This window comes from Hirundo rustica, chromosome 6, assembly GCF_015227805.2.
Source record: "Hirundo rustica isolate bHirRus1 chromosome 6, bHirRus1.pri.v3, whole genome shotgun sequence".
In the NCBI taxonomy this organism is placed as follows: domain Eukaryota; kingdom Metazoa; phylum Chordata; class Aves; order Passeriformes; family Hirundinidae; genus Hirundo; species Hirundo rustica.
This window is the reverse complement of record NC_053455.1, coordinates 14216845-14288933: the sequence shown is the minus strand read 5'-3', so window position 1 is coordinate 14288933 and position 72089 is coordinate 14216845. Positions and strand designations below refer to the sequence as shown.

General features: G+C 40.0%; 1 protein-coding gene across 2 annotated transcripts; it reads left to right on the top strand.

Annotated features, from left to right (window-relative positions):
• The first annotated feature begins 43254 nt into the window (after positions 1–43254).
• Positions 43255–66008, top strand: BDKRB2 (bradykinin receptor B2). Of its 2 annotated transcripts, none has more exons than XM_040068815.1 (2): positions 43255–43314; positions 63033–66008. In XM_040068815.1, exon 2 carries the CDS (start codon positions 63035–63037, stop codon positions 64175–64177), a length of 1143 nt encoding a protein of 380 aa, XP_039924749.1. In that variant the 5' UTR covers positions 43255–43314; positions 63033–63034; the 3' UTR covers positions 64178–66008. The 2 variants fall into 2 exon arrangements, with proteins under 2 accessions (XP_039924749.1, XP_039924750.1); XM_040068816.1 differs by lacking the exon at positions 43255–43314 and adding an exon at positions 48627–48727.
• The last annotated feature ends 6081 nt before the right edge of the window (positions 66009–72089 follow it).

Sequence of the window (72089 nt, the reverse complement as noted above, 5' to 3'; positions counted from 1 at the left end):
TAAACATTTTGAACATCAGGATATCTAAAAAATATCCTGTTTATCTGGATTGCATTGATCATAGAATTATTTAATAAATCATCCTCAAACTCATGTCTAGGGGTCATCTTACTCTATCACATTGCTCAGGGCTTTTTCCAGCTTACTTTTTTAATTTATCATCCTCATCTTATGCTCCAGCCCCCTAACCATCTTATTCGCCCTCCGTAAAGCTCTCTCAGGTTTGTGAATATCTTTGTAATACCACAGGAATCAAGCCAACATTCCAGATACAGTTTTCCAAGTGCTGGGTTAAAAAGAATATCCCTGCAGCTGGTGACGGTGCTGCACAAATCCCAGAGCCTGCTTTGTTTGTTGCATCCTCCCTTTCCAGTCTCTTTCAATTGTTTGGTACAATCACTCAAGACTTACTGTTTTATAGCGAAGGCTTATTGAATAAGAAAAAAAATGAAATCTGATTTTATCTGTCTGACCTGGACCCCAAAGACAGGAAAAGAAGGATGCTAAACATAAAACACCATGAATGGGAAAAAAATAAGCAGACCTACCCTAGAGTTAATGAAAGCAGATCAAATTAATGAAGAAGTGTGGGTATATTTTCATTTAACTCTGCACTAGAGATCACCCTCCTATTAACAGGACAAGAATAATTTTTTATATATGACCTTCTACTTGAAGAAAACTGGCAACAACGACAAAAAAACAAACCCAAACTAAGCCATAAAGCAGGGGAGAATAAGATGTTAAAGCCATTCGGTGTCATTTCAGGCCTCTCAAGAGGGTTTCTGTGCCTGAAGAAATTAAATTTTCTTTCAGAACAGCAAAGCATCTCCAGCTCTTCCATGATGCTTCATGTGTTACCCAGATTCAACTGTTCCTTAAATAAATATGTGGAGGGAAGGAGAAGAAAAACAAAGCAAATACAGGAACCTAAATTCTTTCTGAGACCTTTTGCTCAGTCACTAGTAGTTCCATTATATAACAGTTTTCCTAAAACAAGCTCACCAGACATGACAACTAGATAGATATAGTCCTCCTACTATAAAAAAGCTGATTATGAGAAGAAATTAGTAGAAGACCATCAGTAACTTCTGTTATGTCAGATAAAGCCCAGTTCTATTTGGGTTCTTTGTTTTCACAGAAATCTGAACCATGTTATCCTGTGTATCTGTGCTTTGCCTCAGCATTTGATGAATTCACAGTGGCTTGTCCTGGAGATAAAAATTCCTTAGCTTTTCATAGAATCATGGGACAATTTGGGTTGGAAGGGACCTTTAAGAGTCAGCTGATCCAACCCCACTGCAAGGAGCAGGGGCATCTTCAGCCGGAGCAAGTTCTTCCGAGCCCCATTCACAGACTTTGTACATGTCACTTCTTTTTCACTTTTGGGCTTTTAGATCACCTAGCTCAGCCCAAGACAAGGATGGGAGAGAGACAGGGAAAAACAGAAACCAAGCTGTCCAAGAAGGTACATTTCTATCCAGCACATACTGTATAGCCTCTAGAAGATAGGATCGCTTGCATTTTTTAATATTTACATGTAGTAACATGGTTAAGTGTAGTTTACATGTAGTTAATGGGATCAGAAATCCAATGATGCAGCCAGTCAAGCTCAGACTTGCAAGGCAGAGGAGAAAGCAGTGTCTGGTTTGGAAATGACCATGACCCTGATTTAAATGCACAAGTAACACTCTTGACTCTGATTAACTCCTTGTGTCAGAATAGTAAAGAAAAGGAGCTCATGAACAAAGAGTAGGTGACTTGCCAGATGCTTCCTGACCAGAGTTTTATTTTTAACTACTGCTATTAATTTCCTGAGTTCTATTAAGTGGCACTTGGAAAATATCACAGACAATTTTAATTTGTTAAAGTAAATATATTCAGCTGTTATTTATTTATGCACCTTATTCAGACAGCATTAAAATAGCTGAGAAATCAGTCTGTTTTTTTTTTTTTTTTATCACTTCTTCTGAAATTTGTTATGGTCAGAGCACTTATTTGTTTTGCTCACTAACCACAAGTGTTTCTAGGTCCTGTGGTTGTCCAAATGGGTACAAGAAGCTTTTAGAAACTTACTGAACTGTGAGGCAGAGGTTAACCCATTCTCACTAAAATAAGACCAACCTATTAAAAGTAGGGTTTAATAAAATGCCAAAAATTAACATCACTCCTGAGCTGCTTTACACCAAATAGGATGTGCCTGTGTACATTCAGAGATAACATATGAACACAGAAGCCTTGACCAACCTTCTTTTCTGTAGTGGCTGTAGGATCACATTTACAACCTGGGTCATGGAAAGAAAGGCTTTATGTTTTCACAGTGAGCAGAGACTTGACTGAGATTAACACCCCAAGTACCAATACAGGAGATAGGCTAAATGTAAATGCATGATTTTTCCAAAACCATAAGAACTTGACATAATTTTTTTTTCTCAGTTTATTATGGTCTTCAAAAGCAAAGATAATTTCCTATTCAAAAGCTTTCCATGGGTAAGTTTGCATGCAACTATTTGTTCAAGAAATTTTTGTTTGCATGATCCAGGGGTTTCTGAAATTACATCCTTTGCTCCACAGTGGACCTTTGCTAAACAGAATTTTCAGCCAGGCCTGTCAAATTTTCCTTCATAAGGACTAAGTTCCCTGTTCAGGGTTCAAATGGGAAGGAACCATTCCACCTTTTTAACTTCCTTGGTGCACATTAAAGATATGCTCCATCACCACTACCCTGCTAAGGACAGTTTCCCCATTTGCTGTTCTCTGCAAGAAGTCAAGAAAAATCAGGCTGCATCCTGTAAACCTACACTCCTCCCCATAACCAAAAGTGAGAGCTGATTTGCCTTCCACTAACAGGAGCTATTGCATCACCCCTTAGGGATTAATTTCCCATTTCTCCTCTGGTATTTATCAAATCTGACATTCTGTGCCAATATACTAATATTCCCATTACATTGGTTTGAACAAATAAGACAAGAAATTAACTACAAAAATCTAAGGAGAGTTATTTATACTGAACCCTTTTTTTTCTTCTGTTCTCTGGAGCATTTTCAAACCAGTCTGTCTTTTTGCTGTATACATCCTTTGGCCAAGACTCATGTACAACAACACTGGGAAAAATATGTTCTCTTTCATGTTGGCTGAAAAGTGAAAAGCTTGTCGTTTTTTCTCCTATTTATATGGCAAATGGATTTCCATTTTGCTTCCAGCAAACAACTTAGTGTCCTAAGAGAAAGAGGCAAAGATTTGTTTGTGTTTTGAATAAATTTGAGAAGAGTTCATTATACACATGTTTTTAGACAAAAACTAGTGGAAGTAAAATGCATTTGCTATTTCTGTCCATAGCAGGTTTCATGTTTCTGAGCCTAGGGTGGACAATTTGAAATCTCTTCTAGTTCACTTCCATGAACTAAACTTTCATATTTCTCTAAGTCTTGTGCTCAATAACAGAAGTGAAGTTTTGCAGTAGATCTTCATATCCCATGAAAACAATTCCAAGTGGTTTAGAGGCAAGCAGTGAGAGGCTGACTTGCAGATCAGTTTTCCAAGCCTCAGAACATATCAGTGGATACTTACACCTGGAGAGAATGAGTTGGACCTTCCTCCCTGCCTTCTAGACATGCCCATGTGAACCCCCAGCCCCTGGAGGCTGACCACTCAGTGTACTGAGTGGTGCTCTTGGCTCTTAGGGTCACAAATTAGAAATAAAATCAAAGTAATAGCCCTTTATTTTAATCAGGACTTGCATTTTTGCACCACCTGTCTGTGATGGTAATGGATGTCCAGGAAGATTATGAAGAGTCTGTGGCAATATTTCATGTTGTTAGTAATGTGACCAGTCCATATACCACCACCAAAAATAACACCCATTTCTTGCTATGCCTGCAAGTGTCAATTATTTCCACTGTATCCAGAGATACCATATTCAGATGCTGCTTGGAATTAATGCTACACAGAGAACTAATATATTCTAATTTAAATAGTTAAACAAAAAATTACCTTCTTTTTTTTTTTTTTTTTTTTTTTGCATAAACTGAACTGAACCGGGGCACCAGCATATAAATGCACATAAATAAAAAATGTCTCCACTTCTATTCAATTTATTTTAGAAGAGTAAGAAAGAAAAGAAAAAAAAAAACCCAAAACAAATAAAAAACCTAAAAGCACACACACAAAAAAACCCTGAACAAACCAGCCAAATAAAAGAACCACAAACCAGAGAGTAAGTGGAAAGCATTTGCACTGTAGTCCTGGGATGTATACAATTTACTTGCAGTTTATACCAAATAATAAGATAAAAAAATACAATCCTTTCAGCCTAAAAAGCAATTCTCAGTCTTAAATAAAACCTCAAAAAGAAAATAAGTAAATGCTTCTTGAGGGTATGAGCTATTTGGATGTCAGGTCATCCTGACTTCTTGAAGTAAGGGTCTGCACAGCACTGAACATTATTACTTTTCTGTTTCACTCAAAGGCAAAGCCAAGTGCAGTGATGGCAACCATCCAGCCTTCAACTTTAAACTTCAGTAGCCTTGATTTCTGGTTATGATTTCTGGTTATCATCTAGCATATGTAGCTGTCACATTTCTGCTTCCACCACCTTGCAGACAGCATCTTATCTAAAGGTTTGATTGCACCCTAATGCAGCCTGAATAAAAATTTAATTTCCAAGTTCTACTACTGTAGATTGCTGCATCTCAATTACTTATGATACAGGTACTCACTCTACTAAATTTACTGGCTTCAAATGTGGAGGATAAGCTTAAACAGACATATATTTATGGCTTGGCTCCAAATCAGGTCTTTTTCTTCTATATACACCACACTATGAGTATTTTGCTAAGTATCATGTACCCAGAGCAGTGCTGTTTGCAGGCTGCCCCACATGCACACACCAGGAGATCAAACTCTGCCTTGGAACAGGAGCAAGTGCTGTGACAGTGTGTGCAGATGTTCTGGCTTGACTTTAGGAGTGAATACACTCTTCAGTGAGCTGCTCAAGGTGCATATTCCTTGGAGGTCAAATTGCTGTAACAAGCAGGACATTAATAGATCTTACTTAGGGTTTCCAGCAGAAAATCCTTCTTTTGCACAGTGGATCAGAGAATGGCTAAACAGCAAGACTAAACTAAGGAATAGCAATCAGTATTTATCAGACTGTCTGCAATCAAACCACCATTTATGTACTTCTTTGAATTACATTCATGCTGTAGCAGTCTATTGTGACAACACACTCATCAGTAGGTCTTATACTCTTCAAAAGAGAAAGCAGGGAAATGTCTTGTAGTAAAGCAGAGAAATGTCCTGTAGTAAATCTCCACACACCCACACACAATGTAACTCCAGCTCTGTAGGTAAACAAATGTGAATCTCTACTATATGCACAAGTGATTTCGGCTTGTAATCGCAGGAACTTTAAACACAAGTCCAGAAATAGAGAGACACAAGAACAGTTTTTAAATTACTCATTGCAATAAAAGTGCCCAAGTCAAGGAAGTGCATGTCTGAGTCATAATTCCCACATGCAGACTCTCAAAACATAGTTACAAATATTAGGTAACAAGCATCCTTGAGCAATCCTGGATAAGAGGAAATTTTTGATTTATTTGATAAGTTTGTTATGAAGTGGTCTCACTTCATGCTTCTATCGAGTGATCTAGTATGACAGATCCAAAATCAGAAAAATCTTGGAAAAAAAAAGAAGAAAAATATCAAACAAGGAAAATCCCACCTATTCCCTAACACATTTACACAAACACACATATTTCACAGTCCCATACACTTTCCTCCCATGTCTTGCCTTCTAACACCAGTTTCAAGAAAGACAATCCTCCACTTTCCTCCCTGCCTTGCGCTCAAAACCTCCCAAATTAGTTGAATGGGGTACACTCTAGATCCACTCCCAATCCTGAACGTATATAGAACAAAATTGAAATTTATGGCTCCTTCAGTTTGCACCTCTTCTTGCCCAGTACTTCACTCATCTCTAGTCCTTGAGCTCTGTGGAGTGGGAATTGTGATAGTCTCCACTCATGTTAGATCCCTCACACAGGTGTCCTGCTCATAATCCTGTCTTTGCAGGCTGTGATTAATGAGGTTGTTTCCCACAAAGTAGTGTGATACACATAGTAGACACTTGGTCCTTTCAGATTTAAGAAAGACAAAGATTCCTCAGAGCTGTCTGTAATATCAGATCAACCCAGTCCTGGAGGGATGGTATCTGAAGAAGTAAAGTACAGAGGCTCAGTGTAATTTAAACAGCTGTTTAATCTGACACTTGGCAACAAGTACTTGATTCATTGTCCAAGACATTTGCTTTTGCCTCCTGCAGCACTATCCACAAGGCAGTCCCATCAATTACATGGAACTAAAGATGCCAAAGCCACTACAACTTATCATTTCCCAAAGGAAAATCCTTGACAGCTCTAACAGGGCATTTAATTTCCTCCCCACATACACCTTTATTTGTACTGAGCATCTCTGACACTGCAGTTCTCATTTTAACTCTGACATACTGCCTTCAGAATTCTATCCATTTCAACCTCCCATCTAAAACAATCTTCTGATCAAGATCATTGGCATTTTGGTTTTGAAAATCTACCGATTGTTCTTGCAGTGTCAAGGTTCCCCAAGCTGAAGTTAACATGTCCATTGTTTTTAATAGCTGACTTTTTAAGAGCTGGAGCCCTGGAGAAATCCTGACAGAGGATGTCAAGATCCCTACCATGTTTTTTTCTTTGACCAGAAATCCCCCTCTAAGCAATGGCCATTTCTTCCAAAGCCCCATCTTTCTATGAACAAAAGTTTTTTCCAATATTACTTCCTTTTAAATATAACACAGTAAATAGTGATGACTACTACATGGCAAATGATAATGACCATTTCCCTTGACAGAAAAAAAACCCCAAGTAAAGTAGCACCGGCAAGGCTCCAAGATCCACTCCTTTCATTCATGTACTAGTAAACCCTGTCAGATTGTGTTGTGACCACAAAAGCAGTTTCATGACATAGAACTTGAGTATAGCTTCTTATAGCAACCTTTCTTAATTAATTTAAGCTGCACATATTTGTGATAAAAGAGTTTGTTTCTCAGCAAATCCTAACTTACAGTCCAACTCAGAAAAAGTGGCAGCTTGAAATCCTTTACTCCACATGAAGGCAACTGATGAGATACTTAATCTGGGAGCACCAAACAGCTCCATGTTTGGGACTTGTCCTGTTCATGTCTCCTTCAGCTTATTCTATAATCAGCTACACATTTGCAACTAATTTTTCATCTTTATCTTCCACACCATTACACTGATTCCACAGAATTTGCAGCCTGTTTGAAAACAATGGAGAAAAATAATTTGCTTTCTAAAAAAAATATATATATGTGTGTGTGTGTGTCTATATGTTCTTTGTTGTTTTGGGTTTTTGACAGTCCTCACTTCCACTTGCAGTTTGGAGCACCAGTAGGAACTTCAGCCATCCTAGCACTGGACCACTCATTCCAGCATCCAGAACTGCTCCTTCTAATAGTCCACGAGGGACTGCCATTACAAATTGTCATTATGATTCTACTAAGACAATGTGTGCAGGTCTTGGAAAGCCTTTCTGAACTCCCAACCAGCACACAGGGTTTGAACCAGATGCCCAATCCATAGACGCCGTGGAACTCATTTTTATACCCCAGTGAAGAAAATACAACAAAAGTATTTATCTCATGAGGGGCTTTCAAATCTCTACAAACCCAAAGACAGCTATCAATTTACTTTACTACCATGGTATTACTTCCTACACTTCTTGGTCTATAATTTAAAAAATCTCTCCTCCACCCATTAATCAGACATCAGAATATTTTCCCCTTGCAAAACTGTTTATTCAGTAAGGATCTATTCACCAGCCTTCTACCATATAATTATTCTCAATAACTGCTTGTTTAATGGTCGTGGCTTCATTCCATTTGAGGAGAGAAATTCAACTTTCCTCTCCCTGTTCCCCCTCACAAAAGAATAGCAGAAGTCCAAGACACTATGTAAAAATTTAGTCACTAATTTCCAGTGCTAGGTATTATGTTCAAAGGAATTTAAAGTAAAATTGAGCAGTTAGCCAGTCTAGTTAAACTCACTTTGCTCTGATTAAATACAATTATATGTAACAGTTGCTTTGCGCTCCCTGTTAACCTCTGTTTTCCATCCTGTATCTCTGCTCAGTGTGATGGGAATTTCGCTCCACTGATTTCGATTAGTAGGAGCTTTCTTTTCCCCTCTACGCTTAATGCTATTCACTGGCCTTTCAAATTTTACTATATTCAACTGCAATAATCTTTCTTGCTTATCCCCAAGTAATGCTAATCTCTCACTGTTTGCCCATGGCAGCATTTTCAACCGCAGCACTTGTAATGTGACAGGACATCTGAAGCTCCTTTCTTTATCAGCTAGTTATCACACACAGAGGAAAACAGGCAGAGAAGCAAGACTCTACCCTCACACCTCAGCAGGCTCTCCCTGGGCACAAAAACTGTCCAGTGGCTTCTCTCTTCAGAAGGACCTGAGCACAAGAATCAGCACAACCTTTCATGTTTAAACAACCTTATGACATTACCATTTGTGACTCCTGAGGGTCCATCCAGAAGTCCAGTTAAAGACCCTGTGGTCTTTGTATTAAAAACAAGTAGATACAGATCTCTTAATGAGTACATGCTAATGAGTATTTAATAGCCATTGTTAGGAGTTCTTAGAAAGGTTAATACTTAGCATTTAATTTGATCTTATGTCACTGAGACACACAAAGCAGTCACACAGAGAGAGAGGTTTCGCAGGGCAGAGGTTCCTCCATTCTGACTCAAGGCTGAGACCAGGTGGAGAGAGAGCCTCCTTGTTTATTTCTTACTTTATATACATTTTTGGGTCTGGCCGAACATTGGCTTCTTGGAGTTCTCACCCCTCAGCTGAATGGTCAAACCAGCTGTCAGTTACAATTGTTTTCAGGTTAGAAATATGCAAACAAAGGACAGAGAATGAAAAACAAAGGATTTGTTTATGTTACATATGTGAGAAAAAGGTAGGAAACTGCTCTTAATATTGTGCAGTAACTAAAGATCTGACTCCATTTTATGAAAATTCAAAAGGCTTTTAAAAACTCAGAAAAACCAGGGTAACAATCCTATATGCAATATAAGTCACCCTAGTCTGGATAAAATTAGGCTCATGAGCAAAGCCACTGAGTGGCCACAATGAAGGTGTCTTCATTTGACACAAAACCAGATTTCTCTTCTTACCATCTGTAAGAGTCTGTCTGAAGTTCCCCTCATTTGCCTCACGATCGTCATAAGGACCCCGAGGACCCCACTGCAGTTCTGGCCTGCTCGAGGTGGATGCTTGCCAATCATCTGCGGGTGCATTTTCCTGTGTCACCATGCCACGGTACACGGGCTTTGAGCAGTGTAATGGTAGTTCTGTACCTGAAGATTACATCTGCTTCACGGTCCCTGCTTCATGACAATAGCCTATGAATTTCCCCACCTCTTGGCCAAGGGAACTTTCTGGGGTAACTTTGGTGGTCCCCCACGGAAAATCCTTCATCTGCTTCACAACCACCGTGACAGACAGAGATCAAAGTCCCCTTCCAAGGACTGAGATTGAGACCCCTATATGAAGCCCCTCTCAAGGACTGAGACATGAGACCCCTGCAACCCTAATTCAGGGGATGGGGACTGACTTAACTGAAGTGAGATGTTTGCCTGGAGGCGTGATCGTTGGACCAAGAAGACAATGGCTCTCGCTTACTGCTAAGGACATGGACTACCTGTTCCCCCTTGGTGGCTTCAGTAGATTTACCTGTTCCCCCCCCGTGATTGAGGACTATAATAAAAACCCCTGAGTTAACCAGAGATTTTGAGAGAGACTCTCCCCGACGTGACGGACGGACCCATCGACCGGACCACGAGGACTCCGTCTCCACGTTTGGTAGCTATATCCCCCCTTTCCTCTATCTCTTTCTCTATCTCTTTCTCTCACTCTTAATCCCTCTATCGCATTTGCTATGGTCAATCAATAAAAGGTGCATTTGTTTTAATGCTGAAATCCCCTCTGTGTTGTGTTTTGCACTCTGAGATCAGTAAACGAACCATCACGACCCCCGCTTGTACGAGCGGATCGTGACATTAAATTGGCGTCACGGACAGGATTCTGATAGACGGAGGGGTTTGCAGGGTCGTGTGTAGTCTGTAATAGGGGAAGGACGTTTCGCTCCAGCCGCACCTAGCCTGTCATTCCCGAAAGGGTTGAACAGAGCTAGAAAGCAAGGGGGGCGACTCGAATTTCCCGCAAACTGCACACGCCTAGGTGATAAGCACCCCCATACTCAATTGAGGGTTCTGTCTTCAGAATTTCACAAAAGATCTCTTAGTGCAAAAAGGGGAAACTGTTTTTGTGTTTGTGTGTCTCTGGACTGTCTGGGAAGGAAGGGACACCTGAAGAAACTAAGCAGGGCCTCCCAGGCAGATTTTGTCTCTTCACCCACTCAGGGAAGCGAAGGGAGACACAGCCGAGCTGTGTGTGTGTGTAACTAAGTGGTACCTCCCTGTTGTGGTTTTGATCCCTTCATAAAATTAATGAACCTAGTGTAAGACTAGGCAATATTTTGAAACTGTTTTTGTGTTTGTATGTCTCTGGACTGTCTGGGAAGGAAGGGACAACCTGAAGAAACTAAGCAGGGCCTCCCAGGCAGATTTTGTCTCTTCACCCACTCAGGGAAGCGAAGGGAGACACAGCCGAGCTGTGTGTGTGTGTAACTAAGTGGTACCTCCCTGTTGTGGTTCTGATCCCTTCATAAAATTAATGAAACCTTAGTGTAAAGGACTAAGCTGTACTTTGAAACTGTTTTTGTGTGTCTCTGGACTGTCTGGGAAGGAAGGGACACCTGAAGAAACTAAGCAGGGCCTCCCAGGCAGATTTTGTCTCTTCACCCACTCAGGGAAGCGAAGGGAGACACAGCCGAGCTGTGTGTGTGTGTAACTAAGTGGTACCTCCCTGTTGTGGTTCTGATCCCTTCATAAAATTAATGAAACCTTAGTGTAAAGGACTAAGCTGTACTTTGAAACTGTTTTTGTGTGTCTCTGGACTGTCTGGGAAGGAAGGGACACCTGAAGAAACTAAGCAGGGCCTCCCAGGCAGATTTTGTCTCTTCACCCACTCAGGGAAGCGAAGGGAGACACAGCCGAGCTGTGTGTGTGTGTAACTAAGTGGTACCTCCCTGTTGTGGTTTTGATCCCTTCATAAAAGTACTAAGAAGGCTAAGTTGCATTTTTAAACTGTTTTGTATGTGTGTGAATTTGGACTGTCTGGGAAGGAAGGGACAACCTGAAGAAACTAAGCAGGGCCTCCCAGGCAGATTTTGTCTCTTCACCCACTCAGGGAAGCGAAGGGAGACACAGCCGAGCTGTGTGTGCGTGTGTAACTAAGTATTTCCTCCCTGTTGTGGTTTTGATCCCTTCACAAAATGACTGAAAATCTTAGTACAAAAGACAAAGCTGCATTTTATGCATTACTTGCTAAACACAATGCCAAGCCTTCTCCGGGAGGAGAAGAGTGGGCACAATGTAATTGGTTTAATTTGGAAAATATTATTGATAGAGTATGTTCTTTACAACATGAAACAAAATTTAAACTGGGCAAAAACAAAACTATCCTCTGCTCAGTTTTGGGAGCTTGTCTTTCAGCAGCTGTAGAAAGTCGCTTTAAGCGAAGAAGTGAGGAAAAAGCTATAATAGACTCCCTTCAAAATCTAGTTGAAATTTTGCAAAAACAATTAAATGAAGAAAGGAATGAGATCTATGCACTGAGAGCCGCCCTTAGAGAGGAACGTGTTAAAAACTCCTATAATGTTGATTCCTCTATGGAAACTGAGGAGAAGGAAACTCCTCACATTAAACAAATTTATCCCCATAAGGAACTTGAAGCAGTTAAAAACTGCGGGGAAATCTGCTGTCCTCACTTGAGACCCTTGGTTAAAACAGAATATAATTATATAAATGATGAAGATTTTGAACCACATATCACAACCAAACATATACCATACAGTGCTACTGAATTGGCTAAGCTAAAAAAGGAATACAGCCGCCTCCCACAAGAATCAGAGACAGAGTATGTCTTCCGAGTGTCCCTCACTGGTGGAGATCAAATTAAATTAACTGAACACGAGGCTAATGGATACTGGGGACATGGAGTTTTCTTAACAACAGGTGATAAGCGTGACGCTTGGTCCCTAACACAGCGCGCGGCTTTTTGGGCCGGGGGAATAAATCCTCTGGAAAGGGGAGACCCCTTAGCCATAGCTACTACCCCTGACCAACTCCTAGAAAGCGTTCAAAAGGCCGCCTGTCTGCAAATGATCCATGAAAAGAAATTGATTCCTGGTTTTGAATCCCCGAAGCAATTACCAGTGAAGCCAGAACTGATGACCCCTTTGATTCGGGGGCTTCCAGAATCACTCAAACCTACAGCAATTACTTTACAAAAGACCATAATGGTATTAGGTCCTGTGGAAAGGCTGGATAGATTCCTTGGAAACCCAAGCAACCAAACTGGATCTACCGATCCTGGGTTTGCTCCATATTCAATCCCCTCTCAGTTGCCAGCTTCTCAATCTGATTCATCTGCCGGTGATCATAAAGTTTGGACTGGGAATCAGCTTGCAGCAGATCTCATTAATTACAGTAAAAAGTATGGACCTGTAAAAACCCCAGAGGACACTTCTACTAGGCTTTCCCAAGGGTACAAACATTCCCTCACCCTAGCTCAGGATGCCCAAGAGTTAGAAAATATACCCATAGCTCACAATGTAGCTGTCTATCAATACATTGATGATATCCTTGTGGGAGGAGATGAAATAGAAGTGGGAGATGTCCAACAGAAAATAATCTCTCACTTAGAAAGTCTTAATTTGCAGGTTACCTCAGAGAAAATTCAAAAACCTTCTCAGGAAGTGAAGCTTTTGGGAATTTGGTGGAAGGGAGCTATGACCTGTTTTCCACCGGATACCCTAAACTCTTTAGATCAGATTAAAATGCCTGAATCCAGGAAAGATCTTCAGCAAGCTCTAGGACTATTAGTGTTCTGGAGAAAACACATTCCAGATTTCTCAATAATTGCTAGGCCCCTTTATGGTTTGCTGAGGAAAGGGGTTAAATGGGATTGGATCCCTTCTCAGGAGGAAGCAATGCACTTGCTGATTTTTGAAGTGACAGCTCATCAAGCCCTGGGCCATATTCACCCTACAGACCCTTTCCAGGTAGAATGGGGATTTGCCTCCTCAGGGCTATCTGTACACATATGGCAGCATGGTCCTGAGGGTCTGATGATATCTGCTGGTTTTTATTCCTGTGATTTCAAAGATGCTGAAAAAAGATATACTACCTGGGAAAAAGGATTGTTTGTGGTTAGCTTTGCTCTCAAAGAAGTGGAGAAGGTTGGACAACAACAACCAGTTGTCTTGAGAGGCCCTTTTGAAGTTATTAAAACAATCACTACTGGGATCCCCCCACCTGATGGGGTGGCCCAGGGGGCCTCAGTAAGAAAGTGGTATGCTCAGATTGAACATTACTGTTACATCTTCTCAATAACTGAAGTAGCTGTGAAAGGTGTGAATGATAAATGGGTGGTAAATGGGTGCCACAAAATCACTGCTTTTTGCCCTACACCTCCAAGCATAATTCCCTCACCACAGGGACCTGATGATCCTAAGCATCCTGCACATGACCCTGGACAACCTGCTCTGGTGGACCTCCTTACTATAGGGGCAGTACCCCTGGTGCTGAAAATCCCTCTGAATAATTATGCATGTATAGTCTTTGATGCCCTAGGGAAAGAGCATCAGAAAAATTACATGCTGGACAATTCCATCATTCTAATTTTCTGCCTCTTAGTGGCAGATTTTGTTGTGTTTGCTTTTCACAGGAGAACTCCGAGGGACATTAAAGATCATCTGAACCATGATAAGACTAGTGATACTTTTCTGTATCCTAGCACAACCCCATGGCCAGAATTTTTCGGAATGGCCTTGGTCCCAAGCTTTTGTTCACTCTACCGGATCCATGGGAAATGTGGAAAATTTAAACCTGTCAACTCTTGTTATGCATGAAAATCAGATATATACACTAGGCAGGAATGGGAAAACCAAAAAAACCTGGCAGCTTCCAGGGATAGTGGGGAAAAAATTAGTATAGGGTGCCGAATGATTAATGGAACCACCTATAGTAAAGCAATCTCAATCAGTGTTCGGACAAACCAAACATAAAAGCTCAAAGAGGTCTGCACGCATCCAAGCATACAGGACTGTTGGAACAATTTCACACTGCCACAAACCGTAGAAGTAGTTTGTCTTTGGGCCAAAAATACTGAAGGGCTTTCTTTCATGTTTAAAATAAATATCACAGCCCAGTCTACTACAGCTCATACCTCCACCACTCCAACCCAACCACCGGTTATGCTTGGCTCCGGACATTAAGAGAAATAACCGGTGTTATGGGAACAGGATTGGGAATTCTAAATACTATTAATGAATAAATTGGCTGCCACAACTAGAGATTTGACTCAATTACAACAACCACTACAGTCATCCTTATTGGCTTTGGGAACACATCAGTGGTTGTTATCAAACATATTACCAAATTGGGAAAAGGTAAATGTAAAAGCTACACAAAACAATGTTTCTTTGGCCCTCAGCTCTATCCAAGCTCAACTGTGGATGCAGTCAGTTGCTGCCTCTATTATAAGAGAAGGGGAAGAAGGCACTTTTCCTACTGAAATTCGGAAAATAATTTGGGACAATGTCACTGACTTTGAAAGAGAATTCCAATCCTGGTGGAACTGAGTAAATTTTACTTACAACCCCTTACAAACACGGCTACCGCTTTTGTATTAACCATAAGTAATGCTTCAGTACATTTGATATTCCCTATCATTGCATTAGGATTGAATTATGATGGAGCTATTCTCTATCCTTCCGAGCATAGGGAATGGGCCCGTCAAATTGGTGAGAAATGGCAAACTGTTAACTTAGAATCCTGTATTGTCTGAGAACAACAAGGGTTTATCTGTGAAAGTAATGCAGTTATAGCTCAAGATATTTGTTTGGATACAGAGCAAAATATCTGTCATTTTGAAATTCATCCCAACGAGGCCCCTGGAACAGTCCTTATATATATAGGTAATGGTTGTGCATGCTTTAGAACTATTTGTGATATGGTATTTGTAGAAAACATAGTAGTAGACACTAAAAATCATTCAAATTTCTGTGCTTGCAATTTTACTAAGATTACAGGATGTGATTTCTCTTATAAAGCTCCAGTTACTTCTCATTACCTTTTGCAATCGAATTATACATTGATTCACAAACTATCACCTACTCCCATTGGAATGGACCTTACTTTGGTAAAGCAATTGTTGCTTCACCAGGACTTAATAGAAATTTTGGAAAAGATCAAGAAAGATGGGCAGAAAACCCTGATAACTGTTCATCATAATGTGAAAGAAATACATCGTGTTATAGAAAGGGTAAGAAAAGATGTTGAGCACAGGTGGTGGGATACTCTTTTTGGTTGGTCACCTACTGCCACAAGTGCCTTGAACAAATTGTGTCATCCTATCATTGTCCTTTTGATTTTAGTTCTAATTGGTTTTCTTTTCTCAGCAATCTTATTCATTATGAACTGGAGAATGATGAAACGGTTAACACGGTTGACGTCCATAATTAATGCTCATAACCTGGCAGATATCCTCTCCCCTATGGACATCCCCAAGACTATTGACACAAGGCGATTATAAAATTTGAATGTATATTTTGAAATTATTTCCTTTTGTAATCTTGTGAAAATTACCTTTGATTTTTGTGATTTGTTATGAAAAAAAAAAAAAAATATTATTTTAATTACTACTGATTGTTATTATTGTTTTGATTAATTGTGATTTGTTTGATAATCTGAATTGATATTATTGTTTCCTTTTCCTTTCCTACTTTTCCTTTTCCTTCTTTTTCTCCCTCTCCCTCTCTACATACTACCTCTGTTTCTCGAGATATACTACCAACGTTGACGAGTCCTGAAGACTTCGCAACGCCACTACAGAACCCTGCTGAAGAAGATCTCTTGAAGACAATCGTGAGTCACGGGGTGATGTAAGAGTCTGTCTGAAGTTCCCCTCATTTGCCTCACGATCGTCATAAGGACCCCGAGGACCCACTGCAGTTCTGGCCTGCTCGAGGTGGATGCTTGCCAATCATCTGCGGGTGCATTTTCCTGTGTCACCATGCCACGGTACACGGGCTTTGAGCAGTGTAATGGTAGTTCTGTACCTGAAGATTACATCTGCTTCACGGTCCCTGCTTCATGACAATAGCCTATGAATTTCCCCACCTCTTGGCCAAGGGAACTTTCTGGGGTAACTTTGGTGGTCCCCCACGGAAAATCCTTCATCTGCTTCACAGCCACCGTGACAGACAGAGATCAAAACCCGCTTCCAAGGACTGAGATTGAGATTTCTATACGAAGCCCCTCTCAAGGACTGAGACATGAGACCCCTGCAACCCTAATTCAGGGGGTGGGGACTGACTTAACTGAAGCGAGATGTTTGCCTGGAGGCGTGATCGTTGGACCAAGAAGACAATGGCTCTCGCTTACTGCTAAGGACATGGACTACCTGTTCCCCCTTGGTGGCTTCAGTAGATTTACCTGTTCCCCCCCAGTGATTGAGGACTATAATAAAAACCCCTGAGTTAACCAGAGATTTGAGAGAGAGACTCTCCCCGACGTGACGGACGGACCCATCGACCGGACCACGAGGACTCCGTCTCCACGTTTGGTAGCTATATCCCCCCTTTCCTCTATCTCTTTCTCTATCTCTTTCTCTCACTCTCAATCCCTCTATCGCATTTGCTATGGTCAATCAATAAAAGGTGCATTTGTTTTAATGCTGAAATCCCCTCTGTGTTGTGTTTTGCACTCTGAGATCAGTAAACGAACCATCACGACCCCCGCTTGTACGAGCGGATCGTGACACCATCGTTAAGACACTGTCAATTTTAATGGAAGTAACTCGGTCCTTTGGTCCACTGAAAACCCTGTAAACCCATCTGAAAGTAATATGGCTGCAAAAGAGATTCTAGATTGGCTGTGGATGGTCAGCACAGGCTGGCACAAACGGCAGCTCAGCCAGGTTCCAGGAGTATGAAGCTGAAATCTTGCTGTTTGGTCTGCTCTGCATAGCTGGAAGAAGGAAGCAAAGAAGTCAGGCCAACTGCAGCAAATTCGGTGTGTGAAGTCTCCTGACTGTATTAAATACTTGCCAGCTGAAAGTAAGGACGTGGATCATCATTCTCTTGCCACGCAAAGGCTGTTCACCAACACAACAAATCTCAGTTTTGATGCCTCCATAGTAAAATGCCTGTGCCATTCCATTACTTCAAAGTTGTATGATATCATCTTAAATTTCTCATTCTTCTTGTGGTTTATGCCTTTTGAATAAATTACCTAGAATGGTTTTATATTTGGCTGCTGTATAGCTAAGCAACTAGTTAGTTTTTCTTTCAGACTAGCAAGTCTCCCCAGCCCCCACATCTCTTTACCAGGACTCCCTGTATCTATACTCACAGACCCCAAGCACACATGTCACAGTGCAGTGAGCCATCATTCCTCTCTGACCTAGCATAGTGGCAGATGGGGGGAGAAATCAAATGAAAACTGCTGTGAAGGAGATGTATACCAGTTGCTCTAATCATACAGGAGGCCAATTAATTATAATAACAGATCAGCAGATTTCCCGTTTCCTTTCAATTTTAATTCTAGTTCCTGTTATTTGGCACAGACAACTCAAATTTTGAGGCTTGTTTCTTTGCCTCACATCTTCTTTCACTATCCTCATTCATGTATGCCTTCAAAAGTAAGGCAGTAGCACAAAAGGAGCGTGTGAGACAAATAAAGGTAATGAAAATTGCTGTTCTAAGTCTACATCTGCTAATCAGCAATTCTGTATCCTCCATTCATTCATTCCTTTCCCCAAGTTTCTAGGAGCTGAGATCCTGCTTTTCCAATGCCTGATCAGATATGGTTTGCCTTGAAAGCCAGCCCATTTCTTTGAAACAGTGTTTAGATAGGAAGAGAAACATGTAAATTATCTGATCAGAATTGCAATGGAAGTAAAATATGCAACTTCTCAGCTCTGATTTCAGAAGGTACTGACTGCTTTCAGCCCCCATGTTTCCTGGCTCCTGGCATCAGCCAGCTCAGGCTTTTCAAGTAAAATCTTGTACAGTCTCCCTGGAAGAGAGGAGATATCTTTTGATATCCAAGAGTTCAGATTTTCATCTACTTCTTTTGCTGAAATACACTGGATTAGTTCTGTGGGGAAATCCCCTAGCTTGAAAAAACAAAACACCACTATACAGGTCTTGAAACTACTGTCCTTACAGTGGGAGAAAGGACATTTCGTCTTCTTGGTTTTGCTAGTAACTATGCCCTTGAGATTCTTTTTGAAACTTAAGGTGTCTCCTTTGCAGTATCTAGCCTGAAGCCCATGTAGCCATGGAAATGAGAAAGGCTACTATTAAAAAGCTTCAGCTAATGTAGCTCATATTGACCTCTCAAAAGCAATTTGCTCATTCCCTAGGTCTGCTTCTCCCAGAAGCCTTTAAACAATATTATAGTGGCATTAGGAATCTGGTTTATATGCCATCTCTTAACTCTTACACATTCATTCCATCAATACAGTTTCACTGCCTATGACACAGTACACAGATTTAAAAATTCACAATCTGTCTCTTGCTCATTTTAACTATCTTTTTAACCACCTTTTTCTCTCTTTTCTCTTTTTTGTGTGAGAGGAGGGGAAGTCGTTTTCATTTGGTTGTGCCTTTTTTTTTTTTTTTTTTTTTTTTTTTGAGTTTGCACAGATTGTTGTCTAAACTACAACCATCTTGGGCTCTGGGCAGCTCAGCAAACTAATAAAGGAAAGAAGCCTAAATAAGGAAACGTGTGTGGTTCACCAATATGACCGCAAACAAATCCAATGTGAAAGGAAAAAAGTAATAAAAATCAACGTGCCTGTTTATGCACCCTAAACTGAGTAGGGGATTCCACTTCCCCCTCCCTAAGGGCTCTGTATGACTCATCCTGGGCCTTACCATGAAGTAGGCTGACATTTTATATCATTTTAGATTAACTTTTTTTCCAGTTCAAAAATTTCTCTGTTGCTTTGCATGAATATAAGAATAGCTTTACACTTCCTTGGCATGCTGAGCTCTTTTTGCCTTGGTATCCTGATCTTCAAAGCTACTGTGGTACTTACTCACTTTATCAAGACTTATTTGAAAGAGCTACTGCACTAAATGCATAATACCAAGGACTTAATTCATTTGACTTAGAATCATCAGCTTATGGTAGCCTGTTCTGACTGTTGCTTAAGGCAGTGGGAAGAGGGAACACATCCTAAATGAAGGCAGGGTCAATCCCAACGTGAAATGGGCCTCCTCCCTGCACACAGGCCATGTATCTATGGTGGCTTGTCACAGATCTGGATTAAAACAAAAAGTTACATCTTTTCTGTTTGTCTCCAGGTTTTTCACTTCGGAAGTTTAAATCATAAAATCTGACCTAGACACGGTCTGCCTCTAGGGAAGTTAGAAACCATTTTTTTAAAAAGACATTTCAAGTTTGTGTATATTTTTCTCTTATTTCCGGGACCCAAGGCTTTCAGGTCAGTACTAGTAATCATGAAACCAGGGCAAGAGCTGTCAACACCATAAGAGTTATAAGTTTCATATTTCTGCCTTTATCCCAGATTAATTGCATCCTCATACCCCCTTCTAAAACTGCTGTTTTCTTACACTCTTTAAATTTGCAAAAAGGAAAAAAGCTAATTTGCCTTCACCAAACCCACTTTTATCCAGGGGTTTGAACTAAGTCTAAGCAACAGGCCTTTTGCGAAAATAAAAGTGAAGAAATGCTTGAGGTGCTTTGGGTTGGAGAGACTGGGTGTGCCAGGTGCTGTGGCACTCACTCGCCTGTCGCTCAGGAGCGGGACATTGCCGCAGTTAGGTTGTAAGGATAAGTGCCAAGTGACTGAAGCCTGTTGAGCTCTAACCTGAGGGGGTAAGTGAAAAGAATTTGCAAGAAGGAAGATAGCACTACCAACTGCAAATCAGGACACAAGCCTGCTCTCAGTTGAAGACAGGTGTCAGAGTTAGTGTCTTATTTCTAAAGTGATGTGTGCTGGCTTGAAGGCAAAACCAGTGAGAGACTCCAAGTCAGAAAAAACAATTTAATAGGAGAGAAAAAAAAGTAAAATAAAATAAAACACATGCAATGGTACAAAAGATCACTGACGGAGTCAGAATACAACCTGAAACCGTGGTGGTAGCAGTCCAGATGAAGAGGTCTTGTGGAAGCAGTGTTCTTGCAGAAAGGTCTGGTAGCTCTTATCCTCTGGGAATCCAGTGGGTAAGGCTGCCTGTGCTGTCTGAAATCCCAGATTATATCCAGGTGGGAATGCTTGGCTCCTCCCCCTGGGCGGAGCATCTTATATCATTGATATCATTGTATCAGTCTTGTAATGGGTCCTTGATAGCCTATTAAACAGAGCTAGCTCCTGGAGGGAGTTATCTATGAGTCGTGCAGGAAGGCATTGATGGGCCATTAACAGAAGATGGTCTGGAGGGAGGGGGCAAGGGAAACACTGCACAACTTAGTTTCAACATTTCATGTAGATGGTGATAGAATACATACTTTGGGCACATTTTACATTGTAACCTAGGACATGATGACAGGATCTTGCCATGAAAAACTTGATGACCAGGATGACAGCCCCAACACTGAAAATAGCAAGACCTAGGTTTTATGCTAATAGGAGAAAAAAATTCTTCTTTTTAAGTACACCACCAGGTAGATTTTTAATTGGATAATATTTTTTTAATGTTGATAAAATTTTAGCTTGAGCTGAAATTTCATCAACATTTATTGCCTCAATTGAGAAATAGACATAATCTGAATATGTCACTAAAAGCGCTGCTTTAGTGTCTTTATATCCTTGGGGAAGTTTAAAACCAATTTGTTTTCCTTTCTCCTGGCTGAAACAGAACTGTGGAAGGCAGTAGGAATCTGGGTGTGTAATAAAATATAAATGCATATTTATGCAAAATAACTATTTTCCCACTTTTCAGTCTTATTTTTGATACAAACCCCCTCAGCTGTTTTCACATCCACCTTCTGTCAGCAACGAATCCAGACAAAAGAGGGACCTCAAGCACCTGGCTTGCCTTTGCCAGGTGTGCCATTCCACCTTCCCCAGAGACAGCACCTACAGTAGAGATGTACATCCACAGTACTCGGCAAACACAGCAAGGAGAGCCCTGTACAGAAAGGCAAAACAAACAAGCTGTGAAGTTCAAAAGGAGGTGCTACTGAGAAACTGATCTTCTCTGTACAACCACTGATGAGTTAAGAATTGCCTGCCCTGCAAAGTACTAAAAACTAACTGTAAACAGGGAGAAAACCGGAGCAATGAAAACTGCAGCAAGAGAGCGCTCATGAATTTAAATGCAGTTCTCCCTTCTCCTTGCCTTGCTAAGCAGTTTCCTCAAGGTCTTGCCCTAAGAACAGGTATCAGGCAGTTAAGAGACAAGGCCAAGAAGCTGAGGGTTGTTTTCCCCGCCCCAGACCTAACCCTGAGCTGGCACTGCCATTGCCTTTGCATAGCTTCAGCACAGTTGTCACCGTCCCAGGAAGGCGCTCATGTCCAGCTGCTGCTGCTCTATCACAAGCCTCACTTCTGATAAGTTAACATAAACTTTAGTGAAACTGTGTCTTAAACTCACGCTTTTTCTATAGCAACCACTAGTCTATGCATTAGAAATCCAAGGTGAGCTTTAGTGCCTGCCTACAGGCTAGTACATGTCATTACTTTACATAGACAATATGTCTCTGAGGAATATTTACATCAGTATTTTTAATGATATCCAGGTGTGTGACCAAACATGCACTTCCATCTGTGAGTTAGTGCTAAACACACAAACATTGTTTCAGCCTCAAACGAGTTAATTATGTCCCCTTATAAAATCTACTTTTTGTTTATCCTGTGATACACAAGTAATAATTTCTGAGATAAACGTTTTGGTACAACTGAGTGCCTCAGAGTTTTAGCCTGAGAAGCGAGGGCTGTGGGACAGAATTTACAGCTTTGTCTTGTTCCAGTTTGTAACTGCTTCCATGGAGGTCAAATGGAAGAGGCAAAACAACGCAAAAACAAGTCCCTGATATGTTTGGATAGCACAGAACACACCCTAGGCACTACTGTAGATTTCAATTAAGATTAGATTTTAATGAAGAACACACTACACTTCAGCCTGCATGACATCGAGATGACCCCCCTTCAGCTTCCCTTAGTCCCTTGCATTTCTTCAGTGCAACATCTTCATATTTTTTTACCACATGAGAAACTATCAGGTGCACCTGACTTCTCAGCTGGTGAAGTGCATGGTGCAAATTTTAAATGGGGCCCAGGTACTAAACACTACATCTTAAAAAAACAAGGGTAGATGTAAGAATTTAACGGAGTTCGGATAATCAGGTGCCTCTTGTGATGGTAGAGAAGCAAGAGAATCAATAAAAGGACCTACCAATTCTATTCATACCCTTGGTGATCTTAAAGCTACTTTAGCAGAGCTCTCTAAGCAAAGACATCATTGATTTATTAACATTCAGTTCCTCAGCTGGAAGTGGGAAAAACCCTGGCACTTCTGCCAAGAACTTTTTTAAGAAGCCATTACCTGTTTTCTGTTTGATGTGCTCACCTGTGGTGATAGGCAACTCTTGTCTGCCTCTGTCTTTAAAACTGGAGAAACAAAAGTTAAAATAACAGCTGACCACAAATAATTAACCAGCAGTCAATCTATTATTAATCCAATTTTTTTTTCTTAACTTCTGGAGTTGATATGAGCTGCAGCAGTTCCAGCTGTGAGTCACAAGGAACTTTGATATCCCCACAGGATAAGCAGGACAAAGCTGATGCATAACATGTTCGTCATTCAAGCTAATACACTTCTCAATCAGACACTTCAGATGAAAAAGATAACAGATTTTTCTTTTCCTAATTCTATCTGTGGATAAATAAAATGTATTTTGATTCACTGTTGAATTTGTTCCCTTTGCAATGGTACTATTTTAAAATAAGAACCAGGAAGAATAATTATTTACTTGTCCACACACAAAACAAACAAACAAAAAAATTCCTAGCACAAGAAGATCTCATTAATTAAACACAAGAAATTTTTTTTAAATGGCAATAATATTCTTGGTAACACTTGCTTTCACTGCTGAAGGATATTTGAGTAACTGCCCCTGCCAAAAGGCAAGGAGAAGTTCTAACTGCATCTCAGTGTCTCCAAAAGATAAAGGTGTTACGGATCTTTGCTCATGCAGAGGCTGCTTAGAAAGCTACTCCCTTGCATTCAGGACTTGAACTTTTAATGACCTATTAGTGTTTGATGGGGTAGCTCCTGTTGCCTGCAAACCTCAACTTTCCATTATCTCAGAACATCATTACCCATTTTCTGTTTGGAGGTAGCTGAAAACATTTATACACATACACAAGTTACATTAATGCTCTCTTTGAATTTCAAAAGGAGGTTATGTCATCTGTATAAACATGAGAAATATAAACAAAAACAAAAGAAATCCCTCAGTCCTCACTCAAACATTCATCTTCACCCACCTCTGACCTCTGTGTCCAGAAAACTACAAGGATGCCAGTGGATGACACTGCTCTCAGAAAAAGCTGCAGCAAACGCCCCCACCTATTAGCTCAGACCTACTGAAACCACAGTGTTTAATGAAGACACAAGCAGGCAAACCTGGAGTTCAAATGCAGTTCCTACCTTAGCAGGACTCAGCAGTTAGGCAGTAGCACTTTTTAAACCAGTATAAAGCAATTTTGTTGGCTTGAGAGCTGGGTTAACAAGTGCAGATTCAGCTTCAGTTTCTGCAGCTGTGCTCTAAGGCTTGTCCCCAGAACAAGTTGTGGGCAGAAGTATGACTCCCCATGTAGATTCAGAGGCTGAAGTTGGTCTAGTTCTTAAAGGTGTTCAGGATGCTTTTCTAGATTTTGTGCCTCAAGTCCAGCTGGAAGAGGACAGGAATGGGAAGAGCAAAGTGATAGCAGCAAAAGAAACTGAGCATGCATACATTTCTGGCTATGAAATCAGAAAGATGCAACCTATATCTAATGTTATAGGTTTTGCTTATAAAGATATATATACACATGTACACGCAGATATATCTGTGTATATGAGCACATTCCTGGTTTTAGGAACATTCAGAACTACAAATCTCAGTTAACCATAAATTTGGTATTTCAACAATTCACACACACACAGTAGCAGCATGGAGATTTAGGCTACCAAATTTTCAGACTAATACCTGCTATGTGAAAAAGTAGCCCTTGTAATTTGAGATTGTAATATGAGAGCCAGTACTTTTGTGAGGTGAGTAAATTCCATCTGGGTTTGCTTCAAAGTAGTGTTTAGAGGTTGTCATGGTGCTGTTGCTTAATGCTGCTGTCTCAACCATCAGAAGAGCATTAAGGAAAACTCCTTGGGCTCCCTGACAGCTCTTTGCAACAGTAGCAGCTGTGATTACAGGTGAGTCAAATGGTTTATTTCAATGTCTCGTAGGCAGCATACATGTAGCTTTTTGCAAGCCTATCTACACTCCTAATAATCTTACATGCCTCCAAGATATTTGCAATAACTAAACTTGCTAATTGGAAGAAAGGGCAGAGTCTCCGTGTTGCCCTGTGCTCTTGCTTTGAGGCAGCCAAGGGGATGGCAAATGCTGTTGAATTGTTCGTGCTGCGATGTGGAGATGGAATTGAAATAATGTATCCATGTATGGTTTTTGTAGCACTTTGACCAGACCAGTTCTCAAAAATATTTCAGTAATACTTGCTGCAAACAGCTGCTCCTGAACAACAGAAGGCAGCATTGTCTGTTACAGGAGCAGGAAAAAGCACGGGGATGTTTGAAAGAGTTGATAAGCTGTAAGTGGCAGGATGTCAAACCTCAGCCTTGGGGCAGACATGTCCCAGGCAGACAGGTCCAGGATCTGGACATCATGAGGCTTGGATTAAGATTCAATTTCACAGAGTTATAGCATATATTTGGTTGGAAGGGATTTTTGAAGGACATCTAGTCCAACAAACCCCACGCCCGCACACGCCTGTGCTTCCTTCCTTGATAAGGGATTTTGGTTTGAAATGGCTTTGTTCCAGAAACCTGTGGCACCTCAGGCATAGAGCAATAACCTGAAAGATCCAGAATTTCATTACCTTCCTTAACACATGGCTAAAATTATTATAATATAGAACAGGGCACTTTGAACCCCATATATTCATTAATAAGACAACAAAATGGATAGAATTTAAAGGAAGTTATTATACACCGGATAAATAAACCGATCTCCAAATGTCATTCACTCTGTCACTGTTATTTGTCTGTCCTTATTTTATCTAATACCATTTTCCTGAACACATGCCCGTGAAGTGAGAAGGATAGATTTGCATACACAGCTCAAAGAAAAATGAATAAAGTTGATCTTGTTTTACCTTAATATCTTATGTTTTTGGAGGCTTATTTAAACCCTTTTTTTATTAAAAGAAGAAATCTGTTCTACCAGGCTCTGCCTTCAGCTTAGATGGAGATTGCTATATTGCTGTATCTCTATGCTCAGCACTATTACAATCATTATAAATTATTCAGCCTCAGATATATGAACCAGTTTAATACTGGCATCAAGAGAAGCCAAGAGAACTTTTTTTCTCTTTTTTTTTCTGAGGGACTTGGTAGGTTTCATGTATCCCACACATACTCTGCAATTTGTGTTAAGAGTGGTTTGGTGCACCAGATTCAAGAAATTGCTCTTATTTGCCCCAGGTTCAAACTGCTCTTATTTGTATCAAGAACTGACTGCTAATAACCTTCAAATTCATCACAGTCCTGTGTGATGGTGAGCCTAAAAACTATTGTGAAGATCTAGAAGAACAAATGATTTAGTCAAAATCATCTAGGGGAAGGAGGAAGCCAAGATGCCTAGTGTGTAAATTCATTCAGTCTCACCTGGTGAACGACCATGTCCTAAAATAACTTCTTCCCCCAAGATTCAAAAAAACATCTGTGGTATAATGAGGAAGGCACACTTTTCAGTCTCCTGAGAATGGTACAGGCAGAGCAAACATCATGAGCACCATGTGCTGAATGGAAACACAAATCTGTTCAGCCTTGTGTGTTTGCAGTTAAAAGTATGTTCTAGCAGCACTTCCTTTCATACCTCAAAATGCAACCATCCTTCTGAAGCACTTAGACACTGACCCGTATTTTATTTGTCCTTAAACAGATGTTAATTTTTCAGGCATTATTTGTCTCCCACTAATTAGCATCCAACAGTAGGAGGCTAAGTTAACTATGCCAGAACAGAAATTATCCCTGCAATCAAACATCGTCATTTGAAATGCAGCCCCCTTTTTGAACATCTCAGTCATGGCAGATGTCTATCTGAAACATGAGTGTTTCAGACCAGTTGGCTGTAGCCTACAGCCAATGCATCCTCATGAACTTGCTTTCTGTCCACTATTAATCATGCCTCCAATGGTAATTGGGCAAGCAATTGGCAGATACTGCATATTCAGTAGATTTTTCTTTGCCAGTGCCAAAGGGTGCAAGGCCAAGCCTGCAGCTTCTCTGTCATGAGTCTCTACATGTTTAGGAGACATCTCTAAACTACTTCACAACTTTTTGTCAGTGTTAAATTCAGAGTCTTTCTACAAACTCTATCATCAGAAGAAGAAAATTACAAGAGGAAATACAAAGAGCAAGAGAATTAATGGCTGTCTTGTAGGATCTACAGTGGATTCAGACAGGGTCCAGATTACCAGTGCAGTGTTTTAGCTGCAAAAAGGCCTTCTTTGGTGGGGTATTGACACTTTTGCTTGCATAGCAGTGCTGTGGTCATAGGAAAAAAGGGAGAAGCAAGACCATTTCCCCCACATTTGTGGGATGTCCATGCACTCGAAAACCTGCTGAAGCATGAGTTAGCCCTGTTGGGCATCCTCAGCTCAGTCTGGCCTAGAGATCATCAATGACAGCTCTTTCATGCCTGGCAGTAAGACACAACCTCAGAGAGGAATACTATAGTTTGTCATGGTTGCTTAAGTGAACTGGCTATCCTAGAGCTCAGGTGAATGCAGGGGGTCATAATGATGTTCAGATATTACTTCACATAGGAAACAAGCTACTCTGCTCTCTATTTTCAGAGCAATCTCCCCTGCTGTTTAGTTCCACCTGCTCCCACAGCAAAAGCTACAGAAGCTATCAGTGACAAATCCTGTACTACAAAATAGGTGCATGATAACAACCATCATGGGGAAAAAAACCACAAAAGACACAGATATCACAACAGTGGGTGCAACTTGATAAAATCCTACTATCCCCAATGATAAAACTACTTTCCTTTAGCAGTACTCTCCCAGCAGCCATGCCACCTCCCCAAACCAACTTTTACTTGATTTGGCAGTTTATTTCTCCACGGGGATTACTACACCCTCAGAGAATATGAATGACTGATGGGAAAAAAGTAAGATCTCAAATTTTAATAGAAAGGATCTCTTATCTATGAAATAAGTGACAAAAATACATCTGGAAAAATTACATCAGCGTCAGAAAAAATGGCAACACTTTAAAACATTGCTTCTACAGGCTTTCCTTACCCCTACTAAAATGCTGACAACTTGGTTAACATCTACCACTCATATCCAGGTTCTTTTCATGATTTACAGAAGGGCTTCCAGATGCCCCCATGTGCACTCTCATCTAAATATTTGTGTTTCCCTCTATAGCTGGTACAGCAGGGTATGTTTTATTTGTGTCTTACAGAGGAGTCATTGTGCAAGATGACAATAGTTGTCTAGTTAGAGGAGATGCTCATATTTTAACAATACTGAAAGATGCTTGAAAAAGAGTGTATTGCAGCCCTAGCATTTGTCAGACCACATCTCTCAGTCAGAGCTTCAGCCCTGCTAGAACAGACAGGAGCTAAAGTGGGAAATGCAGTATCTCAGATTAACTTATTTTCTGCTGGAAAGAGGGTGCTGAAGAATTCCCTTACAGTGTTGTTCAGTCCCTATATTTTAATATAAATAGTGGAATTTTTAATTTTTAAAAAATATTTTTAAGCATTAAAAAAAATAGAACATTTTCTTACCACCGCCCTTAACTTTCAACTTTATAAACTAATAGAGCATAGCAATCTAGGATCAGCTGAAAATGTTTAAAAGATGGTTCTGATTTTAGGTCAAATAGCCTACATTCTCTTTGTTGTTATAAATCAGGAAACAAATCAAATGTCTTTGAATTTCTGTGTCAGGGGACTGGAGGGGTCCTCCAGAGACCACCTTGAAAATCCTCTTTCCTCTCAGCCAATCAGACATAGCCATCCCTAAATGGATGGAAGCTTCCTATGAAAATCATGTCAGTGTTTACCTGTCTTTACTACCAGAAGAATTTTTCTGACATTCAGCCTGGATGTTCCTTGTTGCAATTTACATCCATGATTTATTGATCACCTAAAATTGGGAGAATCTCCTGTGCCTTTTTGCAACACCATTTACTCACCTGAGAGGTCAGACTTCCCTTCCTAAAACTGAAGAACTCAAATTCCTTCTGTTTTTCAGTAAAGGCCATTTTTTTTAGAACTCTGATTTTTGGCTTTTGATCAGACAGCCCAAACTTGACACTACTCTGCTTCAAGTTTTACCACTGCCTGAAGAGTGAATGATTCTTTTGTACGTGTCTTGCTAGATATGGCTGCCTTAATAAACCTCAATACAGTCACTTTTTTTCAAACACTGTGATTATCTTATATTTCTCATGTAAACCCCTATAGTCTGCCTTCTATTTTATCTCATGAAACTGCTGGTTAGTGGGGAACAATTGGCTGAGCATCTGTAGATTCCTTTTCTTTACCTAGCTGAAGTGCAATTCAGTTTTAATAAGGTGTCTTTCTCCCAGTGTACTGAGGAGCCTTTCCCTGTTTAGCCTTGTCTCTTTTTCCTTTTGTACATGTATGCACACATACATGGTGCCTTTGTAGCAGCAGCCTTGCCTAATTGGAGGTAAAAGAGCTGGAACTATACAATATTTGCAGAAGTTACAACTGCTGGATGAAGGGGGGTCATGCTGCTTTAGTATTGAAAAATGCTGAGAGCAGTCTGACTCATCAATCCAGAAGTTAAACACTCTGAGAACATTTCCTGAACAGAAACTGGCATCAGTGATCATGTGGTAGAGAAAGTTCCTGATAGAGCAACCAACAAGTTGTAATGATGATAATTTATCTAAAGCTGCTGAGCTGACACAGCTGGCCTAGAGACAGAGGACTGACAATCACCTCATATTGTGAAACCTCTGTCCCATTTTTTAATCATAGGGTCTTCTAACACATCACCTCTTGGATTGTGTGTGGAGATTCCTCCCTTGAGTGAAGACCCCTCTCCAGGTTAGTCCTTGAGGTTGGGCAAAAAAGATTTGCTCATGGCCATTGGTATGGGTATGTAACATAAATCTTTACATAATTACTTTGCTGACTATGATATCATGGGTTGGATATTGCTTCAGTAGCACTATATCAGTAGCTATAGCTATCTCTACTGTGTAGTAAGTAATACTGATTAATATATTTTGGTCTAATCATTATAATCATCCATTTAAATAAATAATTAATTTTATTCTCATGAATAAATATGCTTTGTCATCCTTAATCCTATGTGGCAAGGCAAAGTAAAGGCTCGACTACACCTATAAAGTGCTTTAGACATAAACTGTTTACTAAGTCTGGGGCCAAGATTGGATCATTGGAATTATCCTGATTTAGACTCATGAAGAAAAAGATGCAACTCAGCCAATACTTCCCTGATAGAGTACAGTATAAAGTATTTTGATTCCCCCCCTCCTTTGTTAAACTGCACATCCACACAAAATTCACGCACAAGAGCATCCCACAGTCATCAACAGACACAATATTATCACTGTTTTCAGTAAAAGTTGTTTGGCTGGGTCAGAGAAGCCTGCTGTGTAAATCATTAAGAAATTTTTATTTGACAGAATAATCCAAATGCTAAAACACAGATTCAATAAACAGATGGGAACCTAAAGAAGTTAATGGAAATCACTAGGGAAACTAAATACTCCAAACAAAGGCTGAACTGGAGATGGCATCATGCAGGGCTGAAGAGAAATAAAACTTTAGAGAGGAGGCTGGAGAACAGCAGCTCTGGTAAAACCAGAATAATACAGAGAAACTGCAATATTTTGTGATTAAAAATCAAGGGTAATATGATATGCCAGCAGTTTATAACACCTTTACACTTGTGAAGAATCAGCTAAGTTTCTTTAGACATGCACAGATAGACACACAGAGGCACCCTAGATATTCTAGTATTTGGCATGAGACACTCAAGTTACTTGTAAAAAGCAAAAAGCACAAGGGAAACATTACAAACACTTCTCCATAGATAAAAGGTTTTTAGAGTTTCCACACTTGGACTGAGAATATCTGAGACATTTCCCTGGATCTTCTAGAGATTTGTTGAGTAGGTTATTAAAACTCTCAAATATCATAGAATTAGGATGATACGGCTGCATTTGTATGAAGGCTATGAAATCTAAAAGGCAGAAACATTGGGGGGTTTATTTAGGTTTCTTTTAAGGAAAATGCCATCTTCCGAGGTACTATGCATCATTCCTCTCTCTGCTGCAGTAACAGTTAGGTGTAGTATTCCTGCATCTGCTTGCCAACACATCCTGTCAGAGCTGAAGTCCCCTCACTCCCAGAGGAAAGAAAGGGATAGTCCCTTTTCCTGCCCTTGCACAGCCAGAAGGCAGAACAGAGAAAGTGTTTATACATATCAGCACCCAGCAGGACTGACCAGACTGACTGCAGCCAGCATATTTATTCCTTCTAAGGATACACCTCATACCACAGTCAAAAGGCGCCTCACACCCTGAGCTCTGTAAAAGTCTGAGAACGAGCAACAGTAAAAAAAATTCAAGCAGCTTTTGTTCCAATGAGAGTTGTAATGGGAAAATGTAAAGGGATGACCTCATATTCTCATCTTTATTCTTCAGACTATCCTTTCTATAGTCCAGCTGGAATTTTTCTTGCAATTTTTATGTTGGCACATATTTTTGTTTTTACAACTGACTACAAAGGCCATAAATCATTGATATTTCGTTAAGAGAGGAGTGATCAGACAGAAACTGTGAAAGTGTTGGACAGTTGATAATCAGCCTTTAAAAAGTGAAAAAAAATAATTGTAGTGGTGTGAGAGTTGTTTTATTAAGTTATTAAGTTATTTTTGTAAGATTTTTCAATTATTTTTGTAATGGTTCAATCCACTGTACCCCCCTGTGTTCTGTAATAGTTTTCCTCCTTTTGAGTTAGGTATTTAACCAGACATTTACTGTCAATCATTCCTTCCCTGCACCTGTCCCTGTCAGTCTCCCCCCCCTCTCCTCGTGGTCGCCCTGTCTGTCACTTCAAGACCCTTCCCTGGATTCTAGAAAGATCCAGGAGAGGTGTCGAGTGGTAGGCTGGTGCCCGGGGAATCCCCTCCTACCCTCCTGTGATTTGTTAATGGTTCAAAGGTTGACACCCCTGTTACCACCCCCGTGTTCCCTGGTTGGCTGACCCGTTGTCAGCCCTCCCCCGTTTATAAGTGGCTGTCAAGCTTTGCTCTCTGCTCACTCTGCGCAGCAGTGGTCTGAGGCGGAGCTCCTTGCCGGACTCCCCTTAATAGACTACCTCCTACCCTGCCTAAAGAGAGACGACTCTTTTTCCGTTGCCGCTGTCGCAATTCCATCAGGTCCACTCGCTGGTGTGGGGAACCAAGAGCCCAGCGGGAGGAGGTTACTCGCCCTGCCTGTAACCCCGACCGATCCTCGTAGTGGCAGTGCAGAACTGAGCTAGCCTGCACGCCTGCCAGGTGTGAGAGGACACGGCTATAAATAATGAGTTTGTTTTTTAAAATGCCCAAGCTTGCCATTCATACAGATTAAATAATGAAAAAAAAGAGAGGTTTATTCTTAACACAAATACATGTAGATATAGAACAAGGGGGAGTGGCTCTAAATCAAAAAAGTGGAGGTTTAGATTAGATATGAGGAAGAAATTCTTTATTGTAAAGGTGGAAAGGCATTGGAACAGGTTGCCCAGAGAAGTTTTAGATGTTCACTGGAAGTGTTCAAGGCCAGGCCAGATGGGACTTTGAGCAACCTGGTCTAGTGACAGGTGCTCCTGCTCATGGCAAGGAGATTAAAACTAGATGGTCTTTATGGTCTTTCCAAACCATTCTGTGACTGATTTCATGTCCTCCAAAGCTGGGTTGGTATTTCTTGTGCAAGTGCATTCCACTTAGAACTTTAATTTGGAAGAATGCACATATAATTTTAATTTCTAATAAATAAATTCTGCTGAGTATTGAATTTATTATTGAATACTGAATTTCCTGTATAAATGTAGTATTCAACAGTAAAATCAGAATTCTTGAAACAACTCTCTAAAACTGCTCCTTGCTTGTAAATCAAGCTCCTCCTAGAGCTAAGCTGGGAAAAGGGGGAAATATTAGGACAGGACAGAAAAAGAAGCTGTGGCTATTTCTGCTGACCTTTAAAAACTTCTCCCTGTTCTGACTTGTGTCAACATTCTCAAAAAGTATAGAATGACCTATTCCCCTAAAGTCAGCCTCTGAAAGAAAAGTGTCTGCTTTTACCAGTGGAAGAGTCTGAAAATAATGGAATAGCTCATCAGAGAAGGTTTAGAAAAGAGTTGTTAAATAGTGGGACATCTGCTCCATAGATCTGTCTTTATAACTTCTCAAAGAAAAAGTGCAGAAATAGCTGCATCATGGAGTATAGCTACCTACATTGTGAACTAAACTTCACTGAAGGTTTCAACAGTACAGCAGACAAAGCTGTAAGAACTTCCAATGCTTTGAAGGCACTCACATAGACACCAGGTCTGCAAGGGAAGTAGACCTAAAAACCTATTCACTCTCGGGTTTTTTCTCCGAGGTTCAGGTGGTTTTAGAGTCTTGTTGCCCCCTGCAAAGCTCTGAGCCAAATGCAAGAAAGAGATGGAGTCTTCAGGTTCTGATCTTTCAAGGTTGCATGCTTTGTTTATTGTTTCTTATCTTACAAATTTCTCAGTGCCCAAAAAAGGTCTGTGCAGATGCTCGGGCATCTGATGACTCCTCCCAAACGGGGCTGTCGCTATCTTTTATACTAATTGCTACATATTCTTTATTTATCATTATTTTCCAATACCTATCACTTACACTAAAGAGGTCATCTCTACTTTGACCCAATCTCTTTAAACTACTTTGTGCCACCGTCACTGCAGAAAATGGAGGGAGGGAAGAAGAAAGAAGAAACAGGAGACGACTCCCCAAATCCTCCATCTTGCTCCCATTCACTTCCATACTAAAAACCCAAATCTACTATTTTCTCACCCTGTGATAAGCTAAACTACTATCTTTCACACTCTTGTGGCTTGCAATCCTTCCCACAGTGCAGGAAGCCTTTCCCATGGACTGATATCAAAGCCAATGTCCCTCTGGGCTCTGGGCCAGGGTCCCAGACCCCCCTGTGCAGGTCTCTGACCCTCCAGGGCAGCCAAAGGAATGCCCTGGACTCCAACAATTCACATTTTCATAGGATCCTCGTGTATGGAAGTGCCAGCATTTCACAGAATTACAGAATTTTGTTACAAATAATCTGGAGGCCAGCTAGCCCCATCCTCTTCTTGAGCCAGGACAACCTCAAAGTTATATCAGATTGCTCAGAGCTCTGTCTTGATGAGTTTTGAACATCTTCATGGACAGAAACTTCACAATCTCTCTGTGTGACATGGTCCACTGTTCAACAATCTGTAAAAACAAATCTTTTTCCAATATGAAATAGGAACTTTCCGTGACGCATTTCTCATCCCTTCCTTCTCATCCTTTAACAATGACACCTGAGAAGAGTATGAATTTTTATTTTCTAACAACCACCCACTACACTGTTAGATGTGTCAAGTACTCCCCTTCAAATTCCTCATCTGGATTAAGAAAACCACTTCCAGCTGCTTCCTCTTAGAATTTCACATATTTCTACGCCTTTGTCATCTCAGTGGTCCTTCTTTGGACTCCTAGCTTCCAGATTGTAAATCTCTCTTGTGGGTAGGAGTGGGTGGAAATGGAGACATGACTCTAGAGGCAGCCTCAGAATGGCAGGGCAGAGGAGAATAATTGCATCAACCCACTGCTTATGCTCTTACTAACTGAGCAGTGTTCTGCAAGGCCTCATTGTTGAAGGACACACTGCTGATCCATGTTGGACTTGCTGCACACTAGGACTGTTGAGATCTTCCCTTGCAGGGCTGTTAGCTGCCTGGCTCACCTACAGCCTGAGCATGAGGCTGTTCACTCCAGATGCTCATGTCTTTGTTGAATTGTCTTGGTTGAATGTTTCCCATCAGCCAGCTCCCCTAGCTTTTTGAGGGCTCTCTGCTCTTTATCAGAGTGCTGCCCCTCCATCCCCTCCCCCAGCTTAGTGTCAATCCTCAAGCTTGGCAGGAGCCCTTTTCTATCATTCAGGTTGTTGATGAACACATTAAACAGTGGCAAACACTGATACTGAAGTATTGCCCATTACCTTCTGAGCCCAGTGGCTCACCCAGTTTTTCACGTACTCTGTAGGTCCTTCAACAAATCTGTATCAACCCAGCTCATTTATTAGAATATAGCTCATAGAATTAGGATCAATTATCCTGATAAAGTCAAGATAAACAACATCCACCACTCTTCCTTTTTCACCCATCCAGCTGCCATTTCTTCAGAGAAGGCAATTCAGATCAAGTGTCCTTTGCCCTTGGTATGCCTGTGATGAGTATTCCCAACCACTTTCTTATTAGTGTGCTTGGAAACAATTGATTTTTCTCCACAGTACTCTCGGGACTAAGGTGAAGATAAGCAGCATGCAATTTATCTGATCCTTTCTCTTTGGTTCTTCTGCTATGTCTAATATGGATTGTTAACCCAATAAGAATTTAGCTACAAATATTAAAAAATAATGTTGAAACAATAAACAATTTAAATCTATTCTTTTGGCCTCACTTAAAATTAAGGTGGATAAGAACAAATTCTATCCTTAATTTTCCTTGTCTGCTCATGCTGGGTAACAGTGAAAAAAGAAATAGACAATGCATGACTTTGGGCAAATTTTGTCTTTGCTGCTGTGAAATCCAGACTATGTTTATACTGGGGAAGGGCAACAAAATGGTATGAAGGTGCGCTTGCTAGTTTTCTCTTGCTCCTACAATCCCTTTTATCTCAGTACTTCACTATTTCTTCCAGTACTCTTCTTTACTATCCTATCTGTTATTACTACCAACCACTTGGTGTGGAAAAATACACACGAACAACTATTTGATTTCTGTATCCAATTAATTCTCATAAATAAATAAACAAGCAAGCCCCATGGTATTATAGTGAGGAGTGGAAGCACATTTTTTTCTACAATTATTTACAAATAATATTTGGTAAATCACTTTTCTGCTAGAGTTAGGGCATGCACCTTCAGGACAGAGGACTATCTTATCTCCTTTCAGTCAAATGTGAAGGATATGGTTCCCCTGTTGGTTCAGTCTTACTCTTACATCAACTTTGCCCTGGAGAGGGTAGCAACAGCACTGTTAAGGTTGGGATGAAATAAATATAAATGCAAAGACATGTTTGTAAACTGAGAAAAAAGTAACAACAGAGCAGGGATTAAGACTGACATGCAAAAATAGGGCAAAATTAACCCCGGTAAAACTGGTAAACGCTGAAGAATGTGCTGCTCATACCAAGATTGTGGCAGGGATGACTCACTAGCTGTAGGCCTGTGCCCTGGAAGAGGAGGGGGTCTTAATGTGTTTATTGCCCAGTGCTATTTCTCTTCCTGTTATTCAAACAAGAATATACTCTGTAGCCAGAAGATGCCCAAACCAAGAAAACAACACAGCATTTATCATCCTCAGTGTCACACACTAATCATCCCCATCAGACTACTTGGGTACAGGTATCTAGGAGTTTATGAGCATGAAACCAGAGAGTCACTTTATCCAGAAACAATAATAACCTCTCCCTTCTCTATTCTCACACAGTTTTCTTGCAGTCTAATGGTCTTGTGTTCCTTTCCTCACCCCCCTCCAGAGGACAATAAATTCTTAGAATGAAACCAAGCATGCTATTGCAGGGGCTATTACTGGACTGAGAAAAAGGTGAAAATGATTCACACATATCACAATTTGTAGCAGGAATTAGTGTCTGACAGGCAATTGTCACTGTAAGAAGTTTACAAAGATTTCAATTTTTGTATTGAAGCTCCAGGACTACTTAGAGTTACTCCTCCTTAGGATTTCATTACAATGATCATCAAATCCTTGCCTTCTATATCGTTAGAAAGAGAATTTGGATGTTGCTGAATTATGATGGTCATATTGGTTTAATTTTTATTGCATACTAACACAACAAAGTGCCCAGTTGAGACTTCATTTTCCACACCTGATTTTAGCACTATTCAGTTACAAACTTGCAGGAAAACACCTTTGGACCAATTTCAAAATCCTCTACCAAGCAAACTGCTTTGGAAGTGTTATAAAAGTCAGACCCACCCTTTCCGCTATAATAAATGATTTGTATTGGCTCTTGGTAGATGTGTGGATAAACCCAATGCTAACAGCTCCTGAGTATAGTCAGTTTGTCTGGAACTGTAGTGCATCTTAGAAATTCAGCTTGAAACTGTGCCATTTAAATGCAGCTCATAAGAAAGAGACAAACAGAGCGTGTCGTTTCAGCACCCAAAGGATCAGCGTGTGACACCTCAAAGCTCAGTACATTGAATCAATCAGTATTGCAGTGTCCTCTGTCAGCAAAACAATGCCATAAGGAGGCAACAGTACCTACATGCTGATGAGAGCAAGAGAAAGACCATCAGAATAAAATTACCTGTGGAAAGTTACAAAAATAAATTCCAAATAAAATAAGCTATTTTATGCTGTATACTGCAAAACCATCAACTGCCTTCAAAATGTAGGTAAACTTATGTTAGAACATTTGTACCTAAACCTTAATTTCCCTTAGGTTTAGCCTGTATGGACCTAAATGTCTATAAAGATGGTCTTGGGCATCTGCGTTATCTTACCAGGCTGCAGCTCACCAATTCTGGGCAGAAGAGTTTTCATAAAAACAATACTAGACCCAGACATAAACAGAATGTGTTGTTCCCTGAGGTATAGGGCTGCTTCTGACTGAAAATCCATTAGCTTTTCAAAATAAAAATAATAAATAAAATATAAACAGTCCAATCATCACAACATCACAACTGTAATCACAGCAGAGTTTGTTTTGGCAGATTTTCACAGGGAAAAACAAAAACAAAAACAAAAACAAAAACAAAACAAAACAAAAAAAACCAAAACAAAACAAAACAAAACAAAACAAAAAAAAAAAAAAAAAACCCACAAAAAAAACCACCACACCACAAAAACCACACCACAGGTAATTTGAGTTTGTGCAGAAATGCTCCATAGTGCCATTTAAGGATATAAGAACAAGATTTTTTCATCCACCCATCACTTCCCACAGGGAAGGCAGGCTACAAAGAACCAGGGGACATGGCTCCCTTATTTTTGTCCTACCAAAATGCCAAATTCTGACAGTCCCTTCTGTGCCACACTGCTTCACTGCTATCCCTTTTGCTCGTAAAGGGCAGCTCATACAGCTACCCTCATATCTGGACATTCATAAACACTGCTATTACCACAGCCATTGTCACAGATACAATTTTCATCAGCTAACTTAAATGCCTGTTGCTGCACCTCATTCTCATGCACCAAGAAGACCTTGGTTCCTGTGTTCGCATTATGTCTCTCAATGGACTAGCACAAAAGAGCTAAGAAATGAACCAATGGGTGAAGTTTTGCCTGAGGAACTCAGGAAGGGAACAGTGTGCACTGGCAATTTTAACAAAGCCCAGTGCAATTGGGCACACGGAGGCAGTCTCCTAAATCTTTAGCTGAAAGTTTAACACAGTGTAGTGTTGAACTGTAAGAGTTAATTTGGGCATGTTCAGTCCAAGGGATATTTTAGAAATAGGATGTTTGCTTAGCTCGTGCAGCATATCAACTTCTGTGCTTGCAGGGTTGGATACAGACAGCAGCATGCTTCCTTTGCAACGTTCTCTCAGGACACAGAGGAACTCAGCAATCTTAGCACTTCCAATAAGAGTGAAAAAGAGTCTGATTTTAACAAGGAGAATCAGCAAATTTCCTTCCTGAATGGGGGAACTTAATTTGAAGTACATCTGTAAAGTTGTTTACAGGATTTCAGTAATTGTGAGGATAGGTGCACAATTCAGGATATCAGTTGGGGGGAGGGCTTGTTTGTTCTTAGGGGATGTTGAGTCTTTTTACCTGGTGCTTAGTGGTTGCCACTAGTCCTGTCCAATTTCTACAAAGGTAAAAAAGGAAAAACACTTGATGCAAAACAGCAGAAAAGGAATAACCTAAACCGTAACACCCTCTGGCACTCTATTTCAGAGCTAATGCCGTACATTAGCATTCAGTGACACCCTTAGGAGAAGCTTGGTGAGATGAAGCTGTTCTGGAAACAAGAGAGGCAATTCTGATGCTATTTGTTTGTACATTTGATGAAGAGCTATAGAGTTACCATTCAGTAGCAGGAATATGCCTGGCATTACTGTGAGGATAAGTATACATAACACTGGACTGCCAGCTCCTTGTGTAGGTACTCACCCTTTCCTCAGAGGTGCAGCCAACCTGTGATTAATGCTAGAAAAGAAGGTGGGCCAAATGTGTTGTTAGAATGATATTCCTTCCAGTACTTCCGGATGTATGATAAAAATCATTCTGATCCCAGCAGCATTTCATGCTGCAGCCTATGCAGACCTATAAAAGGTACAGAAAAGCCTTCTCTGCTCATTCCAGTGTCATTTACTTCATCTCATCCAGCAGAGATTCAACTTCTGGTTATTCATCTGATTTTCACTGCTAAAAGAGCAGCACAGTATTCATTGCTCCTTGTGGTTTTCTGTATATTCTCACAAAGGCATAGCGTGAGATCCACTTGGCTACTTCCAAAGATGAATACACAAAACTCACACACAACTGAAGAAGTTCAATTTTGGCTGTGTACCTCTACAATACAGTGTATAGAAGATCCAGTTTTTGAGCAAAAGGGGTTTTCTCCTGGTAAGTAAGCTGCAAATATTTCCATCAGAATTGTCTTTGCTTCTCTGATAGTGATATTGATATTCTGCATGTCTGTAGTCAAACTTTATCTTCTTAGAGATCTTTTAGAACTGAACTGATTGTACAGTCCTTCAGTAGCTCATACACATTCTAGATCCTGATTAATTCAATCCCCCTTACAATAAAATGTACCATAATTCTTAATTGTAGAAAGGAAAAAAACTGTGTATTTACAAATTACTGAAAAGAAGTTTTAAAATAAATGCAATACATTGAAGGACCAGAAACACATGGGAGACAAAAAAGCTGTTCTCCTTCTCATGACCAAAATGAATGGTTGTTTAAACCAGAAGACATCTCAAGAAGCCAAGGCTCAGTGATGACACAAAACCCTTACAAAAGCTATAAAACTGTCCTGATACAATTAATTTAGGATTATCAGATCAGTTCAGGACAAGGAAAAGGAAATTAATCAGCATCCTCTTTAGAGAAAGTTACCCAAGTCTCTTCAGTTGCTAATTTTAATTAGTGAGTCTTGGGAAAAAGACTGAGTTGTAGGGGAAGTAATACCCAGCTGCAAAAATAAACTCTTCTGGGAGACTGATCGGTGTGTACATACACACAGAGAGATTAGAAAGGTTGCACTTATCTGAATGTAGCTTCTATCACTTGCATGGCCAATAGTGCAAGTCACCTGTTCACATGGGGACTGGGGACTCCTGCTGAAACACCAACAATCAAAGTTCTAAGTCCCTGTCAAAAAGCCAAGGACTGCCTCCTTCTTCCAAACCTGCAGACTTGGTAGGCCAAAACCAGCAAAACATATTTGGAAAAGGTCAGAAACCAGTAAGTAAAATTCCATAGTAAGATTTTTCTCCCCTAGAAAGTGCTGGCAACAGTCCTAAACAACTACCTAGGCAACCAATTCTCCCCTTATATTTACTCTTTATTCACTGTTTTGTTGTCTTCAGTTAACAGAGCCAAATGTTTGCATACATTCCCTCTCAGTTTCTTAAATAAATGCTAAGTGGGCAACAATATTCCCACATAACCCAGTTCAGAGAGTATGCCTGGGGGCAGCAAGGTCAGGTGACAAAGAGGAATACAGAGATGCTGCTCACCACTGGAGGGCAAAAATTAGTGTGGCCAAAGCTCAACTGGAGTTGAAACTTCCAGAAATGTGAGGGACAAGAAAAAGTTTTTCCAAATATATTAATGGCAGTAGGCAGTGTAGAAACAGTATCAGCCCATCCCAGGATGAGGATGGTCGCCTCACAAACAGGGGCAGGGACAAGGCAGAGGTGTTTAATGCATTCTTCTGTCTTCAGCACTAGTCATGAACCAAGGGGTTCTCAGTGCCCTGAGCTGGAGGACAATGATTGTGAGAATGATCAACTCCCAGCTTGCCCTGAAATTTCATGGGGTCTGGTACTCCAGATGGATCCCCATTAATCTATGGAGCCAGATGGGATTAATCTGAGAGTCCTCAAAGAGCTAGCTGATGTAATTGCAAAGCCTCTCTCAATAATTTTCAAGTGATCTTGGGAATTTGGAGCTGACTGGAAGTTGTCCCAATTTTCAAGAAGGACAAGGAGGAGGATTTCAAAAACTACAGGCCTGTCAGTCTCATTTCAGTGTCTGGTAAAGTTATGGAGATTACTTAGGGACATATTGAAAAGCCCCTGAAAAGCAGTACAGTCTTTGGTGATAGCCAGCATGAGAGGAAAGTCCTGTTTGTCAAACCGGCTTTCCTTTTACAACAAGTTAACCTGCCTACTTGGTTATCAAACCTGCTTTCCTTCTACAACAAGTTAACCTGCCTACTTGGTCTAGAAAAGTCAATAGGCATAATTTTTTTGGACTTCAGCAAAATTTTTGCTGCTGTCACATCCTTCTGAACAAAATGTCCATCCCACAGCTGGATAATCATGTTACACATTGGGTGAGAAGCTGGCCCATGGGTTAGGTAGAAAGGGTTACAGTGAATGGGGTGACATCAGACTGGGGACCCATCACCAGTGGGGCTCCACCCTCAGCCCCGTGCTCTTCAACATCTTCATTAATGACTTCAATGCAGGAATGGAAGGGATACTAAGTTTGCCAACAACACTAAATTAGGATGAGCTGTTGATGTCCTCAGGAGTAGAGAGGCCCTGCAGAGAGACGGGGAATCACCAATTGCATGAAGTTCAACAAGGGAAAGTGCTGGATTCTGCATATTGGATGGGGCAACCCTGGTTGTGTGTATAAACTAATAGCTCCTGCCTTGCAGAGCTTTGCCTTTCTAAAGCTTTTGAGATGACTGCATACATTTATTTCACCATTCAGCAAGCCTCCATAGCAGACTGGCTGCTGGAAACACCAGCCTCAGCCTCTGGAAAAAGCTGTGGAGTACTCCTCCTACTCTTCCAGAAGTTATCCACATTCCTCAGGTGCAGCTGAGTAGATCTGGCCATAGCTGGGTTTTATTACATCATTACAATTGAGCCAGCAGAGTTCCTCCTATGAGCACATAAAATTTTTCTTAAAATCAAAGCAGAATTTTGAGACATTGTATTTGCAAAATTATGTTAATATTTAATATTAAATACATAACCAGCCAATAACCCAAAATCTAGAGGTAGTCCTAAAATTTTTATTCAAGTGCAGAAGGAGTTAAAAAAGTACTGAAAAAAACATGTGGAATGAAGATCTTTGAGACTGTGAGTCTTAAGATTACACAAACAAACCGGAACTGGTGCAGGGAAGCCAGGGGCAGATGAGGGAGAGCTATTGCTGATAGCAGAGTATGACTCAACTAGTTCCAATAAAGACAGAAAATGTAACAAGCATCCATTGTGATAGATTCTGAGAAAGAGAAAGAAAAGGAAAAACACTGAAAAGCGAAGCAGTGATTCCTGTCACAATACACACCAAGGAAGGGTATTGCACTAGTACTGTAAATGACAAACCAGTGGAGAGTGAGAGCCAGATGTGTTCACTGGTAGATACCACTGGTCACAATATAGACCAGTGTTTTTCCTGAATTGTTCACTTTCAATTTTTTTGGTGAACCGAGTGAGTGGACTGTTCTTTCCTCAGATTAATTCTCCTTTGAATGAAGATGTGTCCTTTGTGTGGAATTCTGCAACAGCGTTGCCATTTCAGATTTCATTTTAATTGCATAAATATTACAGGAAAACCATCTCTGCCTCTAATAAAGTCTAAAATTAGTTCTCTGTTAATTATCTGACATCTAGAATAAAAGTCAATGTATAAGTAAAAGGGTATGCTCTAGTGTTTGGTTATAATTCTGATTCACATAGAGATTGCATCCATAGCCTTGAAGAAATTGTAGACCAATTAAATCTTTAAGTGGTATTTGGGTTCTGTACTTGTTCTCAGCAGACCAGCTAGTCAGAGAGGAAGAACGATGTCTTCCAGAATACAAAGAGTATCCTTTTTCCCATGGGGAAAAAAAAGATATCTTAGACTGTAAAGGAGATTTTTGATCTTTTCTGTTTTAAAGATCCAAGTCCTCCAGAAAGATGGCTTGTTTATCTCTAACACCCGTAAATAAAAATGTGCTCATCATTACCCCAAATCAGGATAAGATCTGTGTGTTTGTGCGTGCATGCTCATGCACAATTCTGGAAGCTGCTATACAAACACATGACTGTTTTATACACATACTGGGAAACATCAGTATTTTAGCTGTGTTTGTGTTGCTTGCCACCCATATTAAAATATCAGTGGTCTCATACTGGATACAGTAGATAAACATTGTTTTTAAAATATGGTATGGGAGAAAATCCAGGAATATGATGTCATCAACAGAGCGATGAGTCTGCTGTGTTCAGGGAGGGGCAGTAAAACCAGAAGTTAGACTCATTCATACTAGAGAAGGAGCTGTTACCAGGGACGTGTTGCACTTCACTCATTTGTATCTGCTCAGTGGTTAATTTTCACTCAAGGTATGTTTTTTTCACTTCTCTTTCATATGAAAAGTTCTTACTATTTAAATTAAGTGTGGTTTGTTGTTTCTTGGAAACCACTTATTGAATTCTTAATATGTTTCTGGTTCAGTGACAAGAGAGCTGATATTATTTTTCCAGGAAAATGGAGGGGGAAAATATTTTTTGCTAATGTGATTTTGTAACGTGTTGGGTTTTGCAGAGCTATAATATTTACATTAAAAAATGCTTTATTTCAAAGTATTCAATGTATCAAAACCACAGGGTACTTCATCTGCCACAAATACTGTCCCGTGTACTGCAGGGTAAGGATTTCTCCTACCTAGATGACACTTCACGTCTGCAATCACACCATGGGCACCTTTTGTTATTTCACAAAAATAATCAGAAAAAATAAGCAGCTAGCTTTGGTTTGGGCTGGGAAATTACCTGCAAAATAGGAGGGAGAAACCAGAGTCTGTTCTTTTGTGTACATACTGATAATTTTTTCTCTGTTTATTATTTTGATTGTAAACTTTGTTGGGCAGGATGTGAAAGTGCGTGTGTGTGTACCTTACTCTGGTAATCTGTCACATCTGCACTGCTTGAATGGCAAAGGATAAACCTATGAAACTTATACTACAAAAAACAAAGGCTTTGGATGAAAATTAAGCTATATTATTAATTTTTTTTAAATCTGTATGCAAATAAAAAATTCAGTAGGACCTTGACTTTTACGGTGCTGATGAAAACAAAGAGCTTAGTAGTGTTATTGTAATTAGAATAACAACAACAAAAAAAAGGTTGAAATATATGCTATACTTTACTTTTAGTTATTCATTTTCCATTATCCAATATCCCAAGCAGCCTTCTTAGTGTAACAGCAAATAACCATAAAGCCAAAAGTGTTCAAATAGATAGCCATTTGAATTCTTATTTTAATATTTTGTATGTAATCTTAGAGATGCCATCTCCTAAGACTGAGATACACTTTTATCTTAAACAGCTGTACATATTTTCTTAGAAACTAGAAGACAGCTATCTAGGTAAAAGAAATCTCTATTTTCACATATGAGTCTCTAAAATTAGAGTATCAGCATATTGAGTAATATTGGTCATATGACTTTTATCTGGTCTCTGATAATGTGCAATCATTGAGAAAAATATTAAGAGAAGCACCTTAGCACTCCAGGTTCATTTATAGACCTCCAAATGTATTTGTCTTGTTTTCAGTGTGCATAGTGAAAACACAAACAGAAGGGATAAATACACCCAAGTTAATAAAGGCATTGAAACAGCAGATCAGAGACACCTCCAGAAAATCTTTGTCAGGTTTTTCATTGAGCTCCTGAGGACACGCAAGAACAAGATTAATTGAGTTACTCAGTGTTACCTGAACATTTTGTACCGACAATCTAACAAAAGAACCACCTTTCCTACTGAGTTAGAGCTTCCTGAAATAAGCATGTCATCCTTGCAAAGGAAAACAGCTTTAAAAACTCTTGTAGCCATTTAGTATATCAAGTATTATCTCAGACAGAAAACAAAACTAATTTGGGTGAATTTGGGGACGTTCATTGTGAAGATCCTAAAATTTATTGTTTAAGAATGGCCAGTGTTTGATAATCTGTTTTTCACTAAAAGAAGGGTGTAAAAATCTCTCAGGCCCTCAAATTCCACTGTTTTTAAAGTCACAATAGGAAAAAAAAATCACATTACAAATCATATTACTTATCAGAGAATAGATCTTTTTTTTCTAAACAAATTCCCTCTCAGTAACCAAGTCAGCTGCAGAAGTACACCTGAACCCATTAACAAGGTTAATCAATATAAAGTTAAAAAAAAAAAAACCAGTGAAAAGTGCCGTTTAGCTCGAATGTCCACTTTTCTTCAAAATTATTCACTAGCCTTGTTCTCTTGTCACTCATGGATTTTAAACCTCCCTCTCAGGTGCTCCATTCGGATGAGTTTCCCCCCTACCTTATCAAAAGGCTTATCTTCCTTCCTTCTTGCATTTAGCATACTTCATACATCAGATGGAAAGTTATGCCTCTGCCTGGCTGATGCACAGCTTTAAAGGAACAGGGAACTTTAAAGTGGAGACAAAAGCTGTCCTTTGTCAGCCCTTTCTGGGCTTCAGTAATGTGTAACTGCACATTAAGGGATCACACCCTAGAGCAGTCTTTGGGCTCTGACTCACAAACGGGTGGCAGGCACTTGGTTGGACGAGCTTCTCCCCTCGGCTGGGTGCCCTGAGCAGGGATAGAGGGAGGAGAGGGCATCCCAGGGCTGTGCCAGCCCCGAGGCTGGCAGGCTCAGCCTCAGGAGGAGAGCACAGAAGGCGAGCAGTGCTTTAATTGGGCCCCGCAGGTTGGCTTCGCACAGGGCAAGCTGCAACTGCTCGCGGTCACCACGGTGGTGACACCTTGATTACTTCAGAAGTAAAGCTCATGAACCGGCACTGAGGGACTCTGGTCATGGTCCAACACCCCACTTAGGAGTTAAATGTTGGAGAACAGGCAAAAATGGAATACAGATCAGAGAAACACAAAGTGTAAAGTTGCGTGCTGAAAGCACTTATCTTCGGTCTGACGATAGCAAGTCCAAAGCACGCAGACATTGTGACAAAGCTGCTGTATCAAATTCCACCAAAATACTTCAGGACTTTTGATATTCCCTGAAAGGGTGGATTTGACTTACTTTTGCTGCTGTGCTATATTTATGTCTCCTACATATTAACTCCTCGGCTTGATTCAGCAAGGTTGGGTTGGTTTGTGTGATCCCTACAAACAAATCCAGTCATCCAGGTTTGCAGATTCAGTAGCTTTACACACTAAGGTACGCCAGAATGGTGATAGTATTGCAAAGTCACAGTTCAAACTCTGGTTAATTTGCAAAGAATGGAGCTGTCAAAATACAGAAATCCATTTTTCCCGTTCATTTTATCTGAGACTACAGTTAAATGCCACCAAAATAAAAGTGAGTGATCTGTAGTAGAGGATCATGTCTTTTTAACATTAATAGGATTTATACACGCATGCCCAGAGGCAGAATTGGTCATACGTGCTTTTCCTCCTGCAGTGTTCCTGCCTTGGCAGAAGGGAATAAGCCCTTTGGGACCGCACCCCAGTGCGGAGGTGGTCTGTCCCTTAGCCGTGGCTGTAAGATTTCCTATCAGCTGTCTGACTGACTGGAGGGCTGCTGCTCTGAAGTGTCATGGGTTACAAAAGGACAGCAGGCCCCTCTACCTACACACATGGAGTGCAGCGATGTGGCACTTTCCTGATGTGAAGGATAAACTCCCTACAGGTAGAGGGCAGGCCAATAAACTGGAAGTGTTTTATCAGGTACCTTGAGCATTGTTACAAAAAGCAACTGTTAAGCCTTCATAATTCAGAGCTGGGAGGGACTTGATCCTTAAATATTTAAGTAGAGCAACAGAAATATTGCAATACATGTTGCTACTACAACACGTTTAGCTCAGCTCTCTGCACCTCTCACCTCATTCTGCAGCAGTCTTTCCCTGTAATGTCATATTCTACACTCTGTATTATATTTGGATTCTGTTTAGATTAAAAGCTCCTTGAGGCTCAGCCTGTCCCTGTGCTTGTGAGACTTTTGCACACTGATCATCCCCAAAGCCTCTGGCCTGTAGTGTAACACGCACAGTATGGGTGGTGTCTCCAGAGCTGTGCTAGACAGCAGCTAACAGCTCCCAAAGGAAACAAGCCAGATGGAGGCACAGAAGAAAGAGGTACAACTATACAGGCTAGATCCTTAGCTGGACTGAATGCTTGCAGTGCCCCCTAATTCAACATCACCAGAGTAATGACATTATAGAAGATAAGGTCTTATGAATATATCAGCAGAGATGAGTGACTTGCTCACTGGTAGCCTGCTTTACAAACATATCATTGACACATCCTCTTGTTCTGGCCTCAGCCTCCAGAAGGAAAGGTCTGTGAAGGGCTGATTCTCCTAGCTGTGAAATTAGAAGATTACAAAGAAATGCGTGCCATACCTGTTCCTTTACCTATCACAACAGATAACCTTGGCTCTGGGACACACGCTCCAAGTCAAATTCTAGCCTTTGTAACTGTTCAGCACTGAATTCAGCCAATGAATCTTACATCAGCCTACTGTCATCAGGTTGTTTATCATAACAGACTCATCTCTGTCTGATAACCTGAGCTCAAGAATGAATTTTTCTTTATTTATTTCTTCATTTCTTCAGATTAAGCCATCCAACACAAACCCACCTGACACTGTTTGTATTCCTGGGAGTCCTCCCACGTGCTCCTCATGCAGAATCCTGTTTCACCTGTTCAAGACCAGCTCGCAGAAGGCTGTTCACCTTGGCATCACCTAGAAAGGTTTCCTGTGCCTGGTCCCACTAGTACTGGGAGTGCACACAGGCCCCTTTCTCCCTGAGCAAACAGCAAAAGGGCAGGCAAAAGGTGTGAGGCACTGAAGGTGACCAGGAAGTATCTCCTTTGTGGAAATTCTCTCTCCTCTCTCTCTCTCTCCCCACACACAGACATAAATATATATACACAAACACATATTTAGAATTATTAGAATCTTGTCAGGGAAGTAAAATACATGTTCCTTTGCATAACCATGCAGCCCTGTCCTACCCATTGGTAGGGAACGATGGAACCACCATAACTTCCCTCCCAGATTTTTTACATTGTGCAAAGCAACCACCAAATATTTTCATCAGACTGTTCTGATGTGTGCATCTATTAGGATCAAAACACCAGTTGCATTTTTTAATTTATTTGCCTTTGCCTGGGCAAGGATCTTTTTTCTTCTCTTAGTTAATGCTAACATTTCCAAGTCATAAGGAACTATGGGACTATCCCTCATGGGCAGATAAATAAGCAAAAGCAGTTGTCTGCTTCCAAGCCTGTAATCTGTGTAGAGATTTAGGTAAAAAACAAATTCAAATAAGACAAAGAATTTGAAATGGCTGTTTCCCAGAACAAGGAAATCCGCTTAAAACTTAAGAGCTTTCTCCATACCTGTATTTTTTTCTTCTCCTCTGCAAGTTGCAAGTTCATTTTCAAGGTGATACTAGTGCAATCTGACTGAAGCAGTCATAATGAATCAGACATGAATGCAGTTCATGAATTGCTGGGATATTGGCCACAGAAGTTTTAATTTATAACATAAACATTTTTTTTAAAACCAGTGCATGGAGGCAGGTCACATAAGACAACTGTGTACCCTCACCTTCTGATTATATCTTTCCTCTGAGAAAATTTTCTTTTTTTTTTCTTTAGAATTGTCACTTTATAGCTCATAAATTCCAGCCAGCTGGATGAGCAAAAGGGACATTTCCCAGAAGAAGAAGGAAATAGAAGTAACGAAGTGGAGTCAGTTTTGTGTAGGTGTTTCCTGGAACACTTTGGGAACAGTCTTTTTTGGAAATGTAAGAAGACAGCAATTAATTTTCTTTTACAATAGATGTAGTCTACCAATTGGCATTTAAATCATACTACAGGTCATAACTGTGCAGTATGAGACATCTGGAGTTCTAGTCTTCTACTATTTGCATCATGTATTTCTATAGACAGGTTAAGTAGTTTCCACTGCACACTTGTCTCTGGTTTTAAAAAAAGGGTTCAGTGGAATATATTAATAAAGTTTGCCTTAGAATAAACATAATCTGGTCAAATAACTTTTAAAAATCAAAGAGAACTTTGACTTTAAATACAAGAATCAAACAATTTCAGATTTTGGACTATTTTGAAGCTGGATAAAATATGGATCCAAACTGTGTAAACTACATAAATTTTCTAACATTTTAAATTAAAATCCCAGATAAAGCTCCCCTAATCCTGGCATATACCTGATTTAGGCAGGAATCCTTATTCGTTGTTTGGTTCGGAACCCCTCTTGGGATATTAAACCCATCTTTTTCCCTTCTTTCTTTCCTTCCATTTCAACATTAACATTTCTCCTTCTTCATCCTTTCTTTCTTCCCAACAGCAGCACTTCTCCTCTGTTTCCTTTAGCAGCATAATGTTCCCTTCCAGAACTCACATCCACTCATTTCCCCTTCACTTGTTCCTGCCCTGACATCCTGCCATGAGCCTCTGCTGCCTGCTGCAGAAAACTGTCGTGCACAATTTTACACAGTGCTTTTTTTCCCTTCTACAGTGGTGGCAAAAGTGATTGTATGCAAGGTCGAGGGTGACAAGGCTAACTTAAATCAAAACATTTTTCAAAATTAACAAAGATGGTCAGAAGGCAACATTTCTGTTCCAGAGAAAAACTGGTGAAGGGTCTTGATATTTTTAATAAAAGCAAGAATGCAAACTACAGAACAAACGCACACATGGATGATAAATCTGCCTGGGAGTGGGGAGCACTGAAAAGGGATTTTGAAACAGGCACCTTCCTTCTCAAGCAAGTGCCTGAGGGATAAATTTTAGTGAATTGGGCTCTTGCAGTCTCTGGGTTTTTGGGGGTTTTTTGGAACTACTCCACTTTGTAAAGATCTTAAACTCTTAGTTGGCCAGAGAGAGCAAGAGTGGATCTGGGTCACTTGCTGAACTGTGAGCAGTCAGTACATTTTCTCCTTTTTTCAAGGTAAGAAATGACATCTTTAAAATATTTTCTGTTATATTGCCCCCATCTTTCGTGAAAAATCTTTCTTTTAAAATCAGTTTCTCCAGAAATTTTCTGGTTTGATAGTAATTTTAATAGGAAATGAAAATTCCCCTTCTCCAATACTTTATTAAGTATCTCCTACATAGCTGTAGTAATACATGAGTTTAAGGTACCAGAAAACATGATCCAGCAATTGCAGCAGAGCAGAGGGGCAGAACCCCCTCCCTCACCCTGCTGGCCACTCTGCTTTGGATGCAGCCTGGAACACAATTGGCTTTCTGGGCTGCAGCTGAACATTGCTGGCTCATGTCCAGCCTCTCATCCACCAGAACCCCAAGTCCTCCTTGGCAGGGCTGCTCTCTGTCCTGCAGCTGGTGTTGGTATCAGCAGTTGCCCCAGCCTAGGGGCAGCACCTTGCCCTTGGCTTGTTGAACCCCCTGAGATTTGTGCAGGCTCCGCTCTCAAGCATCCCTTCTCTCTGGGTGGAATTCCTTCCCTCTGGATGGCATCCCTTCGCTCCAGTGTGTCAGACACCTGCATCATACAGCTTGGGTCATTGGAGGACTTGCTGAGGGTGCCCTTGATCCCCCTGTCTGTGTCAATGACAAAGGCATTAGACTTTATCTTTTTGCTAGGTTTGGGTACAACAGCTCTTTGAAGGAGCTGTGGCATATACTAAGGGAATCTGTCTCTCTAACTGAATTGTTACCCTACATTTTTTTGTTGGGTCTGACATTCTGGAAAGAGCCGATAGGACATATCTTCTTTGTGAATACCAGTGCTCAGAACCTATATTTGAAAAGTGAAAAACAAACTGTCTGTACCAGGTTCCAGCAGGGCTCTGTCATCCTCTGTTGCTCACAAAGGGATAACAATAAATTAATACACAATTTAATTTCAACGCTGGCAAAGCATGAAAAGGCAAAATTAAAATTGCAATCCAAACACTGGCTGTTGTAAATCAGCATTGTAAATTATACTGCTTCTTGGCTGGAGAAGTGTCCTGAACCTTCTAGATCTCTCAGTGTTGAAAGTCATATCCATGTCTGTACAGTTCAATCACCAAATCCCTATCAGCATGCATTTGAACACTTAAGTTCTAATAGAGATAGGGTGCATTCCCACTAAAGAATTGTTGTCATTAGAGTTCCCCTGGGTTTTCAGTAGAAATATAGGCTCCATTTGGATTATATCTAATTTTTATCTGCTGTTACTATCAAGATAATTGCAATACAGTTTGAAGTTCATTATAGTGTGAATTACAGACCATTTCTAACAGGTACATTTGGTTTTGAGCTTCTCTCTACAATACATAGAGTATGGTGATTTCTATGTTATCTGAAAACTGACCTATTTCCCTTTGCAAATACTTAATGTACTGGCAAAGTGAGGAGAAGATACATGAAAATAATATGAAATTACTCTCCCAGCTGCTCAAGAAACAACAATGTACGAGGATGTGCTTGACCTAGGCAGGGCAAGACAAAATGGTTTTCTGAAGTTTATAATTTAAGAAGTGAAACACATTACAGACTAGGCTTGTCCTTGGGAAGGGAACTCACCAAGACTTGCACTGCCACACTCTGATTTTAGTTTTTAAAGTAATATGAAATTTAAAATAAACAAAAAAACCCTCAAATTCTTTAATAAAGACAACCTGTCATTTAGACAATGAGTATCATGTCACATTTGTATTGCCTTCCATGACAAAAAATCAACAATGCTGGGGACTATTCTCTGTCATGATCCACAAGAAAACCTAATCAGGAGGTTGAAATCTGAGTTTATCATTTAGTGTAGCTGTTGTCAGAAGTTCTCAATTAAACTAGGACCACCTTCAGAAACCCATGCATTAGAGGTGCTAACCTGAGCAACTTGGGTAAATATCATCTCCTCTGAATTTCACCTGTTCAAAATTAAAGCTGTACTTTCACCTAAGCATTATATAGTTATAGTTAGATACTTTCTAGCCTATTCTGTTGTCAGAGCCTGAAGTGCTGTTTGGAAACTGTGCCATTACTCAGTGAATCCGTGCATACATCCCTGTGGTGAAAGGCATTAAGAAAACAGAGGCATTACACATTAAAAACACATTATTACTTATTTACAGGGAGGACAGATTCTGCCTGTGATGCCTTCTGTGCTAAGGACTCCTCTGCTTGCACAGAGCCATCAGTACGTGGCTCAGCAATGGAAACAGCAGTAGTGACTGAAACATGTCCAGCTGCTGGCAGGGATGACTGTGTAGTTTCAAATGTGGTTTTCAGACATAATGTGACAGGTTAAAACATCTTTTATGCTTTTTCTAATTACAGCAGAGTAAAATCATCAGTTACCTACATGATAAGAAATGAGGAAAGCAGTAGCTGTCAAAGAAATTGTCATTAGACTTTGCGACAACAGCCAGTCAGCCACACATACTGTGAGCTTCTTTGGGAGCTCTTTGCTGTTGGAGACACTTGGTCTTTCCTCAAAGGCCACATCTATGAAAGACAGTGGTGAAAATGTGCAGGAAATGCTGTGTTATTGCAAATACATGAAAACAATGTAAATATTATAGTGACTGGAGGCATTCGAGATGGCAAATCTCTTCTATTTTTCCTAAATGGCTGCCAAAAAGTCCTCAAGGTGCTAGAAGTAAAGTGCTTTCAGGGCACAGAGCCAGTTCACATGAAAGGAAAATCTCTCCACTAAATATTTAATGCTCAGAGGGACCAATACTGACAAATATTACTAGGCCATTAGACCTTCACATTTTACATAGTCATGAGAACCTAATGCTGTTACCCAGGGAAAAGAGAAGCATTTCAATTGTTAAGAGAAAGGTGTGGCTAAACTGAGCTGAAGAGGTCTGGTGGGAGTAACACATCAAAGAACAAAGCTTTAGAAGACATCCACGTGCACATCAGTGAGGGAGCCTTGAGTAGAGGCTTGTGCCCTGCTGGACAGCTCTTCTGTGCCTCCACTAGATCAAGGCGAATAAAAGAGCATGACTAACTAATATTCTTGGGGAATTGATATGCTTCAGGACTTAGAGTCTTTTCCTCTTACCATTCCACCTCTGAGACTTTACTAATATCATTCACTTCTCTCTGCAGGATATTCCTATTGCTCTGTATAATGAAGATATCAAGCAGTTTATGTCACTGGCATGGTTCATCAGTGCTCTCCTTCTTTCATACTAAGATCGAGCCTGTAACTAAACTAGATGACCCCAAGACCAGTTTTGAGAACCCACACTAGGAACGGCTCAGCTCGGCTCCTCCAGCCCCTGTCCCAAAAGCTGTCATCAGCCAGGTGAAAATTCACCTTTTTCTTTTCCAGCTGAGCTGGTTTTGGCCTGGTTCTTGCAATAGCTTTGAGCTGTCTGGGTTTCAGGAAAGGCTGTTTTCTAAAGCAGGAAATTCTTGCTTTAAAAAAGGAATATAATCTAAGGGCACAAGCTACTCTTGATACAATCACTAGCATTTCATTTCTTTATCAATGGATACCTTAGCTATTCACTGGGCTCAGGGTATTGTCTGCAATTTAAGAGACACATTGTACTGTTTGATGCCATCAGACCTGACATTTCACATGGTATCAGGTTCCTGTAATGCATATTAAATTGGTCTCACAATGCTAGTGTGTTAAGCACTTAATTTTGTAGTGGTGATGGGGTACATCAATCCCTTGTCTACAGCAGAGAATTCTTGTGGTGCCTGCAGAGCTCGGCAGAGCAGATACAGCCACCTTTGACATTCTTCCAGCTCGGTAAAGCTACATGCCATATTATAAAACTCAGGATGATTATAGCCTCTTACTTGTCTTTGTACTTCAGTTAATTTGTGCAATTTGTGCTGTGATCATTCAGCTCTGTAGTCGGACACCATGAGTGCAGAAGTGTTAAGGGACATGCAGGATTTCTGCCCCAGGACAAGATAGGGCTTCCCAGCAGTCACTGACACCCAACAGGGAGCCCTGTGAGGTTCAACCAGGGGAGCTCAGCACTGGCTGAGCTCTGCACAACGAGCACTCATGGTTAACCTTACCTGTTCTCACATGGGAAATGCCAAAAGAAACAAATTAAATATCCTGCCAGCCTTGCAGAGTGAGCTCATGGTCAGTTTTCTCCTCTTTGAATATTTTCCTTCTTAGTTGTCAAAACATTTTGTGCAAACACACTACAATACATACAGAAAAAAAGTGTAGATCCAGCTGCATAAGATTTATGTGCTTTGCTGTTACTGTCAGAAAGTTATCATCTTGGTTCAGGGTCACCAGCCATGGAGCAGAGTAGCATTAAGTTTAAGGGAGCGGGAGCTGGGCTGGTCCAAGAAAACCAAAATCCTGAAGAATTAAAGAGAAGAGCAGAAAGTATTCACAAGGAGAGGGAGAAGGAGTTGTGAGATTGACCTCGTAAACCTCAAAACTGATGATATTTCCAAAGATGGAAGATTCAGATTCAGTATTTATTTAAGTATTTATACTAACTGGAGATAGCTTCATAAAGATAAGTACTCTCAATCAACATTATTTAATAAGCTTGTGGCCGCTTGGTATATAGGCATGTGAACCACCCAATTTCCAAGTTAAACAGAATAGATGTTTGGAAATAGATCTTTCATCTGCCCAATGACTACAAAGAGAGGAACAAACTGGCTTATATTTATTTAATACTTAGATTTAAGACCTTCATATACTTAATTTCTTCATAGACACATACTGTCTTCAGAAAGCTGGAGATGGGGGAAAAAATAACTGTACATCAGAACAGCCTAAACTTTCTAAGCTGTTTGAACAGCAGAAATTGAAGCATGTACTGGGAGGATGTGAAAGACGGTGATACTTGTTTTCAGAGAAGTTAGGTTTGGAATTAAGCTTCTTTCTCTGCTCAGAAACTACAATTACAAGGGTGGCTGAAAAGTACAGGTAGTTCTACTTCAGGGTAGTTCTACTGTATTTACTAATCCAACATGTACAAAAGGGATGGGAAAAGCTGCACAGCATTAACATAATAGAAATCTTATGGAAAACTAAATGCTAAGCCACACATTCACATCTAAATTTAACTCAGGGAACTGCTGCTATGAGCACATCAGCATGCACATGTCTTGTATGTATCATATTTTCAGTTCTTGATGGCCCCACAGTTGCAGACCTCCTTTATTTTATTGATAAACACTCTCTAATATTAGCAGAGGGTTTATTGTTTATCCTCCTATTTCATTCCTTCATCCAAGCTATGCCTTGTTATGTTATGTTTCATAACAACTCTAGAGAAGGGTTCAATGGATTTGGCATTTCCTATTACTTATTTGCCTATACCCTTCCCTTTTTAATTTAATGATGCTTTGACGTTGCCTTTCTCTGCAAAAGAAATGTCCTCACTCATGGTATCACCAACAGCAATGTCTTCCTGGGATATTTTCTACAGGCCAGGATCTGTGACAGCTTTCCATACAAGAGGAGTTACAAAGCTCCAAAGAACAGCTCAGTGAGTTAACACAAGCAACAAAACTGCAACTAAACCTTTACGGCAAGAGTGCTCCATCTAGCCCTTGTGCTCACCACTGACTGGATGTGCCCATGTAGCCTCATAACAGCCGGCCTGAGAAATTTTCACAGGAGATACTGAATCCACCCATTTTTATAAAGTAATCTTAGTAAAATTACTGCTTACTTATTACAATAACATGTGGCATTTATAAATATTACAATGTGAATGATATGTGATCCAAGCTGCCCATGGCAGGGGTGTTGGAATTGGATGATCTTTAAAGTCCCTTACAACACAAGATGTTCTATGATTCTATGATTTTGTTGTTGTTGTTGTTGGCCTTAATTCAACTGGATTTTTCATTCAAGAAGTGCAAATTAAAGAATTTAGGATACTGTGTTTTGGAAGGTCTGTAGGCCAACCTCTTGCTCAAAGCTGGATCAGCTACAAAATTAAACTATGCTACTCCGGGTGTTTCCAGCTGGGTCATTGAAACTTCTGAGGATTACAAGGTTGAAATTTAATGATTTAGTGTCTGAAGAAACTTGCAGATTCTGTGTTTTGACCTGAAACAGCCTCTAATGTTGAAGTACTATTTCTCACTTCAGATTAAATAGAATCCTTGTACTAAATCTGCTCTTTCAGAATGAGAGCAAAATCCAGCTTTGGTGACATTTGCAATATTTTGGAGGTCATTTAATAGAGAAGTTTCTAAAATATTGATGGCAGCAAGTCAGAGGTCAAAGATGGACTGACTCAAACATCATCACCAAATCTGAACTAAATCAAAACTTTATAGAGATGAGATCTTTCCCTTATACAAAGGTCCTGTGATCAGGACAGTACTTCTCTCTGAACCATTATTTTTGTCAGTCATCACAGTTTCACAGTTACTGACTGGGTTGTATAAAGAGCATTGAAAAAAAGCATACCAGGTTTCTAAAGCTAAAAAGCATAGGATTTTTTTTTTCCCCCTTAGGAAATTGCAACCCTGGAGAATTTAAAGTAAGTATATTCAAGATTTCCAATTAGAAAAAATTATGTTATGCAAAGTACTTTGCATAAAAGTTATATATAAGAAATATATTATGCATTGCACTTGATTAGACTTCTGCTCTCTCCACATCTTTCTCTAGCTGGAGTTGAGTGGCTTCATCTCCTACACAGGGAGAAAAATTAGTAGCCTCTTCTCACCTCAGTTTCATTGTTTTTGAAATAACTACTTTAACAGAACAACTTTTCCCCCCCATTTTTCCTAACAGAGTTGATGTAGATACCTTTAATAGTAACTGCAGAGCAATAGTTTCTTTCCATGGTGTGCTTCAAGCTTACACAACAATATCTAAAAATTACACTTTGAGAGGTAGCTCCTCTGTATATTTTCTTTACCGCCTTAATTTTCTGGCAAACTATGCAGCTGATTTGTGTTAAAAAGAATGAATTCTTTTACAAGGATGTTTTTGTCCCAGGCAAGTTCCTCTTTCAACATGAAGCCTCATGAACTTCCAGGGCAGCCATAAGGTAAAAGGGACAGTGAAGAGTGAATGACAGGAAAGCAAGAAACCTTTAAATTAACACTGTCACAGAAAGTGTCCACTGATCGACAACCTCAAATGTAGTGAAGCCCATTAGAAATTCATTATACGAAGATTGGAAATTAAAAATTAATGTTGTGGGATCTGTAAAAGAAGTGCATTTTAGGAATGCTTCCCACACTTCCTCTTCCTCTCCGAAATAACTACTACTTCCACAGTAACACAGAATTAAAAGAACATTCAGAGAATGTTTCAGAACATGTTTCAGAGATGCCACAAGAGTGATATAATTTCACCTTCCAATATTCATCCAGCTAAAGATACAAACCCAACCCATTCTGAAGCCAAAGAGCTGGGTGTGAGCCCAGTCCCACTGGGCTTGGATTAGGTAGAAAGAAGAGTCTCTGTGAACTGGGGTTAGATGACAAAGGTGATTTTTCTTCAGGAGTAAAGGTTGCAAGAAGACCAGGTTGAAATAGAAGCTTTGAAAATAAACCTTATGGCAAAGGTATAGAATTGATAAGCAGGATGGGTTGCCTGTATTTTTGTTGATACTAAATTCAGAATGTAAGCTCAATCTTCCAGCACACCTTTGGCTTCTTGCTGAGCAATGCTTCTGCTTATGCCATCCCATCACACGTGCTTCAGGCCTGCTAGACCTGTCGGTATGGCTGAAGGAGAAATTATGCATTGAGATTGTTTTGTTGTAATCTATTGCTAAACAAAAATACACCTTTTCCTCACAAATAGACATTGTCCTGGAACCAAATCCTCCAAAGCTGTTAAAATTAAACTTCTCTCTCCTTGGCCAGCAAGTACTTGTCTGATGGTCCCAAATGAGGCAGTTTAGGGGACATCACTACAGCCTCCTAACAATTTGCTGAGTCTATCAACTTTACACTCCAAACTCCTGAGGGCAGCAATGGTACTTGCATGGAGTCAGCAGGACTTCTAGGCTTCCTTGCACAGACCACACTGCAGAAAACCTCTCTTACCTACAGCAGCTTTTAAACTCCTGCTGTTTTCCATTTCAGTCACAGCAGATCTGTCAGGCAAATACCCTTTCTCCTCTCATGGCTCTGGCAGCTCCTGCGTTACATTTACTGTAGCTTTTATGTAAGTGTGAAGATGCAAGGCTGCCTGGCAAACAGGCACCACCAGGGGACACTTGGCTGCCTGAGCTGGTCTCAGAGATGTTCAGGAGGACAAACTTACACAAAAAATACAAAGCGTCAAAGCAGGCAGGGCTCTGCACAGAAACAGAGAGTCACAGGAGAGTGTGGGGCATCCCTTGATAGTTCTTCCTGCAGCTAACATTTTCTAAAGTATCACCATGCAGAAGTCAACCAGTGCCTCTCAGTTTGCAACTAGTCATTCAAACCCATATTCTTGCTCCCAGACTTTCCTCTCCTCTGTGCCACTGACCCCAGCTGTACATGGAGCTGTATGTGTGTATGGCAAGCCAGCTGTATGAATCTGAAAACACTTTTGGCCACTGACAGCACTTAAAGCAAAGCAGTTTATTGTAAAATTCAGATAAGGATGCTACAGTCTGGGTATCATACCAATCCTTCACATGGCCTTGCTAAGAAATCCCTGAAATAAATGGAAAATAAGGCTGCTTTCTAGGCAACTTTTATCATGGATGATTATCCATCAAAGATATTCCTCATTTGGAAAAGACTAATAGGGCCTTGAGCCCACTCTGTCCTTTGTCCTTGCAAATTAGACTGTGTAGAAAAACATCAGGACTGTGTACCTATGCTTTTAATATTCTCTCTTTTGCTCCAGCAAACAACATTATAGCAGTTAACATCATAACAGCATTTATGTGTTTTAGGCTCCACCTCTTGTCTCTGAGGACTAAATTAGCAAGTTTAATATTATGACAATCTCAGAATATACTAATTACAAATTGCACACCTTGTTCCTGCAAAACATGTAATCAGCAAAGTCACAACAGCTGTAAAATATACATTACAAAATCTCTCTCTTACTCCCACAGAGTAGATTACTGCAGGTAACATTGAGATAACCTGAACTCTTATTACACATTTCAGAGCTTGTCCTTGTGTAATACACAACTAAGACCATCATGCGACATTTAGTTATCCACCGAATGAAAATGTTTAGCATTGTACAAAGAAAGATTAACTCCAGCGGCAATACTAATAGAGTCATGGCTTCTGTAGCTGTAGGGCTTCGTCCAGACCCGAAAGAGATGGTGAAAAACATTCACCTGAAGCAGCATATCCCATCTGGGGAGTAAAACTGTGCCAGAGCTTGCATTAACCCAGTAGCAACATTAACTCAGCTCTGACCTTTTTCCCCCCTATCCTGCCATTCCTTAGCTCATAACTCTTGATCCTTAGAGGACTTTTTGTTCCAATTCAACACATTCCCCTCCTTTTCTTTTAAGAGCTTTCATAGGCCCCAGCATGTATTGCTGTGCATGGAGATTTTCCCTCCACATTCTAGAATTAACCACTCTGCTGGAGTCTAGGTGTCATCCTTGGCTTGCTGATTAACTCATGCCTGTCTCCTGGTGTGCTCCCTCCAGTGCCTTGTGTGTGGGTCAGCCCTTGAACATCATGACATCTCATGAGTTTGGCAGGAGACACCAAGGTGACTGCCCAGTCCTCTGAGTTTCAGGCTATGTCACTGGTGACCACCATGTTTTTGGAGTCTTTCTCCACCTGCCTGTAATGACAATATAACAGCTGATTAATCCCTTCTACCCAGTCCCTCTGCAAGGTCTCCTTGTTTGCAGCATTGGCAGGATCTTGTCAACACCCAAAGGATCCCCCACGAGTGACCCCAAAGCCTTCCTGCCCTGGTGAGAGCAGTGTCTGCAAGAGGCACAGGGCTGGTTGCCACCAGCACTGTCCAGGCCATGACTGTCTCCCACACAGGGCGCTGAAGCGTAGAATAAGGACTTTACAATTAGAAATTGTAAAGCAGGTATGTTTTATTTCCAGCTGGGACACACAGGGGAATATCTCCTCCAAACTGTGTGTACTTGGTCACGACAAGGTCCAGGTTTAAATACACACTGATCCCACAGACCCACACCTCCCCACCTGTCCATTCCCCACCTTCTCTCACTTTGTATACTAATGAGCTGTCACGCCTCATGATGGTCCTGAGTTGGGGTCTTGGGAGGAAGGCCGACGTCTTCTTCAGGTTGATCTTCACTTCTGGGCAGGCGCAGCGGGGGTTTGGCTATTTTTCAGGTCACTTTGCTCTTGCCAAAAATTAAGAGCTTGATTTTGCTGGATTCAAGCCACAAAGTTCCGCTTTATCAATTCTTAACAAATACCTAGGTCCCGCTTTGCCGAGTTTCAACGTTATACATCTTACTTATATGACTTCTACTTAGTAACTACCTAACAACCAAGCTTATTAGCTAATCTTCTACGTGTTCTCAGTACAGGCTGTTTCTCTACTTCTACAAAATCACCAAAAGCTGCTTCTAAAATCCTGTATTTTTATATTTATAAACATCCTCCATATCAGGCCCCCTGAAACACCCTCCACCAATACCTTGTAATTTCTTCCCAATGCTATTAAAAAAATACTCCAGAACAACATGAGATAATGACGGACGATGGTTTTGTAGACTGTCAGAAAGATGGTAACTCACAACAGGACGTGAACTCCATCAGGTTCATATTCAACCCTCAGAGGGGTCCCTCAGAATCACTAGTGATAGATTACTTCAGATGGGCAGTATTTCAATCAAGAAATTGATTGAAATGCCACATAATATCTTATTGAAAGTCCCTGCTGAGATATTAGGCTTGTCTTGCATCTCTTTGACAGGAGGCATTTTTGGAGAATGTGTGAAAGAGTCACGTTTGTTTTCACCAATATATAACAAGAAAACAGCAAGTCACTGTCTTCTCTAAGCTGTGGCTTTGTCAACCATAATTTATTCAGCAATCACGTACTTTAAATGAGTCTCCTCTGCGATATAGAATAGCATTAAGCACATCATTCCAACCCTAAACATCAGGGTTTGTAAATTGATAATTAGCACATTTTACCTTGTTCACTTCCCCATTTCTAGCAATGCATTACGGAAGGACTTGAGCTAATGACCAGGAAGGCAGGTTGCCAGAAACCCCAGACTTGGTGACATCCTAACTAGTCTCTGTACATTGTTCCTGGACCACAGTAATGAGACATCACTAATTTATTTTAAAATATTCTTGGTCTTTCCCTTCTAAAACCAAAATCTGAAAGAGATTAAGTGCAGAGAAAATACAGATAAATCAATATGCAGTTTTGGAGCTGATATTTGCTGTAAATTAACTTCTGTAAATTAATGTAATGAGGGAAAATCACAGAAAAAGCCAAGTGGCCTCTATGACCCTCTCTGAATTACTAATGCTCATCTTATTAAATATGTGCATACATCCAACCTCAAAGTGTAAAATAATGCACTTACAATTTTTTTTTTTTTTTCCCCTGCTGGTTCACAGCTTCCTACCAGCAGAAGAAACAGTTTCTGATAATTGCATCAGGCAACAGAACTTCTCCATTCTCAGATGACCTCTTGTTGGCCATCCATTAGTGTTTCTCTTCCTATGTGTTTTGGCAGTGAAGAGTGCCAGCACAGAAAGAAAGGGAGACTTGAAACTGCTGTTTGTAATTCACTAGTGGCAGCTCTCACATCCACACAAGCTGGGCTTTGAGATGTTTAAGTGTTACAGTGTTTTATTAACACAAAGTACACAAAATATAACTATCATTTTTCATCAATTCTGCAAAAAATAGTCAAATTTCTGTATGCATATTAACCACTGACAAGTGAGAACCCTCATCCTTTCAGGAGTTTCAAGTGTGTCCCTTTTCACAGCCAAGTTACCAATTGGATAGGACAAATGTTTTAATTAAAAATGTATTTGAAAATCTTCCAATCAAATTATAATATAAACAGTGGTTATTATAAAGACCTGAAAAAACAAGAACAGTATTTCCATCACTCAGTCCAGATATATATATATTTACAGATCTAGGAAGCCAATCTTGCATTTGAATAATATCTCGGCATTCATTATCCAAGAACACAACAGCAAGAAAACACAGTTAACATTTTATCAGTAGTGAATAATGCTGCACATTCAACTTCTGCTTGGTTCTAGTAACATTTAAGTACACATCTGACATTTCTGCCCATAAATAGCTCCCTGTACAATCCCAGGCTGTTCTGATCTGTAGAATGTTTACAGTATTCTGGTTTTCAGACTATGCTCTGGCTCCCAAGCTGGCTGTCTGCAGACAGGTCCTGGCTTATAGGATGGCCGCTGTCTCTACCAAATTGTCAACCCACCCACTGTGCACCTCTTAAAACGGAGCTCCCTCATGAAAGTTGTACCATTTATCTCTTCTGTGACATGGCTGCAGAAAGAGGCCGTAACACAGAGACAGAAACACACAGACAATTTCAGTGAGAAGCTGAGAAAGGCATACTGCTGGCAAACATTGATCCCTCAGTGTTCTCAATGCAAACTAGAGTGGCAAACTAAATGTCTGTTAGCTGTAGAGTCATAAGATTTGTGAAAATATATGGTGTTCTCTGGGGAGGAGGCCACCACCGAATTCCACTCAATTCTTGCTCTACAGGGGAGGGTGTAAAATGTTGCAGGATGCGACACAGAACTAGCAGCTTTTACCATGAGCAGCCTGAGACACAAGGTACACCTGTCCTTTAGGAGACCATGGCTAATGAAATAAAAAGATAAGAAGACTAATGATGAACATCCTCAGAGAATTAACAAATACTTGCTGCAGCTTAGTTCTAGTGAGTAAAGGCTTCTAAATATCCTCTTCATTTAACTTGTTCATAACAATATCTGTTGTTGCTACATCCCCTCTGTTTTACTTGCCTAAAATTGGTCCAGGCAGTCCATAGCAATGCAGTCTGTGAAACATTCCACAGACACATCCAGTGTCTATGAGAAACAACCCAAGGAAATGTAAGCCTGTTTAAAAGCTGTACTTCTAGGACATTAGGAAAAGCAAAAGACAGTTTTTCCTATTGCGTCTTTTACAGCAATAAGCTAGATGTAGCAATCTCATGTCACCTATTTTTCTCTTCACAGAAATGGTTTCCATCACAACTGAAAATGTTACACAGCTGTACAACATGACCACCCAGGAGCTCACAGTCAGTCTAGAAAATTCCCACAATAATTCAGGAATGCATCAGATAGATCAATACGAATGTGTTAGTAAAGAGGTATGGAACTGGCTACAGGATTTTCAGCCTGGATTTCTCTGGTTTATATTTATCCTGGGATCAATAGAAAATTCCTTTGTGCTCACTGTTCTGTGTTTCCACAAGAGTAGATGCACAGTGGCTGAAATTTACCTAGCAAACATGGCATTTGCTGACCTAATGTTGGTCTGTATTTTACCTTTCTGGGCCATTAATATTTCTAATAATTATCATTGGCCTTTTGGCCTGTTTCTTTGCAAAGCCATCAACATTATGAGTTACATGAACTTATATTCTAGCATTTATTTCCTGACACTAGTGAGCATTGACCGCTACCTGGCCTTGGTGAAAACCATGTCTCTTGGACGGATGAGACGAACTGTCTGTGCCAAATGGAATTGTTTTGTAATTTGGACATGTGCATTGCTCATGTGTTCACCTACAATGGTGTTTCGAAATCTGAGTTATTTTGAACAGCTCAACATCACAGCCTGTGTTCTTCTTTACCCAGCCAGTTACTGGGAGCCCACAAACAACTGCTTGCTGAATATTGTGGGGTTTCTGATCCCATTCTGTGTAATTACCTATTGCACTGTACAAATCATCAAAGCTTTACGAAGCAGTGAGCTACGGCAAATGAAGGTACTCCACACAGAGAGAAGAGCCACAATGTTGGTCCTTGCTGTGCTCCTGCTGTTCATCATTTGCTGGCTTCCGTTCCAGATCAGCACATTGATTGACACAATCCGTTACTTCTCACCCTCTGTCAAATGCCTGGAGGACATCAATGACCTACTGACCCAGATAGCCACATACTGCTCCTTCAGCAACAGCTGCCTGAACCCAGTCTTGTATGTGATTGTTGGGAAAAACTTCCAGAAGAAGGCTGCGGAATTCTACAAGGACTTGTTCACAAAGAGGTGCAGAAATTTACAGTCTGTGCAGATGGAAAATTCCCTGGACACTTTAAGAACTTCCATTTCAAGTGAATACTCAAGGAAAAAGTCTGTTTTGTCATTACCCCAATAGCATAATTTTAGGAAATCCTTAAGGGAGGAAAGCCTTCTAACATATCAGTCTCTGCTCATATCCATATGCTACAGGTCCACGGAGTAGACATGTGGTAGTGTTCATTACGTGAGGGAAAACAATGGTGTGATCTTAATGGCGATTCCATAAAGAGACCTGCTTCTGATGTTATTGGACGTTTTTTGTGATTGAATCTTATTTTACAGCTTACTTACATTTTCATGGCTGAATGATACTTGGCGCATGAATCATTTGGAATGTTTTTCTGAGTTGTACATACAATTCTCTGAACAGAGCCCCAGTACAGAAGCTATTATCAGGATTGTGCAGCTACATATGGTACCCATAATAGTGTGTTAGATAAGATTTTTTTTGTTGTTTGGAAGGTGCTTGTATTTGAGTAAGTTTTGTTAAGTGAGTCCAGTAGGATGCATTTTTAAATGTGTCCATCTTTTGAGCTTTTAATTTCTCTTTTCAGTTATCCAAAACTATCTGATTTTTTCATTGACAAGCAGTGCCTTTTTGCAACTGCTCTGCTTCATTACAGATTTACATGAGCAAGTACATATGAAAAGTAGCTGAAAAAAGGTAAAGCAGTAGGGGAAGGGAACTTGCACCCACCTGCATGAAGTTTGCTGAGTTTTCTTTGTGGAAGATTCTTTATCCCTTCCACCTTGAAGTGAAAGCATTCACTTACTCCTTTTGAGTGAGTGAATGCTACTTATATTTATGCTTACACTTCAGCTCAGAGACTCAGGATTTTAGTATTCACAAGGCATAATTATTGCTAGTCAATGGATATAAGAGCTCAGCACACCTGTTATAACCTCACAAACAGAAGAAACTGACAATATGAAGGAGAGCATCACCCAACTACATTAGAAATCTAACTGAAGATAACAGGGGTCTTGAAAGCTCTGAGTATTCAAGAATGGCCCTTTCAGATTCTAGTAATACCAACATTTTATTTGTAAAGTTAATCTGTGAGATATTAATACAAGATAGCTTTTCCCCAATTGGACTGTATTTTTGAGCTAAATTGATTATACACATAAAAAAACTCATAGTGTACTGCACTGTCCATATGCACTTAAACCTCTTGGAGCCTTGATCAAAACCAAGTGGAAGATGATCTAAGACATGCTGAAACGAATAGTCTCAGTTCTTTTCAAAGCAGTTAGGGTCGCAGCTTTTATAGTTACCAAAGGAAATGGAGTTTGGTGGCATGAGTAATCTCTGCTGGCAACTACATGGTTTTTATCTGTCAGAGCTTGAATGGAGTGATAAAGTTCATTTAAGATGGGAAATTTTTATTAAACCTTCAAATAACTAAACCACGAAATACAAGTGTGCAGATGGGATTTAAAGATAATGGGATTTAGATCACTGTATATGATTTATAGGCAATTTCCAAGTTTTTCTTTGATTATCCAGTATAATCCTATGTCATAAATACTTCTATTGCTCATCCTTTTTATTGTCTGAAGCAACAGGGACAACTATGACAAAACACAGGTATTGGAATTGTCTGCCCAGGGAAGTGGTGGAGTCACTATCCCTGGATGTGTTTAAAGAAAGATTGGATGTGGCACTAGGTGCCATGGTTTAGTTGAAGTGTTAGGGCTGGATTGGATTTGATGGTCTTGAAGGTGTCTTCCATCCTAGAGATTCTGTGTGATTCTGTGAACACTGAAGAACTTTCTGTTATATCCAGTGTTATCATCCTCTCTCATGCATGAGCATGCTGTTCATGCAACACTTACACTAAAGGAACGCAATACAGAGGTTATTGAGGTAACAGAAGTTATTTCTGAGTATTTGGTACTGAGAAGTAAAATATAAAAATGTTTTTATGTTAATATCACATTAATTTAAATAATGTAAATATATAGGCACCTTTTTTTTTTGCTATGCAGTAAACATGTACAAAAGAAAATAAAGTACTTTGAGAAATGAGACTTCCTGGCATTTTCTTCTCTAGACTGTATCCTGTTACTGGGGAATGATTTGTCAGAAGTTCAGCTGTTCCAGATGCTTACTTCACTTCCCGTTACACCAAATGAAAGTGAGCTGGAACAACAGAATTTTAGCTGCTTTGAGATCTTTCTTTTCAGGGCCCATTTCTGAGTGCTGTTGACCACCCTCAGTCCCTTTGGCAGTTTAAATCAGAATTAAGGCAGCTAAGGGTACTGAAATATTTTCTATTTTTCTCTCTGAAATATTTTTCTCTTCTTACTATCTCAAGGTCCTATGCATTCACCAGCAGCAATGGAAAGCCCCTGCATCAGCTTCTGCACATCACAGAACAGACAGTGCCAGCTCATAGACAGTTTAATTCGCATTTTTCTGACTCTTCAATGTGATGACACACTTGTGGTATTCATATGCACCATTTATACATGCAACAAAAAAACCCCCAAGAAATTAAGTGTAACATCCAAGCTACTTCTGACCTACTGACAGTTTCCAGTCACACTTGGCTTGGTTCTGTTCTTACAGAAACATGACAAAATATGAGAAGGATTTTTGGTAAAATGGGGTCAGACTTTGTCCTGAGAATTTCAGAGCTGAAGATGCCAAACAGTAATTATATCTTTTTATTCTTCTTTATCTTTTCCCCCCTCTTACCCCTGCTCCCATCTTCTCTTTCACTGAGGCTGCCACAACTGTTCTCAAGGCTTTGGCCGTAGAAAAAGCTGATTCCCCATTCAGCCTGCCAGAGGTGGGGAATCAGTTTAAATGGGTGGGGACCATGGCCAGAGGAATGGCAAGGATATCTACAGCCAGATGATATTTGCCACCTTCAGCATTCAGAGGCAGGAATAATTCTCATTCCTCCACTCTCTCATTTTTCAAGTGGATTATTGGCTTCACTTGAAGAATTAAGAGCTTAAAAGCTGTTACAAAAGCCACTGGTGCTCTCTGCAGACAGGAGAAAGTTGTTCTTTTTTAGACAGGGTTTCAGTTGGAGGAGTTAGGATCTTGGTTCAGGTCTCCTGAATCCCTAAGAAGTCTTTAGCCACTGAATCATCTTTCCATACCATTCTTCTATCAGTACATTGCTGGTTTTTCAACTTATATTGTCTCCTTAGTATTTTGCTGTTTCAAGCTCTGTGAACTGTAGTTAGTAGAGCTTGATTATTACCACACTGTGGTGGTACCAGGATTATTCTTTGGGAATTGTAAATAACTGTACCAGAGTTTAAGCTCTCCTTAGCAATCTCTTTAGTGTATGTGAAAAAATCCAACTGAGCTGAAGAAAGACTTTTACATCAAAAAGTCATATCAAAAACCTTCTCCGCTCTTTCAGAACAGATGAACAGTTATAGCAGATAATGAAGCTGATTTGCCAAACATTTCAATGAAGAAAATCAAATCGTTAAAACATACTGATACGAAAAGAAATTTTGTCCCAATCATTGAAGGCTCCAGCCATCTTAAAAGGAAGATTTTTAATGGTTGAACTGTTGGACCAAGAGCCAGAGCTCTGGAGGCCTTTGGGATTTTTAACATTTTTCAACCTTGTAATGTGTGTGATAATTAAGCAAACAGTCTTACCTCTAAGTTCATCAATATGTTTAATCAATTGCCTTGTTTAATCAAACAGTCTTATCTCTAAGTTCATCCATTTTTTTAATCATTCTGATCAGAGAGGCTCAGTTAGCATTCTTATGCAGCTCTAGAAAATGTTTATTTTCTGGAGGAAAGTCTGCCTAGATGGTGTGACTGAAGATCATTCAAGCTTAAAATATAAATTAACATGCTGTGAGTACCCTGAGCTGAAGGTGCCAAGAGACACAAAAGTTTTTTACATAAGGAAAAAACCTTAACTATTGACTCATAGATATTTTTAAACTAACCCTTCACATTTCTTCAATTCATGGTCCATCATATCTGTGCAAACTCTGAAATGTTACCAGATCTTTCTATACTTTCTATAGGTTGAAATGAGGAAAGAAGTTGTATAGACATAATAAATTAAATCCTCTTCCTGTATAAGGTTACAGCTTCTTCTGTAGATTTGTTCTAGGATCTTTGAATGCTGGAGCTACTGCAGTGCCGATTCACTTTTTCTACTAAATGCATAGACTTCCAATTTTGAATCTCTCTCCATTACTGAAAAATGTTCCAAATATAGCAATGAAAACCAAAAGAAAATAAGAAACTTGATTTGCAAAGAGGAGTTGGATTTGCAAATCTAGTATTTTGGTCCCATTTTGATGTGACAAGTTTTTTAAGACTTGTTATTTATCATATAGATTTTAGACACAGCTGGAGCTTTTTATTTTATTTTAGTCAGTGAGTAAATGTGGAACTTGGCAGATCCTAGAGATTCATGTCCAAGCAAGGACAAATTCCAAACTTCTTGTTATTGCTCAAATGTTCTTCATTATGGAAAAAATAACTTAAACACGGAAATGCAGTAGTGTAAGCAAAGAGGAGGCTTTGGAAAGTCTGTGACGAACATCTCCTGTCATATTGCACTTACCTTTATGAGTCAGTGTGAGATGGGTTGTTTCAAGATTTTCCTCCTGTAATTTGTTAGGATTCCTTACATAATGTGCAATTCACAAATTACATGTGGTGTTTCAAGCCTTTGCTGAAATTAAAATTTTACAAGATATTGAAAAACAAAAACAAAAACAAAAACAAATTAAAATCTTGAGCCATTTAGAGTTTTCTCCATAGTGATGGTGTTAACTGGAACTTTTTTTTTTTTAATCAATTTTAACACTGTTTGCAAAACTAACTTGCTATCCTTTAATGAATAAAAATTTGGAATAAATTTCATGATAGGGAAGTTCATAATAAGGTATCACCATTCAGCCTCCCCTGTCTTTTCATTTTAACTCATTTATCAAACAAAAATGGACACAATTGAATAAGAATTAAGAATTAAGATAGATGGCACAAGTAGGCAATGAGACGAATGCTTTCCTATAAGTAGATAGCATTCCTGTCCCTTTTTAATTTTTCTCTTTTTTTTTTTTCTTTTTTTTTAATTGAAAACCCACAATTCTTACATGGCTATACTTAAGATAGATTTGCATGTAAAGTCTGAGATGCAAGATATTACCTTCTTAAAATATTGCTCTAATCAGTGGACAATCAGAATGAAAAAGACAAAAATAATTTATGAACAATGACTCTCAGCCTACTTGGTCCCAGAGAGTAATCAGAAAAATAAGAAGCTCATTCAGGTGCAAGCCTGAGAAAATACAGCAGTCATCATGAATATTACTGAGAAGTAATATCCACAGAGATTCATGCCCTGGACACCTATAGTGGGGTGCAAAAAACAGTGTTTTTCAAAAAGAGTGAGAATGGGGTTTAGCAAGGTTCATGTTTCAGCAGCCATTCCCACCCATCTGTACTGCTTTACCCCAGCTCCTTGGCATGGTTTCCCCTCTTGTCTAGCAGGAAAGGGAGCTCCTAACACAACAAAAACCTAACCCTAAGTTTCTCCCTGTGTGCATTGGCACAGAGAAGGCAATTCAGAGCTGTTAATGAAGTTATTGTTTTTACAGACATTCACACAATGGAACTTTTAATTGCCTAAGACAATTTGAGAGCTTTAATTAATGGTCGAAGGATGACAAGAGTCATGACATACAGCTTGCTTTATTTCACAATGAGAATGAAATATTTCACGTATCCTGAAAATTACTACAGCTGACATTTAGGAAAGTTAAAAAAAAAAAAAAAAAAAAAAAGTCCTGGGGCATTCTTCCAAAACATAACATCACACACATGGTGTATGGCCAGCAAAACACTCAGGACAGCCCTCAGTCACTCAGTTGTGCCTCAGGATGCATCTTTGAATTCTCTCAGTAACCTCTGTACTGCTGTTTATCAACTGTTTCTAAATTTGAAACTTTGTCTGGATTGCCAGGAAGGACAAGGAGTAGGTATGTCTATCTTTTAAAACGTGTTATCTTTATTAAAATAATTTCTATATTTTATCTAAAAAATAATGGTTTGTGCTCTCAGTTCTGATCTGTGCAGTCTAGTAAGACTTTCCCTCTCTTTTTCACCATGAAAGTAATTCTGAAGGTCAGTATTAGTTTATGTGTAAAGCCATGATCCATTTTACCTAATTGCTCTAACTGGCTAATGAGTATTAATAGTAAAAAGGGTCCACTATGCATGGAAATTCATCAGAAATCAGTTCAAAGTAAGAAAAATATGTCATTATTTTTATGAAAGAAGACTGGAATGTGTTAAGGATAGAAATTGAAAACCATTCATGTGGCTAATTGTCCATTAGCACTAAATACTTAAAAAAACTTACAGAAATTACAGAAAATAAAGTGCATTTTCTGTCAAGAGAGCATTTGGGACTTTAAATTTATAAAAGACTTGTAGCTTGTGGTAGTGCTCAGACACTGATTAGTAGACTCTGAAGCAATTTTTGCTATGAAAAACTGCAGAATCCTCAGGTACCATTGCTAGCTGAACAAGAATTTGGATTTAGCTATGAATGAAATCCAAGTAGCAATGAAAACTAAAACTACCTAATGTTTTTAGCTGAGCCCATCATGAATGGATTTGCGGCTCCAGCTGAGAGATGATGTCTGAAGTGTGCAGAGTGACTGGCATAAGCTGATAGCAAGAAGTCATCAGGAAAAGGGCAAGCAAGGACAATAAGCATTTATTTTCATTCTGCATTTAGTAAAATGAATAATTCTGTTCAGAATTAACTGTTATCTTTCTTCTACATTATTTTTGAAATATAAAGTTACAGATTTTCTGCCACTGCTCTCTCCTGCCTTAGGCATCTTCCTGCTATAACAGCATTAGATTTCTGCTGTCTCACATAGAGCCTCTTTGAGGCTAATCAGGCTAATGAGGCCATTTATTTGTTATATGTATTTTATGTATATGTAGTTTTAGATCCTCTCCCGTTGTCTTTGCATGAGAGGTCTGTGAGCTATGTAACATTTAGAGTGTTGTGGGGCAAATTCAGGGAGCTGTGGTAGCTTGAATTGTAGCTCAGTTCCCCATCAAGGCTGACAGCTTGTGTGAGTTTATGAACTCAGACACAACTTTGCTGCTCACCTAATTCTGTAGTGATGAAAAATGTTCTGTGCATTAGTAGCAGATAGCCTGATGTGGAATATTAATACTTAACTTATTCCTAGAGGCATCCCAAAAATAAGTACTGCAAGGTGTTCATATACCGACATCATCGAAGCTGTAGATATATGTAAAAGAGATGAATGATGGTCCTAAATTCTCTCTTCAGAAATTCCATCATTAGGTGTCTCCTGGGTGTAAAATACAGAAGCTGAAAGGGCAGAGTTAAATAGCTGCAGCAGGAAGTCAACATTTAGAATGACTGATTGCAAAATACTGATTTTTTTCAAATACATCTTTTTTTGTGATTGACATGCTCCACTTGCATATGAAACACTGAAATGTCAGATGGTAGAACAGGCCCTATAATAACTTGCCTATCATAATGTTCTGAGTCCGAATGCCTGTAAAACCAGCATCCAGTCACTATCATCAAGCATTGCAGCACCAGAGGGATGAAGCAGGAGGCAGCTCTGGCAGTGGATCTCTGACAGAATATCCAGTGGATTTTCATGGGAGGATAAGGTTTTACCCATGTTCTTACTCCTGCACATTCTCACAGTTACCGGAAAGACATAAAGTTATTGCCAATGCTATGATGAACTAAACACTTTGGAGCCTGAGACAGCCTCTCTCCAGCTGAACTCAAAATGAAATTTTTGAACTGGAGAGGAATGCTGTAAATTTAAAGATGCAGAGGCCTTCCCTCCAGGCACAATTTTTAGTGTAGTATTTTGGAGGAGTCAATTTTTTATTATTCCAACTGCTGACATTTGAAGACAATAAGTAGTCTAATCTAACAGCAACTTTGAACCCAAAGTTCAGGGTGGGAGGA

What these genes read in the sequence shown, in the direction of transcription:
- BDKRB2 (XM_040068815.1), top strand. Translation starts at nt 63,035, where the DNA reads ATGGTTTCCATCACAACTGAAAATGTTACACAGCTGTACAACATGACC.